The sequence below is a fragment of the Dipodomys spectabilis genome, unplaced genomic scaffold (assembly GCF_019054845.1).
Source record: "Dipodomys spectabilis isolate Male_0828 unplaced genomic scaffold, ASM1905484v1 ptg000207l, whole genome shotgun sequence".
Lineage (NCBI taxonomy): Eukaryota > Metazoa > Chordata > Mammalia > Rodentia > Heteromyidae > Dipodomys > Dipodomys spectabilis.
Genome location: NW_024870884.1, coordinates 11,757,419 through 11,829,134, shown reverse-complemented (window position 1 = coordinate 11,829,134; position 71,716 = coordinate 11,757,419). Strand labels below are relative to the sequence as shown.

General features: G+C 45.0%; 3 protein-coding genes and 2 pseudogenes across 3 annotated transcripts; all 5 read right to left on the bottom strand.

The window, feature by feature from the left end:
• LOC122122228 overlaps positions 1-208 on the bottom strand; it is a 6,238-nt pseudogene extending 6,030 nt beyond the window's left edge.
• A 2,813-nt stretch (positions 209-3,021) lies between these two features.
• LOC122122356 (SNW domain-containing protein 1-like) lies at positions 3,022-4,691 on the bottom strand. The gene is given in 1 exon segment (XM_042696513.1): positions 3,022-4,691. A coding segment is annotated over 1 exon segment (1,611 nt). The 3' UTR covers positions 3,022-3,080.
• A 25,282-nt stretch (positions 4,692-29,973) lies between these two features.
• Positions 29,974-59,901, bottom strand: LOC122122276 (crooked neck-like protein 1). Its single transcript, XM_042696379.1, is given in 6 exon segments — positions 29,974-30,557; positions 30,560-30,584; positions 30,586-31,351; positions 46,171-46,177; positions 54,974-54,987; positions 57,879-59,901. Coding segments are annotated over 6 exon segments (3,402 nt in total). The 5' UTR covers positions 59,885-59,901.
• LOC122122218 lies at positions 50,686-53,620 on the bottom strand (annotated as a pseudogene).
• Positions 59,902-62,746: 2,845 nt separating the features above from the next.
• On the bottom strand, positions 62,747-64,385 carry LOC122122359 (SNW domain-containing protein 1-like). The gene is given in 2 exon segments (XM_042696517.1): positions 62,747-62,966; positions 62,968-64,385. Coding segments are annotated over 2 exon segments (1,638 nt in total).
• Positions 64,386-71,716: the final 7,331 nt, after the last annotated feature.

The window sequence follows — 71,716 nt, the reverse complement described above, 5'->3', positions numbered from 1 at the left end:
AGCTTGTAGTCACTGAATTCTTCTTCATCTGCGATGCTCTGTTGAGGTGAACGTGGAAGAAGCTCAAGCTCTCGTTCTTTGGCCTCCCTCAGCAGTTGTTCAGCGGTGATCTGGACGAGAGCTGGAGCTTTGTTTTTGACCTTGGCCACCTGAGGGATCCGCAGTTTCCCGACTGCGGTGGAGACCGCCATGTCTGCAGGAGATCCTGGGAGATGTCTGCACACACTGGGATCGCAGAGAGCTGCCCGGCAGAGAGCTCTTGACACTACCAAGCTTCCCAACAACGAAGCGAGTCCGCGGGAAGAGCTGAGTTACAGGAGGGAGCAAGACCAACCTGCGTGCCGACCTGCACTGGAGGGAGGCTGGCCCAGAGACAAAGCTTAGCACCAGCCAGAGGGCTTATATAGTGCCAGGCGGGGAGGAGGCGTGGCCACAGCGGAGGCGGAAATGACCTCAGAGCTTAGGGAGCCTCTCACTGGTGGAAACAGGCAGGGCTGGGCGGATGAGGGAGTGACTGGGCTTATCAGGGTGTGACAGGGTGGATAAGGGCGTGGCTGGGCTTAGGAAGACAGGGCTGGGTGGGTGAGGGCGTGACCTCAGAGGGTGAGGTGGTGACCTCAGAGCCTGGAGCCCTTTGCTGACTCTCATTCAGGACATTGACTGAGGAGATTACTGCTTTCCAGCAGGAGAATTCTGGAAAGGCTACCATGCTGCCCTCTCCTGGAAAGGAGGAGGAGAGCAGAAGGGGAGGGAGTGGTATTATCCTGGGCACACAGAACATTCCAGGCTTTTGAAGATTCTCTGGGCTACTTCCTGCTGACACAGGGGTATCATTCTTAGGAATAGAATGCAGAGATGTCATCCGGATCAGGACAAGACAGCAGAGATGGTTCCTTGATTGTGAACGTGGATATTCTTCTAGGGAAAGAAGACTTAGGAAACAGAGTCTGAATAAGAAAGGTGAAAGCTTAGTTTAGAAGTAGAGCGTCTGTTCCAATTTAACATGGGTAGCTTGATATCTTTAGTGGTTCACATGATGGCAATAGGCTTTTGACCAATACATGGGCTAAGGAGGGATAGGAGCAAGATCTCATGAGATCTGACAAAGGATTCTTACTTTCCTGTGGGAAAATTGATCATCATTACTGTGCTGACCTCCCACTCAAAATGTCCTCAGAACATAGAGAGAAGCCAAACCCTGTGAGCTAGGTTGTTGGACTCCCTTGTGTAGGGTTTGCCGAAAGGAGACCACCACATGGTTCGGGCAGAAAGAGTTTATTATATAGTATTTTATTTTGTTCCTTCCACAAGGAAGGAATTTTATTCTGCAAGTTTACAAATAAAAATAAAACAAAGGAAAACGTGGAAACGTTAAAAATAACTTTTCCTATTTTTTTTATTGTGAAAATACTGTACAAAGGGGTTACAATCACGTGGGCAAGGTAATGAGTACATTTATTATCAAGCATTGTTGCCTCCTGCTTTGCTTCCCCTCCCCATCCCTTCCAATCTGCCACCTCCCCACCCCAGCCAAAGTTGTAAAGTTCGTTTTTTTTTTAAATTTTTTTATTGTGAAAATACTGTACAGAGGAGTTACAATTACATGGGCAATATAGTGAATACATTTCTTATAAAGCATCCTTATTATAGCTTCCTCCTTTGTTTACCCTTCCCATCCTTTCCCATCCTCCTTCCCCACCCACCCAATCCTCCCAAAGTTCATTTTTTTGACAAAACAACTTGTATATCTCATTGTTGCGATGGGTCCACCTGTATCCCTATTTAATCGACGTGTTTCTTCCCTTCCCCTCCACAAATTATACCAACATCAAATACAGTGAAAGCAGGGGTTATACGGTGGGGGAGGGACACACAAAGCAACAAAGAAATCATCTTATAACTATGTTAGTAACAATTGCAAGAAAGAAAAAAAATTTGAATACTCATTTTGGCGTTTATTTCACCGAACATCAATTTATGTAAACTTTTCTACTTGTCTCAGACATACACTAGTTATTGCAAATAAGGGAAACCATGGGACCTATGTTTCATTGGGCCTGGCTTACTTCACTTAATGTAATTTTTTCCAAGTCTTCCCTTTTCCTAACAAATGGGGCAATGTCCTTCTTTCTGCTGGAGCCATAGAATTCCATTCTGTATATATACCACATTTTCTTGATCCATTCATCTACTGAGGGGCATCTGGGTTGGTTCCATATCTTCGCTATGGTAAATAATGCTGCAATAAACATAGTCATGCTGGTAGCTTTAGTGTGGTCTTTGTTTGTAAACACTTGGGTAAATGCCCCAAAGTGGAATTCCTGAGTCCTAGGGGAGCTCTATGTGTAGTCTTTCGAGGAACCTCCATAGTGCTTTCCAAAGTGGTAGCACAAGTTTACACTCCCACCCACAATGCAGTAAGGTTCCCTTCTGTCCACATCCCCTTCAGCATCTGTTGTTATTAGAGTTCTTGATTATAGCTAGCCATTCTAACTGCGGTGAGGTGGTATCTCAAGGTTGTTTAGATTTGCATTTCTTTTATGACTAGAGAGGTTGAGCATTTCTGCCTGTGTCTATTGGCCATCCTTCTTTCCTCTTCAGAGAAGTTTCTCTTTAAGTCTTTAGCCCACTTATTTATTGGGTAGGTGTTTCTTTGAAGATTTGTTGCTGCGGGATTTAATTTTTTGAGTTCCAGGTCTATTTTAGATATGAGACCCTTGTCCGTTGCGTGGCTAGTGAAACTCTTCTCCCAATCCGTGGGCTTTCTATTGATCTTGTGAGCTATGTCCTGTGCGATGCAGAAGCTCTGCAATTTCATGCAGCCCCATTTGTCCAAGCTTTCTTTGATTTGTTGTGTTTCTGGGTCTCTGAGGACAATTTTGGCCTGTGTCAAGCAGACCTAGGCTTTCTCCTCTTCCATCCTGTAAAATTTTCTGAGGGTCTGCTTTGACTCCGAGTTCTTTGATCCATTTGGAGTGGATCCAGATTTGGATTTTACTCTGACCCTTTCCAAACATATCCCCATGACTTGCATCACTAGGGTTCTGGACCAAGTTCATTGAGTGAGAAGAGAGAAGTATCTACGGCTTCCTCCTCTTCTTGCCTTCATGCTCATGCTCCTCAGGTCGGCTGGTATCTGCAAGTCTTTTGGAGCCACTGTGCTGTTTAGCTTCTTGCAGAAACTTGTCCAAACCAAATGGATCCTCCTCAAACTGCACTGGCCCTTCTCTGGCGGTCTGCCTATGTTCTGAACCGGAAAACTCTTGAACTGGAAGAAAGCTGTTGGTCTGGATTTTGGTTTTTAGGTCATCACCATCCATGTCCTTGTCCAGATTTGTCCTGGGCCTATAGATGGTCTGGGCCATGTCTTTATCACCTCTCCAGGTGAGATCATAAACGCTGTAAATGTCATCTTCTCCACCTGCAAATCCGCTGTCCATACCTTTGCACTGGTTGAAGAGCCTCTGGTCATACCAAACTTCCTTGGAGGTTCCAGGATTGGGGACACCCAGAGCAATGACTTCAGTGATATCTCGATGTTCCTTCCTCTGCGGTTTCCATCTCTTCTCAGCAGCTGCCCTGGAAAGATGCCAGTTGTGCTGTCTCTGTTTTTGCCTCTCGTGCCGGATCTCCTCCCTCCCACAGGCCTCCCCATCTTCTCTGTCCACACGGGTTTTGATGCCAGCTCTCCTCTTCCTGGCTTTTTGGGCCATCACTCTAAGTTTCTCTTCATGCTTCTCTTTTGCTTTCTGAGCCCTTTTTCTCTCCACTTGGGCCCGTGTTTCCACAGCCTCCCGAGCCTTCCGATTGGCAATGTAGAGAGCTTCGGCGAGTTTGGCAAAGTTCTCATTGATGTGTACCATCTGAAGTCCTCTTGCATCGGCGGCCAGTCGCTTGTCTAAGGGAATTGTATAACCCTTTGCATTTTTCCAGTTGGAGATGCAAGGAGGAATCTTCCACTCTTGTTGCTCCTTGGCAGTCATCTTTTGGCTTGGAGAGTGCATGACAGGTGCAGGAGGAGAAGCTGGTCCCCGGGGAATCTTCTGGTTGATCCGGAACCTCGGAGGCTCCATTGGATCTGTCTGCATCTCTACCATGCGAATGAGCCTCTGTGTAGCTCCAGAGTTCAATGCCACTCCTTGCTGAGATGGTGTGTATCGCAGATACTGAGCAGGAGCCAGTTGATCAGCTGCCCGAACTGGCATGGCTGAGGCAACCTTCTGCTGCACACACTTCTCTAAGGCTACCCTTGTCTTTGCTGTGATCTCTTGAATAGCTTCTTACCCGGGTCTCTGTGGGTCTGGATCACCGGCATTCATCCCCTCCTGTGGCAGCAGGTCAGTATATTTGCTGTAAATGACCTTGTCTTTTGACTGACCTTGTCGAGCAACTGCATCGTACCGAATTCTTCCTTCAGGATCGACCTGAATGGCCAGCGCATTGGACCTGGTTTGTTGTCCTCCCATATCCAGTGGATACTGGGCCACATGGATCTCTGGAAAAGCACCTCCATCTCCAAAATCTTCTAGCGAGCGAGGATTCCAACCTTTTCGGCACCCATACGGGGGAGGTTCTCTGCGTGAGGAGGCCAGGCAGGTCTGCCAGGAACTGTGAGATCTTGCCTTCTCTTCAGCTTCATGTTGGTCCTGGGATAGCTGAGTAGGTGCGGGTAAAAAGCTGGTGAGCGCCATCTTCTTTGGCAAGAGTTGATTTACCCAAAAGCAAGAGCAAGAAGGAGAGCACACTGCCAGCCCGCCTGAGCTGGAAACCACAGTGCAGAGAGTGAAAGTTTAGGGCAGGGGAGAGGGATTAAATAGGGGAGGGCCAGGAGGAGGTGTGGCCACAGGGGATTCAGAAAGGATCTCAGAGCCTAGGGAGCCTCTGGGGAAAGCAGGTGTGGCCTGGCCCAAGAGGGCTTGGCAGGTTGGATCTGGGTGTGACCTTGTGGATGAGGGTGTGACTGGGTGGAGGAGGCCTGGACCTCAGAGCATTAGGCAGTGACTGGCAGTCAGAGGATGAACCCTCAGAGCTGATTACTGGTTTCCAGTAGGCCATTTGTGCTAAGGCTACTGTGCTGTCCTGGTAGGGGAGGAGGAGAGGATGGGGGGAGGGGACTATTCTCCCAGGTAGACCTTACATTCTACTCTGTTTCTAGTGATGAAGGATTTCTGATTCTCCATGGATACACAGGGTGTTATTTTTAGGGGTATAAGCCTGAGATGTCATCAGGGTCTGGGACAAGGCAGCAGTAACACTTCCTTGGCTGAGAATGCACATATGCTTCTATGGAAAGTAGTCTTAGGAGGTAGAGGCTGGATAAGAAGAAAGTTGAAAGTTTAGTATGGATTGAGAACTTCCATTCCACTATAAATGGGTAACTGGATGTCATTAGGGTTTCCCGTGGTGGCAACAGGAGTCTAACCCAGAAGGGGCGAGGGCTGATTAAATTCTAGAAAATGATCCTGCTTTTATGTGGGAAGGTAGATAATCGCCAGTCTCCTGACCTCCTCCTTAAAGTGTCCTCGGTATCTGTAGAAAAGCCAAACCCTCTGGGCCAGGTTGTTGGGCTCCCTTGTGTAGGGTTTGCCGAAAGGAGACTGGCACATGGTTCAGGCAGAAAGAGTTTATTATATTGTATTTTATTCCTTCCACAAGGAAGGAATTTTATTCTGGAAATTCACAAATAAAAATACAAAAAAGGAAAATGTGGAAAGGTAAAAAAGAAGTTTTCCATATCCGGTGTCCTGGCTAAGGGCGGCTCTGGATGGAGGAGCCAGGTTTGCATGGGGCTGGGTGTCTGGAATGTTATCGGTTGAAGCTGAATTCCATGCCCAGTACTGGGACTATCCGGTTTGTGATGTTGAGGTGGAAGCCAGTCTGTTTTAGGTCTACTTGCCCATCTGGCTGTAACATAGACTGCCGTTGGAGCTGCTGCGGCCTGGGTCATTTTCCACCTTCTGTGACTTGGTCGATGTAGGCCACTTTGGTAATGTGGAAGGGTCGTTAGCCTCTTCTTCTTCTGGTCTCTGCAGGTTTGCATCATCCACTTTTATAACCTCATTTAGAACCTGGTCAGTATATTTGCTATAAATGACGTTACCTTTTGGCTGTCCTTGTCCAGCAATTGCATCATATTGAATTCTTCTTTTAGGATTGAACTGAATATGCAATATATTTGACCTAAATTTTATGTCATTCCCATATCTAGGAGATACTGGACCACATGGATTTCTGGAAAAGCAACTTCATCTCCAAAATCCCCTAACAATTGCGGTATCTATCCTTTCTGTTTCCCGTAGGAGGAGGTTCTCTGTGGGAAGATACCAAGGAGGTCTGCTTTGACGTTTACATCCTGCTTCTTTTCAGCTTCAAAAGTCCTGAGATAGCTGAATAGGTGCAGGTAGAAAGCTGTTGAGTGCCATTTTCTTCAGAAATTTTTTTAACAGTTCAAAATGGTTTTCCTTGCAACTCTCCACCTTCAACTAACCCAAAAGAGCAGATACTCTCCTCAGCCTGTGTTTCAAAGGGTGAAAACCTTCATGGCCCCTGATTCAAAGGGAGGTGTTCTTCTTACCTTTTATTTGGGGTTATGTTTATTGGTTTCTGCCCCCATTCTTTCAGTCTAGCTTGTATGCCAAATCCCTGCTAGATTTGGAGTAACTGCTTGGAATTGAATAATACAATTATATCCCTTAGGGTTCTATGAGTCACCTTCAGATATTACAGATAATGTGGGTCCCTCCATCTAGCTGTTGGCTTCATTAGTCAATTTGGTCTCCACAGTCTGGGTCCAGAGTACTTAGAGAAGAGATTGTAAACAGCTGCTCACATCTTGCTCACATCTTGCTTTATTCAGGCTTAATCCTGGATCTGGTTGTTAGATGGGTTATGTCCATATCTCTCAAAAACTCCAGTTTATACTCCTAGTTACATCAGAGTCTTGGTGGTATGGAATTGAAAGAATTTTCCGGTGTCTCTTATTACTATTCATGATTAGAAAGGTGCTCTGGAAAGCTAGCTGTCTGTGCCCCCAGTCACGCTAGGTGGTGTATGAACTTGGCTCTGGAAGTGTCCCCTCTGAGGCTGGTGGTCATCTGGGAAACACAGGATGAGCCTGTAGGGCCCGTGCTCAAAGCTAAGACCTCCATTCTGAATACCTAGGGATATTGGATAGAGTCTCACTGTGGTCCCAATCAAGCTGGATTTGATGACTTGCCAGGCTTTCTTAGTAGGGCTTCTTGAGGCCTAGTGGAGCCTCTTTTCCCACTTACCTCTTTTTCTTAAGTATTGTTATACACAGGGGCTATAACAGATCATGGTAAGTATTACCTATCTGGGGCCTTGAGTAGGTTCCCTGTGAAGCTTATCTGCAAGAGTCTTTCCTGCTGTGTGGCCTGTTACTGGTATCTTCCACCTTGGCCAGCTATTTCCCTGAACAACTGTGGTGGCAGCTACCATAATAGAAGTGGAGTCATGTAGTTTTTAAGCTCCTTGCTATAAGTAGGGCCCAATACCTGTTCAGTCAAATCTCCTCTGCCTTTAAGCTGCTGCCCCTTGGACCTCTGGAAATGAGCTTTTAGTAACAGCTGTGTTCCCAAACCTACAAACTGGGCAAGTATATCTGGGTTTTGTGAGTGCTAATCTTAGGTTTGATTCCTGAGATTTTGATAAAGGCTTTGCTGCCTGACACCATGGTACCAGTTTTTGCAAGGAGTAATTGACAAGGGGACAGGAGAAATACTGAAATCTGTCTGCCTCATTGGCAGGTAGTGAAGGAATTGAAATGCCCTGAGATTAAGTGTGAGCAGCATCTGGTTGTAACTGGGGTTCTCTGGAAGCTGAAAATCCAATATGAAGGTCGTTGAGGGTCTCTGGTCCCATATTATAGGTGGGTTCCCCTTACCACCCTATGAGTAATTTAGAATCCCTTAGATTCCTATTCTTTCTCCTTGTACTTTGATGGTTATACAGGATTAGGTGGGCAGATTTGGAGATAACTCCTTACTTGGGGGGGAAAGTAAGATTCATGGGGCAATCTCTGAAGTCAGATACTATCATGGAGGCCTCCCAGAGGAGAGGCTTAAAATACAATGGATTTAAAGCACACCTGGAAATGAGCTTAAGGGCATACTGAGGTAAAATGTTGAAGGCTAGTTGGATGTTATTTTCTGTTAAAAATGTTTCCTGGAATTACTACTCTGACCTTAAATTGTAAAACGTTCTTCAAAACTTTTCATTGACTTAACTGAATACTTACGGGGTATGGTTTGTATCATATATCCATGGTATCATCTCAAATACTAGAAATCTCCTCCTAGATTTTTGAAATACTCAATATAATCGTCTCTCTCCTGGGCCACAAATACTAGAATTTATCTGTTCTATTGTACTTGGTGCGTTTTGGCCCATCTTTCGCTATCCTCTCTTTCTATGCTTCCCAGCTTGTGACTACCAATATTCCAAGGGGAGCTTCTTCAACATGAAGACCATAGATTATCATTCTGTGCCTCAGCACTTAATTCTTCCAGGTTCATGCAAGTTCCAATAAATGACAGGATTTCCCTATGGCTAAATGTTATTCCATTGTGTATACAAACTACATTTTCTTTATCCACTTGTCAACTGATGTCTAAGACTCCATAGCATGTGAATTATGAACATTATTGTGAGTAATCCTGCAGTAGACACAGGAATACAGACAGGATTTGTTCTCTGGCTATATACCCAGTAGCCAATCCCATGTACTCAGTAGTAGATCCCATGGTAGTTGTATCTTTAAATTATAAGGAAACATCCATATAGTTTTCTATAAGGATGTATATAATGTTTTCCTCTCTATGAATATTTTAAAAACCTGTAAACTTAAAAACACTCTTCTAAATGTGGTAAAGTGACAATTAATTGTGGCTTTTAAGTTACATTATCCTAATTAGCAACATTTTTGTAGGCCTGTTAAGTAATTTGCATGTTTCTTGAAAGGTCTATTCAAGTTTTTGGTCCACTTTCAATTGTATATTCTCTTGATATAGAGTTTACACATTAGGGATGTTAATCTCTCAGCGAGTTTGTAAATGTTTTCTTCCATTCTCTACATTTTTTATTCTGTTTCTTTTGCCATGCAGAATATTTCAATTCCATATAACCCTATTCATCTGTTTTTGCTTTGGAGATCTTATCTTTAAAATTCCTTGCTCAGGCCAATGATATGGAAAATTACCTGAAGTCTAATCCAAAAAACCCAACATGCTTCTAAACTTCCAATTCTTGAGTGTTCACACCATGCCAGAAATGGAAAATTCGACTTGACCATAGATGACAGGTTCTAGGAAAAATGCAGGCATGCCAAACTGTATAAGATGAGCTTCAGGTGTGTGTAAGGAACACACACCACTTAGGAATTTCACTTTTCCCTCTTCAGATCTGGGTCATTTCCAATACACCCCATTATGTGACATCCAAAACATTTCTGACCAAGCCGTTTGGAGAAGGATGACGCATCCTATATGAGTCTCATTGAGTCTAATGTTACAACTCGGGAACCTATCACGTGGTTTACGATCGTCCCTCTTCTCATCCTGGGCTCATCTCACTGAGTTCTCCATCTGTGACACATTTCAGCAGTATACGCTTCTGTTCTTTTCCCACATTAAAAATAGCTTCTTTCTTGGAGCTAGATTGAAGTAGCCCTGGATAAGGCTATGAGTAAGTCATTGGTGTCTTCTCTATGTCTTGGCCTGAGCTTTCCATTCCAGATTCTGCTTCCTACTTTTTGACCTTGTCTTTACTTTACTTTGCCTCGTTCAGCTACAGACAGTCCCCTGACCACAAGGTCTTTCTAAGGTCTATGGGAACAAGCACAATTGTAGAGCTCAGACCTGTTGATCCAATAGGTCTGAACTACCTTAATATATGCTACAGTGACAGTGGCTACTTTGGTTTTTGAGGCCCTAAGTATATGTGCTGGAAAGAAGGGGACTCCAGGAATCTGTCCAGACTCTTAGCAGTTGGCCAGGAGGTGAAGTATAAGACATTGGTATGCAAGATACTGACTCTGGCAGATCCTTCCAACTCTCTAGACTTGAGATCCTAATGTCTCTGGGACAAATAACTTCCAAACTTTAACCTCTTCAGAAAGGCAGAAACAAAGAAAAGCCTACAACAAAGATGTCATACTACCTATGGGTGTCTACCATCTAAGTAAGACTTGGGACTAAAGACTTCTGGCTGGGAGACAGGCTAGTTTTCTGGATGTCTGATCCCTGTCCCCAACAGATTGCAGCCACCATCTGGCTTTGCCTCAAGCCAGAGATCTTCCTGGATCTAATTTCTTCCCTGTGTTTGATGTTATTCTTTTTCCTCTCTGAGGTACATGCCCAAGACTAACACATAACCACATATTGGAAAGGTAAAAAACCTTCCCTGAGTCCTTTCCTGTGACCTAGCCTAACTGGGAAACAAGACACCAGATGTCCATTAAGGTAGCTTGACATCTCCCAAAGCAAGACTTCCTGTGTTGGTTGTGTCATCTGTGATTTATCATTAGCCTGTTTTCCCAGTTTCCTCAGTGTTGAGAAGTTGACAATAAAGTCTAAAGAATTAGCATTATCCTGTGAGTGTTACCTTGATATGCCAAAAATGGAAACATACTTGATTCTGTTTCTGAACTTTAGTCTTCCAGGATTGCAGTAACTCTCCTTGTTTTGGACAAGACCATAGGAGATAAAGGATTTCCTCTTCCTTCCTCCAGAGCATCCATTTCACATTGAGAATCCTTTCAAACAAGGCTCAAAGCAGAGATATGCATGCCTTGCATATCAGATCAGATCCCTACTTGGATCTGATCCTCTCTGTTGACTAGCCAGGGTGGTTGATCTCCACAAGAGTGCTCATGGTCTGTTTGAGAGACAAAAGAAACACCTGTTTTCATCACCTGTCATCACCTGTTTTCTAATCCAGTTCTAAGTAAAGCCCATTCTTCAGTGTTCTCAATACTGTCTTTAACTAGATGGAATGCCTGGAAGCTGTCCGCAGGTCTCCCATGTGTCCTGAAACTTGGTGAAGTTTGAGGCAGGGATCGTGTTTTGTGGTTTGGTGTGGCAGAGCCTGGAGATGAGTTTGAATTTGAGGGCTTGCGACTAGGGCCCATTCCAGGGTCTCTGTGGTCACAGCAGCCCACTATGCAGGGATGTGTCATGCTGAGACCTTGCTAGCCAGGGTAGAGGCCATGGGGAAGGTGCATTGAGTATGGAATGAAACATTTTTTTCTTTCCCGAGACGACTTAACTATAATCTTGGCTTTCAAGTTGCTGTTTTACCTGCTATGGTATGTATACCCCATTACTTGGGCTTCTGGAAAGTTGATCTTCAAGGTTCTTGGCTGGAGTAAAAGCTGATATCTCTCTCGTGCCTACTACCTCCATCTCTGGCAGCACATATAGCTCCTATGTGGTAGGAATGGCATATTTGGCTTGCTTGAGGTCAGGTTGGAATCTTTCTAAGATCTTTAGTCCTACAGGTGTGTCCTAAATCTCTTGGTACCCTTCAACTCTCTATTATCTGTCTCGTTTGCTTTCTAGGTATGAGACAAAATATGCTTGCCTATACTATTCAGTGTCCAGTTTTGTGGTCATCTCTGGAAGGGCCATGAGAGCTAGAATATCTGACCTTCTCTTCTAGGACGCAGCTTTCTACCCTCATAGGTGTCTTCCTGTAGATTTATCTTACACAACTAGCTCTCCCTGCAGGTGTAAGCCTGGTTCTCCGTCCTGGGTGCCCACCCCTGGGTGGGTCATCACCCCAGGCCCACTCCATCGCCCACTTTGGTGGTACAGTGAATCTGCCTGGTATCGTGGGGTGCACCTGCCTGCTTTGCCAATGGGTGCAAACTCAGGGAAGAACCACCTCTACTTCAGGCTGGGCTCAGGGAAGGTCAAGGGGGGGTAAACAGGGTCCCCTCCACCCACCACCCCTGACCAATCTGGTCCCTGGCTGCTTCCCAAATGCTTGGTTCAGCCTGGTCCCCAGCAGAGCAGCAGCTCCCCCAGCTCCCCCAGCTCCCGTACCAGCATGCCCAGTGCTCAGCTCCAGATCCATGTGTTCCTGTGGCCAGACTCAGGAGCCTCTCCCCTGTGCTCTCTCCCTGGCCCCAGCCTCTACCTCTGGCTGTGCCAGCTGGTGAAAGCAGCTGCAACCAAGCTGGTTGAGGGCTGCCCTGCATCTCTCAGGAAGCAGGCTCCAATGCGCCCCCTCTTGGCGCTCCCCAAGGTGCTGCGGCCTCCTGGCAAAAGCATTCCCTGGACCCACTAGCCCAGGTTCTGAAGTTGAGCTACCAAAACCCAGGGAGCTCAGGGGTGCTCTGGAAGCCATGCAAGTCCCTGGTATGCGCCTCTCTGTCCCTGCTGCTTCCCGGTGGTCAAGGAGCCCTCGCCTTCTATCTCCAATTAAACACCCAAAGACTGGAAGTGGCACTGTGGATCAAGAGTTGGAGGGCTCTCCTTGAACTGAAGAGCTCAGGGACAGTGCCCAGGCCCAGAGATCAAGCCACAGGACCGACAAACAAACAAACAAAAATGGCTGGATTTGAACCACAATCCTCAGATCTCAGCCTCCTGAGTAGCTAGGATTACAGGTGTGCTTTTTATGGTAGTGAACTGGAGATAAGAGTCTCAGGGCCTTTCCTGCTCAGGCTAGCTTCAAACTGGGATCCTTGGATCTCAGCCTCCTGAGTAGCTAGGATTACAGTATGAGTCAACAGAGCCCAGTAAGATGCTGATATTTAAATATGGGTTAAAAATGAAATAGGGGGCTCTAAGCTCCCCCGTCCAGGCCACCCGGAGCCGCCACAGGAGGGCGCCGCCGCAGCCGGCCCGGTGAAGCCGGGGGCCGGAGGGGCTCGGCACCGCCGGGGCAGCAATAAACGAGTAAAACCGCCAAAAAAAAAAAAAAAAAAATGAAATAGGGGCTGGGAATGTGTCTTAGTGGTACAGTGCTAGCCTAGCATGCATGAAGCCCTGGGTTTCATTCCTCAATACCACATACACAGAAAAGGCCAGAAGTGATGTTGTGGCTCCATTGGTGGAATGCTAGCCTTGACTGAAAGAAGCTCAGGGGCAGTGCCAGGTCTCTGGGTTCAAGCCCCAGAACTGCTTTAAAGAGAGGGGGGGAAGGAGAAAGGGGGAGAGAAGATGTGAGGTGGGGAGCGAGAGAGAGGGGGAGAGAGAAGGGAAGAAAGAGAGGCAGAGAGAGGGGGAGGAAAGAAAGAAGAAACAGAAAAGAAATTGAAATAGTTCAAGTATGTCTCCTTCGGGTCACCTGACCCCACCTATCAGTTTGACTGACAATCAGGTGGCTTTTTCAGTGGTTTTCTAAGAAAGGACATTTTTAGCCAGCAGGTAGTTTGGCCTGGAGTCAGGCCTGGAGTCACCCCTGGAGGGTGTGGTCCTGGCCCATGTACTCCAGCTGTGGAGTGAGGCTGCCTCCTGGCAGCTGCAATGCTGGATGAGGTGGACAGTGAACCTCCTGTCAGCTCCTGTTGAGGGTGCGGGAACACTCCCAAATCTGGGGATTGGCTCTCAGCCTAGGTCACAGGCCAGCAGCTTGAGACATAAGAGAAATAGGCAGCCTAAGTCAGGCCACCCCAAGAACTAAAAGATGGGGCCTCACCAGGTCTAAGACCACAGCCCTGTGGTCATTCTATGAAATCTTCTCACAGGGAGACCCTTGGAGCCAAGAGTCTCCCTGGTCTTAAGCAGGCCCTCTGGGTAGGCCTAAGCCAGACTTCCACAGCTGAATTCCATGCACAGCAAAGGCAGTGGCAACAGGATTCCAACCTGGGGAGTAGTGATTTTAGCATCAAATTGAAGCCTCTCAACAACTCCTGGTTAGTAGTTTCAGTTGAAAAAACAGAAGGAAGCCAGGTGCCAGTGGCTCACGATTGTAATCCTAGCTACTGAGGAGGCTGAGACCTGAATATAGTGGTTCAAAGCCAGCCTGGGCAAGAAAATCATGAAACGTTTATCTGCAATAAACCACCAGAACACAATTTGGCTCTGTGGGTCAAGTGGTAGAGTACTAGCTTTGAGTGAAGAGCTGAGGGAGAGCACTCAGAGTTCAAGCCCCATGAACAACAACAACAACAGCCAAAAAAAAAAAACTAGAATGCAGGGCTGAGAAGGTGAAGTCGTAGAGCGCTTGCCTTGCATGCATGAGGCCCTGGGTTCGATTCCTCAGCACCACATAAGCAGAAAAAAAAAGCCAGAAGTGGCGCTGTGGCTCAAGTGGTAGAGCACTAGCCTTGAGCTGAAGAGCTGAGGGACAGCGCCGAGGCCTAGAGTTCAGGCCCCACGACTGGACCCAAACAACAACAACAAAAACAAAAAAAACAGAAGGCAAAAACCCACAAAGATTCAGAAAGGTTAAGCAACTTGCCTAAAGTCATGCAGCTGATCATGTGGGAATCATAATTCAAACCTAAGCATGTGGCACTTCCAATCCCAAATGCTTCAGTGAACTGCTCTGCCCCCAAAGTGGGTTGGAGAAAGCCCTGGCACGTGGCGCTCTACAGGCTATGGGACTGTCCCCATGTTATGGGGGACATCTGTCTCATCTGTAATGCTGGGATGGAATTGGAAGAAATCTGCTGAGATTCTCAGATTTCCCTCCTGAGCTCACCACCAAACCATGATGGTAGAACAGAGCAAAAGCCCACCCACTGTTCAGGAGATTTGGGGGTATAAGCATACCTGGGCATTGATGATGTGGGGTCCCTGGCTCTGCAGCATTGTGGCCCTAGGGAAGTCACTCCCAGGTGTGGTGCTCCTGCTTTGCTCATGGCTTGTGTAGCAGGCCTGACACCTGTACACTCAAAGAGCACATGCGTGAAAAAGAGGAAAACAAGACTGACTTCTCCATCACCACTCCATCTCCCTCGAGCTTGGTTAGCAATTGTTAAAATGAAGGGACTGCCTGGTGGCATTGATGGGATTATATTTGAGTGGGAGACACTGGTTTGCAAAGCAAGCTTGAAAAAGGAAAAGCAGCAGAAACTGAGTGCAGGCCTTGGTTTCTCTTAACTAACAGGGAAGCTAAATATTCAAATTTCTTTGTTACTGTACATATATACCATCAGAATATGAAATGTATATATTGTAAAATCCATGTGCACAACTGTGTAATGTAGAAAACAGCTTTCTGTATCCAAGAAATAGGTATCATTGTTGTCAATCAAACCCAAAATCAAGCTGGGCACTTGTGGCTTACACCTGTAATCCAGTTACTCAGGAGGCTAAGATCTGAGGATCACAATTTGAAGCCAGCCCAAGCAGGGAAATCTGTGAGACTCCTCTCTTTCATTGACCACCAAAAAGCAGGAAGTACAGCTTTAGCCTTCAACAAAAAAGCTCAGGGACATTTCCAAGCCCTGAGTTCAAGCACAAGACCACACCGGCACACACACACACACACACACACACACACACACATATACTACACACACACACACAAAATCACCTCCAATAACACCAGCAACAGCCACCACCACCACCACAACTAAGGAAACATTAAGACATCCAGAAAATCAAGTGGACCATTCTTAGCCATTCCCCAAATCCTGAAGCTATTGTGTACAGACAATCCTGGCTGATGGCCCTCCACTGGCCATAGACTCTGGAGACTTGGGAACAGTAGGTCTCAATATGGAGACAGTAGAATAGTAATATTAGTGCCACCTGGGAACCAAGCATGTTGGGAGGCAAATCCTCCAATTCTAGCCCAGGCCTACTGAATCCAGGACTCTGGGGATGGGGCCCAGAGGGTGTGTTTTAATAAGCTCTCCAAGTGATTCTAATGCAGGCTGCAGGGTTGAGATCAGCTGATCTAGAAGAATGAGCCCAAGCGGGTCTATAAAAACCTCCTTCCCAGCAAGCCCTCAGCTCCGCTTTGTACCGGTGGTTCTAGCCAGCCATGCTGTAGGCCAAAACAGGTCTCTAGTGGAAGCTAAAGTTATCTTTGTCTGACAGAGCAGAGGGTCTCTTGGGCTTCTGTCCATGGACTAGAAGGAGTGATTGCACTGGGAAGTAGACCGACCTGGCTGAGTCTGGAGGGGATTCGTGGCTTTTAGGGAAGCCAGGAACAAATGCATGCTGAGGATGAATAGGGACTTTCTCTTCCATAGGGTCTGGGCCTGCTTCTCTAGAAGATGGACTTTGTCTAGGCAGGGAGAAGACAAGTGGCTAGATGAGCCCTTTTGCACTAGGAATGCTCACCCTGGCTTCAGCATGGAGTTCTGGGCACAGGCCTGAAGCCCGGACGGGGTGGTGGGGGACGGTTAATCCTGCCAGTCCTCAGTTAAGCAGCAGCTTGAGAAGAAAGAACTGTGGGTGGGGGTCAAGAAATTTGCAGAGTGTGAGGTAGAGTGTAGGCTCCCACTGGTAAAAGGTGAAAGAAGAGGAGGGAGAAGGAAGTTGGAATTCTAGCAGCTTCTGGTCTGAAGAAAAGTAATGTTGGCTACTGGGTTGGCTGGAAAGGGAGCCAGGGAGGTGCTGCTACCACTGGTTCTGTTCAGATCTGACACCGGGCAATGGGACAAGGGGCTTTCTGAGGCTGCCTGGTCTGCCTGGTGAAATTTAGGGGTTGGGAGTTTGGATGGGAAAAACCATGTTGGCCTCAGTTACTGAAGAGTGGTCCTTTAACCCTGTCTAGCTCCCAGAAGGGCTGAATGCAACCCCAGTTACGGAGGGAATATCATAGGCAGGACCCCGGGAAAGGGCTCTCCTAGCCCATGCTGGGGTACTTTGGGCCTGGAATCAGGAGGTTTTTGCTTTGTTTTCTAAAAGGGCTGGGCTCAAAACCAGAGGTTTTTGCTTTGTTTTCTAAAAGGGCTGGGCTCAAAACCAGAGGCTTCACTCATCAGGAAGTTGGCTGTTAGATGCCAGGAATAACCTTGTTTGCTTCTAAAGCCTTGTGGCCATTCAGCTCTGGTGCTGGAGTCTGACTTGCCTGGTAGCTCAGGGATGTACTCTGAGCCCAAGGCTTGAGTGTGGACAACCGGAGCTGTCTTTGACTCCTATCTTATCTGCCATGTGTGAGCCACTGCCCAGCAATGACAGGAAGAGGGCCAGAACCCAGAACTTGAAGGGTTCCCTGGATAGGGAGCAAGAGGGGGGGAGAATGCACCCAAGCTGGACCTCAGAAGTGGGCTAACTGGAGCTCATGACAGGTCTCTTGATACAAGCATGGGCAGGGCCACTTTGGCTTGAGGTCTCTACTGTAGCATGACAGGTTTCTAGCTCTTAGGGGAGACCTTATACTGGCTGTGATCTCAGGGAAGGAAGGCACAAATGGCTTCAGATGTTGGACCAAGGAGAGGGAAGAACCAGAAGGGCCTAACCCTAGCTCAGGTGGAAGATGTTGATGCCTCCCTCTTCAGTCAGGCCGTGGTGTGGAGATGACTGAAAATGGTGACAAAGTTGAGGCTTCTCACAAACAAGAAACCAAGGGCAAGGAGAATGGGCGAGGCCCCTTTCCCAAGAGGTTTGAGTAAGGCTAGCAGCAAGCTAAGTGTAGGCAGCTGGGTAAATGAAATCAGGTGTTTGCAAAGTGCCTGCTCTCGGTGGGGGTGGAGAGTCCAGGTGGGCTGCCCTGGGGCTTGTGGGCTAGGCTGCGCTGCTCCAGGGAGCTAGGGGATTTGTCCCAGTCCACTCTTTTCTCTATGGTCTCAGGAAGTAACATTCCCGGACTGGGGCAACTTCCTGTATGTTTTTGACAGCAAGGAATTGGTAGTTCTCTGGAAAGGGGCCGTCTCCAAAGAGCCTGGTGTCCCACTCTCCAAGCGCCTGCTGATGTCAGTCACCTGCTTTCCCTGCTCTGATCTTCTTTTTAGTGAAGTACATGCCAGAGCCAACTAGCTGGGCCTGAGCTGTGCACCCTTGTGCTCTCTACACTCTCAAACTTAGAATATTCCCTTCCGCCATACCTCCGTCTCTTCCCCTCCTCTCATTTCAAGTATCTGGAGATGATTTTATTTTTGGTCAATCCAGATTTCAGTGAAGCTCACTTATTTTTCAGTTGAAACAATTCTGCTTGCAGAGCCTTTACATACCATATTTGAATGGTTTTTCAGGCCTCATTTAGTATTGGCTTATAGCCTTGAGCCCCTTGGCCTATCTTAAATGCTTAACCTCTGGCAGGTGATCTCGTAGCTATTGTGAAGGAGTCTGTTTCACTTTGGATTGAGTTCTTTTCTCATGGAAAGCTTTTGTCTGGTCCAACCACATCTATGAGGAGGGCCAGACCTCAGCCCTTGAAGCATTCAATATCCATCCCCAGGGAGCAGAAATAGAGAAGGATGAGTCTTGGGACAGAGCATCCTGAAAACAGGTCAAATGTCTTCTTGTGCAGAATCTCCATTGTTACCAGGCAGAGGGTCACAGGAGACGAGCATGACGTTTATAAGAACTCACTGGTTTTGGATGTGGTGGTAACAGGGATGGTGAAGTGGGTAAAGGAGCCTCCTTGTCAAGGATTGATGTGGGGATTTCTCACCTGTTTTTCCTTGGCTCAGAGCTTTCTGAATTCATTATCTTAAAGGAAAAAAGTCACTGGAGGTAGTATGAAGCAAGCTAGGGCCTAATCTATTTGGGGAGGAGCAGGAGGTGAATTCGTCTTGGTTCTTTCTCCTCTGCTGTACCAAGCTACCTCCAGCTTTGTCTAGAGACAGCCACCCTCTTGTACCAGGTCAAAGTAGTGCCTTTCCTGGAGGCCTTTTCTTTTCCCTTCAGTTTCTTTGGTTGTATCTCTGGGAGGGGGAGCTTGGCAACTGTGCCAAAAATCTTCAGGGCTGGAACCAGGTCTAATCTTGGTCTGAAGAATTTAGTGAGGAAAGTACTGACTTACTGAGCAATGACTTTGCCCTGCTTTGTTGAGTCCCAGTAAATAGAAGCAAATCAAATACTTAGTAATGTGGACGAAAAGTCCTGTTGAGGAGTGCAAAAACCTCTGCAGCTGCTCTGTACTGACTTCTAGCTGTGTTCCCAAGAAAGTTTCCTTTGCCTTCATGGCAGGGTCAAAGTTTCCAAACTTTGGTTTTGTTTCCTTCCTGGGACTCTCATCTGAGCTATGATGTTGGTAATCCTAAAAGTCCTTGCTCAATTCCGGACGAAGCCCTTTGGATCCTGCTCCTGACCTTGACTCTTCCCCCTTTCACTCTGAGGATGAGGCGATTTGCCTCTTGCTGAGGTTGATGGCTGGATATAGGGGCAGAAGGGAAGCTCAGTCTTGAGCTCAGGGAGATGCCAGTTACCTGACCGGGGCCACAGACAGTTTGCGTATTCTATTTGGTGGTCCTGAAGGTAAAGGACACAAGGTTTAAATCCAGGCTCTCATTGCTTTGGTGACCACACAGCATGGGTTCTGTGTATGCCAGTCTTCATGCTTTTTGAATAATCAGGAGAACAGAATAGAAATGTGTGTCTGGTGACATAGCATGTTAATGAGGAGAAAAGGATCCAGTCCAGATGGAACCAAATCCTCAGGATTGCATATTTCCTAAGGATTTGGGGAATGAGACATCCAAAGCTTGGAAAAGGACATCTTAGATCAGCCCACAGCTTACCATTATTAAGCAAAAGGAAGTGCTGAGAGCCCCTGTCTTGGAATCCATTCCAAGCACAACAGATGACTTTTCTCTAGTTTCCTTTGGGACTCCAGTTATGCTGGGGGAAGCCCTGCTCAGACAGCATGCACACACTTTCCTTTGGTTTCCATTCTTGTAGAGAAGAAAAAGTAGTGAATAGTCTTCGGTAAAAATTTTAGTTCAGCACTTACAAAACAAGAAAAGCTAGAGGTTTTTTTTAATTGTTTGAGTCTTCCACCTAGAATCTCTAACTCTGAAAGAGTCAGATGTCAGGTAAATCTAAGATTCTGCTCTCCTCACTAGGACAGATGACTGTTCCTTGGTTATAGAAGCCAGGTTTGCAGTCCACCAGATGAGATTCTTGGCAATGGGTTTTTGGACTCCTTGACTGACTAGACCAGCTGTGGACTATGGGAAGTGAAAAGTATAATGTGTGTCTAAGGCCAGCATGGGCAGGTGAGGCTAGAGATCATTCTGGCAGAAGGATAGCAGGGTTACTGGGGTAACACTGAGGTAACTGGCCATGGAAGATGGAGTTGTTCAGCCTTCTGCAGTCCTTGGTTGGTCTGACCTCGGTTTTCTCTTAGGCTTGCTTTTGGACTTGAGCAAATTTTCTCCATCTCCATTGTGTCCTGGCTTTGATCATTTCATTCCTTCCTTCCTGATCTCTTCCCTCTCTCCCCTCCCCCCTTCCTCCCCACCTGCCATTTCTAGCTCAGTAGCTGTGAGTCTGTTGGTGTCTCACAGCTTTACAACCTTAACATGTAAAGATCATCATGGAGAAGAACTCTGGCTTCATTTCCTTTCCTTGCACAAGGATGATGATATTCTGTCTTCTGGCTGCTTACTTCTTGGAGATAGTTAATGGCACTGAAGTGTATCAACATATGGAGGATGAACAAATACTGGGGTCTTGAATTCTTGGTGGCTCTTGACCACCTAGGCCTACTGAGCTTTGACAAACTATGAAGGTAGTGTCTTGGGTGTCTTGGGCTGAAGGCACCACCCATAATACCAAGTTTACTTGAGAACCTGCTTCTCCTTGGAGAAGCCAGCTGAGCCTTTCCTATTTCCCTTTGCAGAGAGGAAGCCTCCCTAGGGAATGGTATAGGGGCCATTCTCTTGGAATATGCTAATATATATTATATATCTTATATGGACATATATATGAATTGCTCTGATGTCCTAATAGCTAATGTCTGCCTAAGAGCTAATACTCCAGGATGTCAGGAACTTGGGGTACCAGGACATGCTAGAAATCTGAAAGTATCTCTAAGATTCTGGGAGACTACTTTCTTATCTACCAAAATTACTATTGAAGGGGCTAGAAACATAGCTGAACTGACTGACTACACGCCTAGCAAGCAAGAGGCCCTGAGTTCAAACACCAGTACTGCCAAGAAATATTGTTCTGCGCAGTGCATTGGCCAGGTATCCAAACTCTTAATTTTCCTACCAGACATCAAACAAAGGCCAGCCAAAAAGACAACTCTGACTCAAGTTGAATGGCAAAGTTTTAGAAGGAAAACACAAGTGCAGCACAAAAGGTAGGGGTGTGTAGAAAATGGGAATGCTCTAGAGCTCTGCCTTTTGGCCACATTCAGAATTTGGGGATTCCTCTGGGAGGGAAAACCTACCTCAAGGCAGTCCAGGCACCTCTTCTTCACTCTGGGAATGATTATATCTGAGTGTTAAGATGCTGAATCCTGTAGTCAGATGTCCTGAGCAGCTGTGCGGTCTTCCTGTGGGACTAGTCTATTAACATAGTTTCAAGCTCAATTATTCTGGTCCACTGTTATTAAGACACGGAGTTGTTTTCAAAACTCCACCGTTTCCCCTTATATCAACCATTCGTTCTCATGGTATCTAAGTACTAGAGATTTACACATGTCTTCTCTTTTATATTCTGTCTGAGTCTGAAGATCTGACATCTGATTATAATACTGAGTGATTCTCTTTGGAATGATCCTCCTTCTGGCATTCACTACCAATTTTTGGAGAAAGCTAGACATCACCAGTTAGACAGAGTAGGAATGGATGGTGTTCGACTTTTGGTGTTTGAGTTTTGTGAAAAGATATTTGCTTCTTTGGCTAGGAACGTGTCACATACAGTGGTAGCTGCAAGGGACAGGGGCTCTGGTGGCCTTTCTCTGGGTTTCCCTAAGAACTCTCAATACCATTGTCCTGGAGCTTCTATTTAGCAATCTATTATTCCCACTTTCTCTGAGAAAGGTTGTGAAGCCTTATGATTGGATCTCAGGCTTTTAGTGCCTGAAGCATATCTTAGCCTTTCTGGTCCCATCACTGAAGACAGGAGGGCCAGGGTAGGTTGAAGCCAGCTAGTTGTTCTTATGCAGGACAAGGGATCTAGCAATGAGATCTTCAAAGACAGACCCTTGTTAGGGAGGCTGCTAAGCATAGTTCAAGATGACATTCTCCTCCACATTGCCTGAGATAAGCTCCCTCCAGGCCTCAGTGTTCACAGGAGTAAACGCTAGAATATACAGCCATTGGCTTTCTAGCTACTTTTCAGAATTAATGATTATTGCCAGCTTATTCTTTCTCAGGCTAGTGGTTCTAGCAGGTTCTGCATGTGAGCTTCTCTTGGCTGATTCTGTACTTTCCTCAATGTTGAGGTGACCATTTTCTCTAGATCTTAAGTAGAAGTCTAAGAGATAGTTGTTCACCTTTTACCAGTAGGCAGGGAAGGAAATGGTAGCTTCAAACTCCATGCACAAGAGTTAATATCCTTTAAATACCTCCAATAGCAAGAAGACCCTAAACTCTCCAAACTGACCTAGGACCTCTCAGGAATGTGGACTCATTTAAGCATCTGTTATGGAGGCAGACTCCAATAGAGGAACTGAACCCAGCTCCTCAAAATAGAGCTTCTATCGTGATCATGGGATGCTGAGAAATCTGGGACCATGCTAGCTCTTAGTGCCTTGGCCCTCTTCATTCAAAGGGAACTTTGAATGGGTTTTCAATTTTTATTTATGATGTAGATTCTAGACTTCTCAGGTAAAGGAGGGGAAGAACCTGTTCTGAATTGGCTTCCTTTATTCAGAGACTGGGGTTTCCCTTACATCAACCTCTTGAGCACTAGGTGAGGCACCAAGTGAAGGGAGTTAAGCTCCAGTCACTAGACAACATGGATCTAAAAAGCAGGTGCGTTTATCACTAGGTCTAAGGCCATGCAAGTTGTTGCATGGACTTCTTGATTCAAGGATCTCTAATTGTTATTGCTAGGTGAATTTGGCTATTTCATCAGAAAGGCTTTAATATATATATATATATATATTTGTATATATATATATTTGTGTGTATGTGTATGTATATATATATTTGTGTGTATGTGTTTGTCGGTGTTGGGGCCTGAACTCTGCACCCGGGCACTGTCCCTCACCTTTTTTAGCTCAAGACTAATGCTCTACCACTTGAGCCAAGTTCCAGTTGTGATTTTTTTCTACTTATGTAGTGCTGAGGAATCAAACCAGGGCCTCATGCATAGGAGGCAGGCACTCTACCGCGGAGCCAGCTTCCCAGCCCCTCTCCTACTATATTTTAACCCTTACTAAGCTTCAGGCATACGCAACCACTATGAAACCTCAAATACCAAATGGCCGATTTGGACAGCATGTGTCCTAGGAAGGTGGGTCTTAGCTCTGTGGAATTGGGCTGAGGGTGGAGGAAAATAAACTTGAAGTCAATGAAGGGGTTCTTGGAAGAGCCTTTATTGGCTATGAGCTACCCTAACAGCTATAGGTTACCCTAGCAGCAGGCTTCAGGACCATGGTGTCATTGACATTGGGGACCGCCAGGGATATTTTGCCTTTCTGGTGTCAGGGGAGGGAAGGATTGGGCAGTAAGAACACTGCTGCCCCACTGGTGTCTGTGGCTTGGCTTGATCAGCTCTGTGGGGCTGAGCACAGCTTGACTAGGTGCTAATCTCACAGGGTTTATTTTGAGGCATTTTAAGAAGTACTGTGGACCAATGTCTGGGAAAGGGGTAGGGACTAGGCAGAGAGATGAGCTGCTGGATTGTAGTTTCCATTAAAGCTTGTCAGATTAATGGAAGGGTTTGGAAACTAACCAGCTCTAAAGCTTTTCAAGTTGGGACAGAAAGACAGGTCAGTCTGGAAGTGAGTGGCTTTTCTTCAGAGGCATTGCCCTGTAGGGCTGGGCTCTGAAATTTCTGGAGGCCAGGAGTAGCACCATTCCTGCAGAGGGATCTGGAAGCCTGTGGTTGCCTGCCTACTACACTTTTGGTCTCTGCCCTGCTATAGTGGAGTGAAGGCTTCAGAAATAGGTGTGCTGTCATGAGATCCTTTAGAGATCTTTGGGGCAACTCTTTCTAAGGACATAACACGTCCTTGTTGTGTACATCTGACCTTAGGCTCCTGTCTCCTGTGTATTGGGTGGACTAAGGATTTGCACTTCTAAGCCTGATATGCCACAGATCAAGTTCAATAAGTACTGCATCCAAGTTCAAGCTCACTAAGTACAGCTCCAAGTTGAAGTTGGTGCCTAGCTATTCCCACTGTACCTCTCTCCACTAGAATGCAGACTTGTATCTTGTAGGTGAGAAATAACCACCATGAACCAGTGGGCAGACTGATATATACTGTGCCTGTCATTGTACAATTCATTGGCATATCCTTCCTCACTGTTCTAAACTCATCAATCCCCTTCCAATATTGCTGTTATTTTCCTACTGTGGAGATTCTACTTGTCTAGGAACCTTCTTTCATATTGCTGAAAAATCTATCATTGGTCTAATTCTGACCTGAATTTTAGACAATAAGAATAAATTGATGCTCCTCATTGTCTCTGGTCTTCCAACTTGATTTTTAATTAATTTAATTAATTAATTTAATTAATTAATACTGTAATTCCTTCACTGTGAAGACTATTCTAGAAACTTCAAACATAAGCAAAGCAGAATATTTTGGTTTTGAAGTTTCTGGTTTGTGGAGGTCCACTGTTCCGGAAATAAAGCTAACTTTCAAACTTAGTAGGGGGAAGGTCAGATTCTGTTCAAAATGCTCTGGGTTTTAGAAGCCTTTTTTAACACTATCAGGGACAATGGGAATGTCTCTGGCAGGAAGGCAAAAAATTGGATGACTTGGAGATAAGAAAAGGAGAGAGGTAGACAGGGACAGAGAGGAGAGCAGTCAGCCCAGTGTTACTCTCATCTTCAGAGATGGATGATAGCTTGATGTTAGTTGGTCTGAGGATGGGGCCCAGCAAGTGTGTTTTAATAAGCTCTCCCAGTGATTCTAATGCAGGCTGCAGTATTGAGAACAGCTGATCTAGAAGAATGAGCCCAAGCGCAGTACAGAATGGTATAAGACTATAGGCATTCACACAGAGTGAGACCAAAGGAGGATATTTTTAGGAGATGAACGCAAAGGTGCAATGCCTACGTAGTCTGATCATACAAAATAATTATTTATTAACATGAACTCCAGGTAATAGCAACAAGAAAAAAAACAGATGCATTAAACGTTTTGAGAAAACCTGAGAGTGGTTTTGGCCCCTAATGATCAGCAGAGGATATCATCTGGATTCTTCTTAGATATTCATAACAGAGGCCAGGAAAAACTTGGGAGCATATTTCATTTGCTACCATGTCCTAGTATTAAATGAGCAGACAGAAGCTTGTCTAATTTTCAGAAATGTCCTATGTATGTGTGTATTTACATATATACATTTGTAGGTATTTGTGTCTTTCTATAATGTGTATATATACATATGTAAGTATTTTTAGGTCTAGATTCTGCAAATTGGAAAGCATGCAATATATCTCAACTGAATACAATGAATTTAAAAGCCAGTATAAATGGCAAAACAAATTTGAGGCTCATACATTCTCGACCCATGACTCAGGTTCAAAGTGAGTAGTTTTTATGTAATGATGCAGCCTATGGAACACTGTGTTCACCTTGGTCAGCTAAGCACACAGCAGATGTCTTGGAGGCAGCAATTCTGCAACAATGACCATACCTGCAGCTGCTTAACTGACTTGACTGTCAAGGGACACTTGAATGCTACCAGAGGAACTTATACAGTGAGTCAGTCTTAGCTTGTCTTGCTCATGGTCATCGGAGTGTTTTTAGTAGTCTTTAGTAAGAGTGGTTGCAACTCTGAGGCCTGTTCACAAAGAATGATGTCAGACATTAAATTAAAAAAAGTAAAACCATAGCTACTGCAATGCCAGTAAGATGACAATCGTAGGGGAAGAGATGTACATAAATGGTTCTTTGGAGCCCCAGGAAGATGCTGGTCCTGGACCCTCAAGTATTCTCACTTTGGTCACAAGCTAGACTGAATTCTAGCTCTTCTCCCATGGTGATATGCCACATGCTAAGCAGTAGACCAGGACATGAAGTGCGTACATGTCATCTTTTGCATTTACAATAAAACTGGAAGTGTTGATGACAATAGATTAGCAAGAATAATGCCAAACACACACACAATGCTTACTCTCCTTGGAGTTTGTCTTCTACTCACATCTTAAATGTTTTGCCAGTATCTTAACTAGTTTGCCAACTATTCCAGTCTTAAATATTATCAGACATCAATGAGCCATCTTGAAACTTCCAGCTAGTTGATTTGACTTTGAAGTCGAGTTGTAAAGCACATTAGTAGGATAGGCACCCCCTGGGAGATGCTCCTCTGTCTGTAGTGGAGCTAGCTATGTGACTATGTTAAAACTGGTTAGAGTAACAAGGACTGATTTATGAAAACATGCTTGCCCTATCTCTAATCTTAAGTGAGAGACTGTTCCTGAGCTGTTCCTAGAAGGGAATTTTTCAAGGATGGAAATGAAAAGGAAGCTTCTAGTAGTAAATCATGGATGATGACTAGCTATAGGTCCCCTCTTGAACCTGGTCTTGGTTCACCTTTCAGAGGAGCTGTTAAGAGTAGTTATGATAACTAGTCCATGGGACTGAATAAGTGCAGTTAGAGTTGTCTATTTTAACCCCTCCTATATTCCAGCTCACAAAGCAGTGCTCCCTATTGAGGCCCTGAAAGTCTTGAGCCCAGACCTCATGCATCGGCTGCCCACCAGTGTGCCCATGTCAGCAGGGAAACAAAGAACTACTGGGAGGTTTATTGAGGGTTGGTTCTTCAGTTTTGGACAACTTGTCTTTTTTTCATGGTGCCTTGTGTCTTAAACTTTCAGGTCTTGTAACCTGAAGGTATTAAGGGAACATTTTGTCCCCCAAGGAAGGGATTGGAACTAAGCACATGTTCCCTTTCTGGGGACTCCCTGGGACTGTCCAGGCAGTCAAAGTGTGCATTAACATTGCTATTGCCAGTGTGGACAGCACCCACACTTAAATGGACAAGCCAGTGTCTAAGAACTGCTTGTTTCAGATCATTAACTGAAGATGGTAGCCATATTTCTTTATTTCCCCTTCAAGGCTAGCACCACAGCCTATGATACTTAAGAGGCAGAGCAGACAAGGCTGCCCTTGCTTTGTAAGTCTCCTATTCCTGCTTCTGAGGTTAAGCCATTGGGGGTGAAGCAGATATCAAAGCTGCATTAGCTTCTTTGTGAGCCTTGCTGTCTCAGATGCTGCTGTATTTTGCTGTCCTTTTGGAAGAGTGCAATGGCACGAAATCTGCAGAATCATGTTAGATATGTTTAAATATTTGCAAGATATAAAAGAAAATTCCTGTTTTTCTTATGCTAGATATAATGGAGTTCTTCCCATCCAAATACCCTTGAGGCTATTATCTGTTGAATAGTTGTGGGGATGATGTTTTCTTATAGAATAATTGTAGAATCTGGCACTAGATAGCTGGTGTGAAAGAAATTGTGGCAGTGTTTGCCTGTTTGTTCTAGCAACTAGAGCATAGCAGAACTGTCTGCCTGTTCTCTGAGGAACAAACTATATGGAGAGACTGACAAATAAGATCAGAAGCTAGCCTGAAGTGTATTCTTCAGGTATTTGCATTCCAAGAATCCTTTTTCCTATTTCGGCTTTATGCCTAGATTATTTTGTATTTTTCTTCAGCCCTACCATCCCGTTAGGAGTTGAGAGTTCTGTGGGGAAATACATAGTCATTACAATGAGTGGAATATTATGCTTCTGGAAGGTTACTGGAGAAGAATAGATGAAGGTGTGTGTGGGTTGAGTAGGGCTAAGTATATGTTCAGAAGCCTTTTGGTGTAGGTGACTAGAAATGGAGCCTGGGGAAATAAATAGGTTTAAGGCTTGGTACAGCAATGACAGTAATAAGAAAGTAAAGAAGGCAACAATCCTCAGTGTGATGTCTGTGGTCAGCTACTTGAGGAAGGAAAAGCTACGGGAATTCCAATCAGAGATCCATGCGAAAGGCACCAATTTGGTCCTGAGAACTTGGTCTGTCACCTCTGGGACACTGAGTATGAATACCTGCAGGTGACAGGACAGTTGAACCTAGAGTTAGGACTAAAATCAGGAAGCTTAAGATGGAAATCCAGGCCTGGGAATGTGGCTCAGTAGTAGAGTGCTTTCCTTGCATGCATGAAGCCCTGGGTTTGATTCCTCATCACCACATAAGCAGAAAAACCCGAAGTGGTGCTGTGGCTCAACTGGTACACTGTTAGCTTTAAGCTGCAGAGCAGAGGAAGAGCAGAGGGAAAGCATTGAGGCCCTAAGTTCAGGGCCAACATCCCTCCCAACCCCCCCAAAAAAGATGGAAATCCAACAGGGCGGATGGTTAGCTAAGCAACCTGAGACAATGCCAATGTGCCCTCTGGGAGTGTGCTGAGGACACCCAAATGTTTGGTGGAAGCAAAGGGCCCTTGAGAGTCTGGGGATTGGTGGTAACAGTCAAGGGAGAGTTCACGCTCTGCCTCTGTTGAAAGTTTAGTATAAAATGAGCACTTCACTTCCACTTTAAAATGGGAAACTTGGTGACTTCATTGGTTCCAATGGTGGTAAAAGGAGCTTGATTAAAGGAATGGGCTGGGGAAGGGGTGGAAGGGATTAAATCTGACAATGTAATGCTGCTTTTATGTGGGAAGGTGGATACTTGCTAGTCTCCCAACCTTCTCCTAAGTTTCCTCACTATATAGAGAGAAACCTAAACCTCTGGGCCCGATGAAATATCCCAGCTTCCTGGGACCAGTGGGACTCAAACCCCCAATCTGCAAAGAGTCACCAGCACTCACCAGCCACATGGCAACGGTCTCCAGCTCTGAGATTCAGAGAAGAGCCCCATTTGCTTTTCATGGGAGAATTTCATAGGAAGGGGTTTCACCTAGGTGATGTTTGCTAAAGCATCAAGCAAGCAAGGTTACAGAGCAAAACATAGCCTTTGAGTCACAAGAACATAGGCAACACATAATCTTCACTTGGTCAGCATGATCAATGCTATCAATTTATTGACACTTGATTACAAAAAACAAACAATATCCATGGATTACAGAAATCAAAATACAATCTCGGGTGGCGATAGTCTATTGAACAGAAATTATTGTTATTATAAGGTCCGGACTAATACAGTAAGTCAGTACAGCCGATGACAAGCCTCAAGGTTGTCAGTGGCCATCAGCAGAGTTTGTAGTCAACTGCAAAGCTGCCTGGCTTGGAAGCTTGAGAGACGGAGAGATGTTCTTTGACTTTGTAGCAAGGATGTTAAGGGGCTATGGCTGACAGCTGGCTATCGCCTTAGCCTGGGGGTTTCTTTACCAAGAGGTTTTTCCCCTTGATCAATAATTTTGTTCTGTTTTGATCTCACATGTTTGTTTTCATGGATATCCTTTCTTTACTGTCTCAGGGGAGACAGTAAATTTCCTGCAGCAGGAGGGACTGAGGCCAGACAATAGAAGGAAATTTCTGCCAGTGATTAGTAACTCATATGCCTTGAATTTTTAGTGGGGATTGTCACACCAGGTAGTTGGGTTCCCTTGTGTGAGATTCTCAAACAAGAGACCACTACTTGTTTCAGGCAGGAAAGAGTTAATTTTTTTTTCTTCCAAAAGGAAATAGTCATTAAATTATACAAATTTACAAATCAGGGCTGGGAAATTTGCTCCTTGGTAGAGCGCTTGCCTTGCAAGTATAAGGCCCTGGGATCAATTCCCAGCACCACATATTCAAAAAGAAAAAAGCCAGAAGTAGCGCTGTGGCTCAAGTGGAAGAGCGTTAGCTTGAGCTGAAGAGTTGAGGGACAGTGCCCAGGCCCAGAGTTCAGGCCCCACGAACTGACCATAAAAAAAAATGTACAAGTCAAAATACAAAACAAGTGGAGAGGTTTAGGAGCAGTGTTTACAGGCAGGTGTCCTGGCTAAGGGAGGCTCTGGATGGAAGAGCAGCACTGGGTGAGGCAGGGTGGCTCCAACTTCAGAACTTGAGGCTGAAGCCTGGACCTACGGCTGAGGCCCCCTGGTTGGTGGTGGTGAGGTAGAAGCCTGTCTCCATCACCTCCTCCTTCTCACCCAGCTGGTTGAAGCCTAGACCACCCCTGGGGGGTTGGTGGCTGGTGCCACACTTCACCCTCTGCTGCTGCTGCTCACTCTTGGCAGGCCAGGTGGGGAACATGGAAGGGTATATAGGGAGGGGGTTCTCATGGAAATACTCATGCTTGAGGCCATCTTCTGCTGTCATCCGTCTCCCAGGGAAATAGGTCAGGAACTTGTTCATGAGATCAAAGCCTTGGTCTGAGAGCAGAATCCCGAAGCGCTTCCGGAGGTGGTTGTAGGGTTGTTGGCTGAAGGTCATCTTCTTGACCACCGGGAGCTCATTGTAGCCAGGCCAGATTTTCTCACTTGGAGTCCCCAGATCCTTGAATATCTTGTGGATCTGATCCATCTCTGACTTCCCAGGGAACAGGGGCTTATGTGTCAGCAGCTCTGCGAAGATGCAGCCCACCAACCACATGTCCACGGGTGTGGAGTACTCCTTGGCGCCCAGCAGCAACTCGGGGCTCGGTACCAGAGGGTCACCACGACGGGGGGTGTAGGCCTTCAGGGGCATCCCGTACTCTCGAGCCAGCCCAAAGTCAGCGATCTTGAGGATGCCTCCGTGGCTCAGCAGCAGGTTGGAGGTCTTGAGGTCCCGGTGCAGAATCCAGTTGTCATGCAGGTGATTCACCCCCTGCAGCAGCTGAAGCATCAGCGTCTTCACTTCCCCTGGCAGAAAGGGCTGCTGCATGGTCTGCATGAGGCTCTTGAGGTCATGCTCCACGTAGTTCATCACTATGTAGATCTGGTCCATGTGGCTGCCCACCACCACCTCCCGGATGGTGACAATGTTGGGGTGCTGGGCCTTGAGGAGGGTGTTGATTTCTCTCAGGGATGTGATTGGGAACCCTTCTCTCCCCTCCACTTTCCACCATTTCAGAGCCACAATGGCGTCTGTCTTCTTTTCCCTGGCTCTATACACGACCCCGTAGGTGCCTTCCTCAATCCTGTTCAGGCACTGGAACTCCTCCACGCTGCGGCAGCCCTGCAGTGCCGGCAGGTATTTGGGCAGTTCCTGCTTGGGCTCAGTGGGCCACAGGGCTGGGGAGTCAGGAGAGTGGTCCCCTGTGGTGGACATGCTGCTCTGCGGGGTCCCCTCGCCCACTTCCTCCTCCTCTTCTTCACTATCCCCGGAATCTCTGTCAGATCGCGACTCTGGAACAGCCAAGATGAGGTCTTCGTGGCCGGGCTCTTCACCCTCACTCATTTCTTCCTCGTTTCCTAAGTCTGCAGACTGCTCTGAGGCCTCCTCCCAGTGGCTCCGTGGATCTTCCGAGCCCGAGCCTGATTCCACTGAGGACCTGGCAGAGCTGTTTTTCCTCTCCCTGTCACTGACACTGTCCTGTAGGTTAGACAGCAGATCTCTTGCCTCCGTTTTCTCTCCTTTGACTGGCTTCGGTCTGGCTCCCAGTGCAAAGCTCTCCCTGGGCGGCCACACCGGGCTGCGACTGCAGGGAGTGGCCCTGCCCTTGTCGCTGTAGGCCTCCCTGGTCCTCCAGTGGTGTGCCAAGCCCTCCCTGCGGGCCTCAGGCTCCTGGCGCCATCCCTGTCCCTTCTGGTCCCGCGTCTCCTTCTGGTGCTTGCTCCTCCTGCGCTCCCATCCTCGCTTCCCTTTGACCTGCTCCAGGCGGTCCCCCTCTCTCCAGGGACATTCTCTTGCCAGTTTCCTCCTTTTCTGTCTTAGCCATTCGAGGTGGTCTTGGCCCTGCTCTTCTCGGTGTCGCTTCCGAGGTCCGTGCTTGCTTTCTCCTTTCACTCGAGCATGCTGCCCCCCTCCGCTGAGTGGCTGCCATGTCTGTGCTTCTCTTCTCTTGTGTCTTCGCTGCGATGGGCCTTTGCTGGCCGAGACATCTGCTGTGAGGGATGGATGGCCAGAGGCTCCGCTTCCTCTCCCCTGTCTTCCATTGAGTCCTCTCTTCTGTAGGGTGAGTTCCTGGTTGTGATCTCCCTTCGGGGATATCTCTGCTCCCCTTGTTCAGCAGAGTCCTGCTTGGAATCCCTGTCATCAGAACATTTTAAGCATTCCATCTCTGCTTTCTCCTCTTGTTTTCTCGTTCTCTTCTTTTCTTGGAGAATTTCTTCTAAAGTTTTCACTCTCCACGAGTCCTGTCCACCACTCATTTGAATTAAAACCGCCGTGGTGTACTTCTTCTGAAAGAGATTATTCAGGAGAAAGACCAGTTTACTGGCCTGCCAGAGATGGAGATGGGCAGAGAATGAAGGTTTAGGACTGGGGAGAGGGATTATATAGGGAAGGGCAAGGAGGAGGTGTGGCCACAGCAATGCAGAAATGACCACAGAACCTAGGGAGCCTCTCAGTGTTGGAAGGAGGGGAGACTGAGCACATGAGGGTGTGGCTGGGCAGCTGAAGACAAGACAAGGAGGGTTGAGGGCGTGGTTGGGCAAATGAGGGTGTGGCTGGGAGGATCAGGGCCAGGTTGGGAGGCTTGTGGGGGCCATCAGATGAGGGCATGGCTGGACCACTGAGGAGATTTTGGGTCAGGCTGTGGTGGGGTCTTTTTGAGGAAGAGAAGCTAAGGGCAGGGTAGGGACTGTTTTCCTGGGCAGATCTATCATTCCTGCCTTGTTACAGTTCTGAAGGGCACCCATGCTGCCTAATTGTGCTGATTTCTCAAGGCGGAGACCAGTAGTAATAGTTCCTTGGTTGTGACTAGGCTTATGCATCTAAGGAAAGTGGTCTTGGGAGGCAGGGGCTGAACATTAAGAACAAAGCCATTAAAGAAGTTATTAGAGGCCACACAAAGGTCACACAGAAGGGCAACTATCCATTCCCACTAGAAATGAATAAAATGACTTGGAGATGACAAAAGAAATGGAAAGGATTACAGAAGCGGGCAGTCAGCTCGGTGTTAATCTCATCTTCAGGGATGGAAGTCAGCTTTACCTTAGTAGGCCTGAGAGGAGCAGGTGTACCTTGTAGTCAGTGTCAGTCTAGGAGGAACCGGAGCATAAAACTTTTTCACACTTGACAGATGAAACCACTGTGGCTGTCCACTGAGCTACACTGGGGTGGGAGTGGTCAGCAGGACCTGGTGAGACCCTGTCCAGCTAGCATGTAAATCAGATGTATTAAGGGTTTTGAGAAAGACTTGCTCCCCAGAAAAAACTGTGGGAGAAGGGAAAAGGCCTTGATGAGACTGGGGGAGGCATTTGTCAGCTTGTTGGCATAGCATATGTCTAAGAAGAATTAGGACAGGAAGATAATCCATTTTGAGAAAAAAAATGTTTGAGTTATCTATGACCAGGAGAGCTGATCCTTCCCTCTGGTCTCTATGTCAGGCTTCTCTGATTCCCAACCTTGTGTAGCTAGTGGGAATCATCAGGAAACTGTATACCTGAGATCTCCATACCTTCAGAAGCTCTTCTCAATTGAAGCCAATCAAGAATGCTCTACTTTTCATGTACTCTTGAGTATTTTTAGAAACGAAAATAGAAATTTATGTATGAAGTATGAAGATACTGTGATGTGAAGAAGACATGGGAATAGAGAACAGATGGCTTGTTAACACTGTGAGGAGAATGGAAGGATGTGTTTTGTCCAGGCAGGAGCACTTGAACTGACAGGACACAGGTGATAGATGAGCCAGCACAGCTATCATAAAGGTAGGATATGATCTTCCTTTAAGATCTCCCCCCCCCTTGGAATTGGGGCTGGAAAATGCCAGTTGAACTACATTCCTGGCCATGTTTTGAACTTGTGACCCTTCTTTCTCAGCCTCATGAGTTCCTGATATTGAAGGAATGCACCACCTTTTAGTAAAAGATCCATGACAAGTGGATAATTGGCTTTTCTGTTTCCTCAACATTGTTTTGTGTATAGGTGTAGTGATGGCAGTTCTACAGCGGCCTTAGAAAAACTGGGGATCTCTGAAAAAAAAACATATGCAGACATGAGAAGTTCTCGCCTGCTTGCCTTCCCCTGCTGTCTGTTGGCTATAAATACCAAATGGGTGCTAAGGATGGGAGAAAATTAAGATGGACCCAATTCTAATGCTGCTGGATCCATGAAGCCCTGTGATCCATCTTCTTGAAGCTGTGAACCCATGTGTTGACTTGCTATTCCTGAGCATTTCCTGTTTCTGAACAGTTATTATTTGGTTACCAGAGAGAAAACCCTGGATCTTATTATTGGAGGTAGACTTGACAGTTAGAATTCTCCCTTGAGCTAATCCTGATTTAAGCCCAACTAGTATTGGCTTGACCTTGACCTGAGGGTTGTCTTGGCCTTCAGTTGATCAGGGGAGGATAGGATCTTCTGGATTCTTCTTTGACCTTTCATAAGGGACCTCAGAAAAAGATATGAGAGGAGGTCTCAGTGGTATTGAGAGGATGTTTCAGTGGCTATCATGTTCTAGTGTTCAATGAGAGAGAATTAGTTCTAATTTTTAGAAATATTTCATGCATAAGTATCTGGCTTTATGGGTAATGTGTGTATACATGTATATATATGTATATGTATTTTAAAGACTACATTCTACAAATTGAAAATCATGCAATATATCTCACTTAATGTATTTATAAGCCATGATAACTGGCAAAAATATTTAGGCTTATAGTTTTGCCACACACGGTATAGTTTCAGTGACTAGGTTTTACATAATGATACAGCCTATGAAACACTGTATTTACCTTGGTCACCTATGCATACAGCAGATGTCTTGGAGACAGCAATTCTGTAACAATGATCATTCCTGTGAATGCTTTTGTGACTTCAAAGGATACTTGAGTGCTAATACAAGAACCTGCAGAGTGAGTTAGTCTTACCTTGTCTGGGTCATCTGGGAGTGTCATTAGGAGCCATTAATAAGAGTACTTGCAACACTGAAACCACTTCAGACATTTTAAAAAGTCAAAAATATAACTTCTGCAATGCCAGTAAGATGATGATCCTAAGGAAAGGGATGCAGCGAAGTGGTTCTTCTCATCCTCAGGAAGATGCTGGTCCTCCCAAGACTGCAAGTCTTCTCACTTTGGTCACAGGCTAGACTGTTGTGGTATACCGTGTTCTAAGCAGTAGACCAGGACATGAAATGCTTACCTGTCTCCCTTTGGATCTATAACAAAACTGGAGGACCAAGAAATCAAAGCCCCAATGTGGAAGGAAGGTGGCTGATCTCTGAACCATAGAAGGGAATGATTGTATTCTGTGAGGTGAGAGTAACCTCTCAGCCACTGAGGTTGGTCTTTCAAATTGCTAGTGTTGATAACAATAGGTTATATTAGCAAGAATGATGTCAAACACACAATGCTTATCCTCCTTGGAGTTTGTCTTCTAAGCCAATTACTCAAATCTTAAATATTATCAACTGTAAATGTGTAATTTTGAAAACTCCAGAGACTTGATTTGACTTTAAAGTTGAATTGCAAATCACATTAATAGGGTATGCATGACCTGGGAGACAATCCCCTGTCTCAATCCTAAATCTAGCCAGTATGTGACTGTTAATACTCAGTAGCAAGCACTGAGAGATGAATACATATACTTGCCCTATTTCTCATTTTAAACTGGAATCCATCCCCTGAACAGCCCCTGGAAGGGAATTTTCCAAGGATGGAAATGAAAGGAAACTTATTCTGCTAAAGCATGGATGATGACAAGCGTCTATTGAGGAACCTGGTCTTGGTTCCTGTTTCAGAGGAGCATTAAGGTGTAGCTATTTTAATTAGTCCTCGGGACAGAATGGGTAAGTGCAGTTTGAGAGTTCTCTATTGAACCTCTCCTACATTGCAGCTCACAAAGCAGTGCTCCCTCTTGAGGCCCTTGAAATCTCAGTCCCAGAGACCATGCCATCTGCTGCTCACCTGTGTGCCATGGCAGAAGATAAACAAGTCACCAGTAGGAGGTTTCTTGAAGGTTGTTTTTTCCATGCTGACTTGTGCCTTTAACTTTCAAGTTCTTGAAACATGTGTTAAAGGAACTTCTTTTCTAGTAGTGACGGGGTTAAAACTGAACACATGTTCCCTTTCTAGTGACTCCCTGGGACTCTCAGGCAGCCACAAGTGTGCATTAGCTAATGCACAAGTATGCGTTAATATTGTGGTATGGACAGAACCCACACATAAACTGGAAACCTGGCATGTGGGGAATGCATGTTTCAGACCATTAATTGAAACTAGGTAGATCATATTTCTTTGTTTCCCACTGAAGACTGGTACCCCAGCCAGTGGTGCTTAGTGGAAGCAGAGCAAACAAGATGACCCTTGTCTTTGTATGTCCCCAATTCCTGCCCATGTGGGCAATAGCATTTTGGAGTGAAGCAGACATCAAAGCTGCACTAGTTTCTTTGTGACCCTAACTGTCTCCGATGATAATTGAGAATTTTTCAGACACATACTCTTTGTTTACAATATTATTACTATTATTATCATTATCTTTAAGTAGTTATAGAAAGAAGTTTCCATTCTACAAAACAGTATATGAATATAAGGTGCATAGACATACTCTTGAATTTCTTTTCCTCCCACTATGTTGTCTTGGTCTAGGTAGGAATGGCTTGGCCATTAGGAAGTTGAGTTGGTTGTTGCTTAGATATCTGCCTTTAACACCTGGATGTTCAGTTTGAATCCCTGCAAAGGCTCTGTCCACATCTTGTGGAACAAACAGCAGAGGCATTGGTGTCTGTACAATGGATGGCCTCTGAACCATCCAGCCTGTCCGGAGGATGTGAATTGATTGTTGTGCCCAGGTCACAGGACCCCCACCAAGAAGACCACCGAGAGTCAGACTTTACAGCGGTACTAAAGTTTTATTTAGTCAGGCTGCAGCTCAGGCCTCGTCCTGCACACCGACACAGCACAGCCTAGGAGGAGAGCCCCAAACTAAAGATTTTCAGGGCTTATGAAGGCCACACAACCAACCAGGTGTTTGGATTACCACCACGTATTTCTCTGCTAGACAGAATTTGCTGATCTTAGGTTTAAACAAGCAAAAAGTGGTCACTGCCTCAAGTACTTTAAGCCTTCATTGATCTCATGGGTCTACCTGACCTGCTGAGAAGCTGAGCTGCTGAAGATGTTGATGTACATGATTGGCTGAAAGTCCACTGTTCCCTTCAGGTTCTGTTATGGCAGGTGTTGTTCATGAGGACAGAAAAATTCTAAGTTTCCTGTGGGCAGAAGATGCAAGAATTATTTTCCAAGTACAGGTCTTGCCTATTTTGTGTATATCATGAATTCCTTTGGATTCTTTGCTGGAGGCTCCCAGTACATGTTCCTGGGAGGTAGTGGCCAGAATGGGGTAGAGTCTTCCAGAAGCTTGAGCAAGAGCAGGTATGAGGTGATTCTCAAGAGCCCTCCCCCTGTGTTTTTCTTCTGGCCTCATGCAGCATCTTCCTCTGATTCTTGTTCTTAATGAAAAGGCAGGTAATGTCATCTTGCTATGGACATGTTCTCTTATGGTTGGTCATGCAGCTTAGGCCCTTGCTCCTTGCTGGGTCTTGGTTGCTGGAGTTTTTTCTTCTAGGACCCCTCTCTTATCATGAAATTGCTATTGTCCTTGGTATTGGCATGGAATGGTATGGCCTGGGGTGGGGCTGTCAGCTGTTGGCCTCAGCATCAGTCTCCTTCCAGGGAGGGTTTTTGCCTGCCTGGGACAGTTTGAGCTCTGTCCCTGGAGTGGTCTCTGTCTACTGTTTGCATAGTAAATATGGGAATTGTCTATCATATGTGGGCTCAGAGTTAGTTCAGGACCCATACTTCCCCTGTGGGCAGGTGTTCTTCACCTGAAAGCTTCATGACCATGAGATAGTAATGGTCCTTCTCTCTCCTCCTTGGACTTCATTCTTTCCTAAAAATGCTTAGCTTCATTTTGAAGAGGAAATGGCCTTTAACCTTCACTCAGACGAGGATAGCTTTGAGTAAGACCCACTTCTGCCAACTCCTGGGTAGCCAAAGTTCTCTCTGGAATGAAAATATTTTTGTAGCCTCTGCAAGACAAGACTCCTGAGGAGCCTGCATGTTCTGGGTCATTGGCCAGGCCCATGCCCACTCTTCAGGGTTCTGGTGTTTGGTAATATATATCAAGTATACAAACTGTGGTCTTGCTGAATGTGTGAGCATGTTTGCTCCACATTGTCTATGGCCTGGAGTTTCTCTTGCTTCAGTGTCTAGTCTACTTTCCTTATGCATCATCCTTCAGGCTTCCCTTTGACTATGAAATCACCATGAATATGGGCCTTGGGTTTCCAGGCCACCTGTTTCTCTCTTCTATGAGGGATGGTGTCTGTGGGCAGGTGCTTTTCTAGCCTATATTTCAAAGGGTGGAGTCCTTCCCACCCTTTACCTTGAGTTTTATTTATTGGTCTCTGCCCCCATCCTTTCAGTCTAGGTGGTAGGTCCAATCCCTGATTGATTTGAATTACAACTTGGAATGGACTAATAAGTTTATATCCCTTTAGGGGCCTATAGTCACGTTCAGATATGACAGATAATCTGATTCCCTCCATCTAGCTGTTGGCTTCATTAGTCAATTTGGTCTCCACAGTCTGGGTCCAGAATACTTAGAGAAGATGATGTAAACAGCTGCTCACGTCTTGCTCACATCTTGCTTTATTCAGGCTTAATCCTGGATCTGGTTGTTAGATGGGTTATGTCCATTGGCCAGGTATATCTCTCAAAAACTTTATACACCTACATCAGAGACTTGGTGGAATAGGAATTGGAAGAATTTTCTGGTGTCTGTGATTACTATTCATGATTAGAAAGGTGATCTGGAAAGCTAGCTGGCTATGCCCCAGTCATGCTAGGTGATGTTGGGACTTGGCTCTGGAAGTGTCCCCTCTGAGGCTGGTGGTCATCTGGGAAACACAGGGTGAGCCTGTAGGGCCCCTGCTGAAAGCTAGGACCTCCATTCTGGTTACCTAGGGATCGTAGACAGTGTCAGTGTAGTCCCAATCAGCTGGATTTGATGACTTGCCAGGCTTTCTTAGTCCAGCTTCTTGGGACCTAGTGTAACTACTTTTCTCAATTACTGCTTTTTCTTATGTATTATTATACCCAGATGCTTTAACAGATCATGGTAAATCTCATTGATCTCGGGCCTTGAGTTGATTCCCTGTAAAACTTTGAGTGTTTCCTGCTGTGTGGCCTGTTACTGGTATCTTCAACCTTGGCCAGGTATTTCTCTTAACAGTTTTGGAGGCAGCTACCATAATAGAAGTAGAGTCATGAAGCTTGTAAGCTCCTTTCTATACGTATGGCCCAATACCTTTTCAGTGAAATATCCTCTGCCTTTAATCTGATGCCCCTGACCTCTGGAAATGAGCTTTTGGTAATAGCTGTGTTTCCACACATAGAAATTGTACAAGGACATCTGAGATTTGTGAGTGCTATTCTTAGGTTTGATTCCTGAGATTCTAATCAAGGGTTTGCTGCCTATCTGAGATTTGTGAGTGCTATTCTTAGGTTTGATTCCTGAGATTCTAATCAAGGGTTTGCTGCCTGACACCATGGTACCAGTTTTTGCAAGGAGTAACTGACAAAGGGACAGTAGAAACTCAAATCTGTCTGTGTAGTTGGCAGGTAGTGAAGGAATTGAAATGCCCTGGGATTAAGTGTGAGCAGCATCTGGTTGTAACTGGGAGTCTCCAGTCTGTTTTGGTCCTTCTCCAAGTCTGATGGATCCCATTTCCTTATAGGGTGGTAAAGCACTGTTCTCATGTTGCAGGTAAGACTTGCCACATTCTTTGGTTCTCCCAGGCTCTGAACTTGCCAGTTCATGGGTCTATTTCTATTTTTATTGGAATGTACAGGCATGTTGTAGGTTCTTGGCTAATAATGGGGCCTAGGCTCGTCTGGAGGCTGAATATCCAGTGTGAAGGTCCTTCATGGTCTCTGGACCCATACTATAGGTGGGTGCCCCTTCCTACCCTATGAATAATTCAGAATCCCTTAGACTTGTGTTCTTTATCCTTGTACTTCTGATGGTTATCCAGGATTAGATGCCCAGCCTTGTAGATAGCTGGCAACTCTCCTCACCTGGGGGAAAGGAAGATCATAGAGCAGTCCTGGAGTCAGATACTGTCATGGAGGCCTCCCAGCAGAGAGGCTTAAAATGGAATGGATTCAAGTATTCCTTGAAATGAACTCAGTGGCATACTGATGCAAAATGATGAACCCTAGTTGGATGTTATTTCTGTTAAGATGTTTCCTTGAATTACTACTCTGGTCTTAGATTGTAAGACGTTCTTCAAACCTTTTCACTGACATACATGCATACCTATGGGGAAGAGTTTGATACTTACATGCATAGTATCATATTTGAATGCTATCATCTCAAATACTTTATAGTTCTTTGTGTAAGAACACTGGAAATCTCCTCCTAGATTTTTGAAATATTCAATATATAATCTCTCTGCTGGGCATCAAACACTAGAATTTATCCATTCTATTGAGCTGGTACTTTTTGGCCACTCTTCCTTATCCTATCTTCCCAACCTCTGACTACTATTCTCCCAAGGTGAGATGCTTCAACATTGAGACCATAGATTATTGTTCTGTACCTCAGCACTGCACTGTTCCAGGTTCATGCATATTGCCATAAATGATAGCATTTGATTATGCTTGAGTAGTATTCCACTGTGTAGGCAAACTATATTTATCCATTTATCTTAGGGTGAATCTATATCTTGTGAGTTATTCAAATTTCTTTGAGTAATGCTGCAGTAACACAGCAGTGCAGACAGGACTTTGATCTCTGCTATATAACCAGTAGTGGATCCCATGGTAATTGTGTCTTTAAATTTATTATTTTTTGCCTGACCTTGGGAAGTCCTCCAGGCAGTCCTGGGGACTCTCCCTGAGCTGCTTCTGCTCAAAGCTAGCACTCTACCACTTTGCACCACAGTACCACTTCTGGCTTTTTCTGTTTATGTGATACTGAGGAATGGAACCCAGGCTTACATGCATGCTAGGCAAACACTTTACCATTAAACTGCGTTCCTAGCTCATGTCTATAAATTTTAAACATACTACCATACAGTTTTCCATAAGGGTTGTACTACTGTACCAATAGTATATAATGTTCTTCAAAACTTTAAACTTAAGCAGACTTCTAATTGGAGAGGGGTGATATCTATTGAGGCTTTGTGAGTTATATAATCCTAATTAGCAATATTTTTCATAGGCCTGGTAGGTATTTTGCAGATTTCTTGCACTATCTATTCAGGTCTTTTTTCAATTGCAATTGTATATTCTCTTGATACTGAATTTATAATTTCTGCATATTATGCCCTCATCAGCTTGTTTACACATGTCTTCTTCCACTCTCTAGGTTTCTTATGCTGTTTCTTTTGCCATGCATAAAAGTTTTAATTTGAGGTAGCCCCATTCATTTGTTTTGCTTTGGATATCTTACTTTTCAAAATCCTTGCTCAGACCTATGATATACAATATTCCCTGAGGTCTAATTCAGAAAATTCAAAATGCTCCTAAATGTTCACACAATGCCAGAAATGGAAAATTCTACTTGACCATAGGTGACAGGTTGTAGTCAAAACCAAGGCATACCAACTGTACAAATGAGTTCAGGTGTGTGTAAGTTACACATACACAAAATATAGCAATTTCATGTTTACCTCTTTAAATTTGGTCATTTCCAATACATCCCCATGATCTGTCATCCAAAACATTTCTGACCAAGGCATTTGGAGAAGGAGTCTCATTGTTTTGAGTCCAATGTTTGGATTTTGCTTTGAAGTCTTATATTTTGAGTTGATTTCGTGTATGAGTTAGAGGTCTACCTTCCAAGAATGACTATCGAGTTTTCCCAGCCTGATTTATTGATGAGGACCTTCTCTCTGTTGTGTTGTTTGGGCTTCTGAAAATCAGTTGCCTAAAAATACCGGTTTGTTTCTGGTCTCTGTCCTGTTCTGCTGTTCTTATCCCAGCACCATGCTGTTTGGGTTCCAATAGCTTGGTAGTATATTCTGAGGTCAAACATAGCTCTAGCTTTATACTTTTTCCTCAAGATTGCTCTGGTCATGGTGAGGCCCTCTCTGGTTCTATTAGATTATACGTGATCAAAATGACCTCAATTTAACTTGAATTACTTCTGTAAATACACAGCCTTTAAAGACATCACCTTGGGTACAGTTGGTTAGGATTCAAAAGGTTTTTGAGGGAGATTTCCACCCTTGAAATGACAATATTCTTCATCTTAAGCTCACTGTGAGCTTAACATAAGTAACTCAGACATGCATTCACAAGTATCTCAAGATTATTGAGTTTCTTCCATTCTAGCAAATACCCACACTAAAGGTCAGTGAACTGCTCTTGAGTGTAGTTTGGATATGTGGCAGGAAATTTTCATGCTTTCTCTTTTACAGGCAAGTGGGCTTTCTTCCTGTGATTGCTCAGGACAATCATGTCCCAGAATCTTCTGGTGATATCCACAATCTTTGGACTAGATGACTATTAGGGCATTATGGGTGTTTGTAAGTTTTAGGGACTATTTAATCTGCCAGCTATTCATCAGCTAAAAGATTGATAGCCAAAGATTTTCCTCCCATTCTGTGTGTTGCCTCTTGAGTGTGACAATTGTCTCTCTGTGTGTGTCAGATTTCCCCTAGCAGTTTCAGGTCTTCACCATAAGATCTGTGATCTATTTTGAATAGCTTGTCAGGGTGAGAAGAGAGGGCTCTACCTTCAGTCTTCTACATGTTGCTATCCAGCTTTCCCAGCACCACTGCTTTTTAAAAATATTGTCAAGGTGATGTATAGAAGGGTTACAGTTACATAAGTAAGGCAATAAGTACATTACTTGTTGAACTTCTTACCCCTTCCGTCGCTTTTCTCCTACTCTCCCTATCTCCCCAATCCCCCTCAAGTTGCATCTTGTCTTGTGTATGTCACTGTTGCATTGGTTCCCCCCTTGTCCTTTGTCTCATGACTCTGTTGTTCACTTCTCTTTCCAATTCAAATAAACATATACACAATCCAGGGTACCAGAATCAAATACAGTGACAACAGGGGATGGATATACCATAGGGGGAAGAACAGACAAGAGAAACAAGAAATCACATAGTACATTAAAAACAACAAAGAAAAACCTCGTGTGTCCATATCTTGGAGTTCATTTCCCTTAGCATCATCTTATATGGTGGTATGTGCATAGCTTTTGAGCTATTCTGCTCATCTGATAAGATTACCCTAGACATATACTAATTATTGCCAATAAGGGAAACTATGTACCTGTGATTCTTTGGGTCTGGATTACTTCATTTATAAAATCAAGATGTGGTCATAATTAGCTTAACTTTTTAATGCTTTGTTTACATTTTCATAATTGGAATTGGCCTGTGACTTGCCTATCCAGAACTTTCCATTACATTGAATCATTTTGTCTCAAAGTGGCAAAGTACAGTTAAGGTTACATTTTCTGCAATGTGTGGAAACAACCAAGCTTGGAAAAAAGGGTTTGTTTTCTTATCCCTCATGCAGACCCTGTGCAAATTATTACCAGTCATGGTGGGCTTCCTGTCAGAGAGGTGGTGTAACCAAATCTGGCCATGGAGCACCTCATCCACCACTCCTATCCCTTTGGAGACTGTCCTGACAATACATGTCTTTTCAAGCATCTCTGGTGTGGGAGACAAGCACACTTTTCCTATAGAACAGCAGAGTCTGTGGCACTGTGGCTCAAGTGGTAAAGCATTAGCCTTGAGCTGAAGAGCTGAGGGACAGCACCCAGGCCCAGAGTTCAAGCCCCATGACTGACCACATTAAAAGTAACAGAGGAGGCTATACAGGGACCATTTCTAAGAGTTCCATGTCTATCAAGCCTTTGGCTTTAGTGAAATAACACATAGTGCACTTCTCTAGAGTCTTCTTTGCTTTTAGCTTTTCTCTTTGATCAGAGCAGTATACTGCCATTAAAGAAAGCAAAGTCATTCATCAATGACTTCATGATTTCATCTCTGGAGATGGCTACAGAGACAATTTGGTACTTGTTCTAGTTCCCTCTATGTGGGAAATGAGCTCAGATTGCATATGCTGTCTTCTAACCTCTTTCCTTCGCTCTGTCTGCTCACATTGGTGAGTGTTGGTACTTTAGCTTTTGCCCTATTGACCCCAAGTATTTTTCTGGTTGAAAAATTCACAACTTAGTGGCATGTCTTGTATCTGGTTAGATCTAGTCTTAGAGTAGATGGAGAGTCTTATTTCATCTTTTAGAGATGCCTTGTTTTCTAGGATAGTTTGGCTTCCACTTCTTAATAAGCCTTTATTCTTAATATCTAGAAGCATCTAAATGATAGACCTATTCTAGCCATAAGAATCTATCATGTTCATAATGTTCCATGTGAAATAATAGATGATACCATTAGTGCTGCTATTTCCACAATATTTGACTGGCAAAAGTCTGTTTCCTTTTCTCCTGATTAGGCAAGAAATTCAAAGTTCCAAATGGGAGGCCAAGGCCAAGTTTTAGGAAAGATAGGATACCAGCAAGAACAAGTGTTTTTCCAGAAGCTTCAGTTTTAGACGTTTTCTGTTTCCATTATCAAAAATTGGGAGGGGGGAGGTTAGAAAGCCAACGTTCTATGTGGGCATTAGCTAGTAAATGGTAGTTTAAGACTATCTCTGGAGATCGACAGTGCTTGCTGTCTACATTTGGATGCAGAGTCTCTTAGAGGGGAAGAAGGAAGAGCTAGCTCCTAGTTGTGACTCTTCTTTTTGTCTTCAACACCTCCTGAGTGAGCAGAAGCCACTTCACTTGGTGATACCCAAGTACTGTGGGTGACTTTGATCATATTGTATGTTTGCTCTCAGAGGCCTGCTCATGGGGCCCTGATTGATGCCCAGTAGCTCCCCTTCATTAAAGAGTTCTTCTATCTACTTATATTTCTATTGTAGTCTGAAGCACAGTCTTCTGGGGGAGAGGGCTACTTAGACTAGATGGAGCTCACATCTGACTGCTATGTAGCAGGTCTGCACTGACAGGGCTTCAGCAATGGACATGGCAGGGATGGAGAGGTAGGCCTTCTTACATGATGAGGTTCAGAATATAGCAAACTTAATGGTCAGATGGGACTTAGAGGCCTAGTTCTTGGGAGATAATGTCTCAGGATCTTCTTGTAGCTTCGCAAACCTATACAACATCAGCCTGGAGAATCTCTCAGACTATTCTGACACTAGCTTTAAGCTCTGAGGTGGGGGAGAGAACCTATACCTTGGAGGTGTAAAGAAACAGAACTTCCTGCTGGATGAGGCAGGCTCAGCACCCTGAAATCCTTAACCCTGACATTATTTTTTTTTTTTTTTTTTTTTTAATTTTATTTTATTTTATTTGAGAACATACTGTACAGAGGGGTTACAATTACATGGGCAGGATAATGCATACATTTCTTACCAAGCATTGCATCCTCCTCCTTTGTTTACCCTTCACCTCCCTTCCCAGACTCCCCCCTCCCTCCCACCCAATCATACCCCCCCTCCCCCCCCCCCACCGACATTGTAAAGCTAGTTTTGACATGACATTTTGTACTTCTCATTGTTGCAACAGGTCCACCTGAATCCTTAAACGACTTGTTTGTCCCCGTCTCCTCCACATGTTATACTGACATGTTATAGCTCTGAGCTCCTACATCAACAAATTGGAGAGATCTGAACTAGCAATTTAATGACGCATCTAAACCTCCTTGAAAAAGAGCAGCAAGATAAACCCCAATCCAGTAGACGGAAAGAAATAATCAAAATTAAATCAGAATTAAATGAATTAGAATCCAAAAAAACTATAGAAAGAATCAACAAAACAAAGAGTTGGTTCTTCGAAAAACTTAACAAAATTGACAGACCCTTAGCAAATCTTATCAGAAAAAGAAGAGAACACACCCAAATTAATAAACTCAGAGATGAGAATGGAAACATCACCACGGAAACAACCAAGATTCAGAACAATATAAGGGAATACTTCTCAAAACTTTATGCTAATAAGTTTGAGAACTTGACAGAAATGGACCTCTTCCTAGCAAATATTGACATGCCAAAACTAAACCAAGATGAGTTAAACTATCTTAACAGGCCCATATCAAGCATTGAAATAGAAACAGCAATAAGAGACCTCCCAGCTAAGAAAAGTCCAGGACCAGATGGTTTTACAGCGGAATTTTACAAGGCCTTCAAAGCAGAGCTCACACCAATTCTCCTCCAACTCTTCAATGAAATTGAAAGAGAAAGCTCACTACCGAACACATTCTATGAAGCCATCATAACCCTCATCCCAAAACCAGGTAGGGACTCATCAAAGAAAGAGAACTATAGACCCATTTCTTTGATGAACATTGATGCGAAACTTCTCAACAAAATTTTGGCCAACCGACTTCAACAATTCATCCAAAAAATCATACACCACGATCAAACAGGATTCATTTCAGGGATGCAAAGCTGGTTCAATATACGCAAATCAATTAACATTATTCATCACATCAACAGGAGCAAGAATAAGAACCACATGGTTATCTCAATAGACGCAGAAAAAGCATTTGACAAGATCCAACACCCCTTTATGATGAAGGTTTTGGAAAAATTAGGAATCCATGGAACATTCCTCAATACAATAAAGGCTGTATATGACAAACCTACAGCCAGCATTATACTTAATGGTGAAAAACTAAAGCCATTTCCTCTTAACTCAGGATCAAGACAAGGATGCCCACTCTCTCCACTTCTCTTCAATCTAGTATTAGAATGCCTAGCTACAGCAATAAGACAAGATGCAGACATAAAGGGGATCCAAATAGGGAAAGAAGAAATAAAACTCTCCCTCTTTGCAGATGACATGATCTTGTATTTAAAGAATCCCATAGACTCCACTCCCAAATTACTCAAGCTGATTCAAAACTTTGGCAAAGTAGCAGGTTATAAAATTAACCCCCAAAAATCAATGGCTTTTCTGTATGCCAACAATGAGAAAAGTGTGGCTGAAATTAGGAAAGCAACTCCATTTGTAATAGCCTCACAAAAAATAAAATACCTAGGAATTAACTTAACTAACCCTGACATTATTGACTTACCTGTGTCCTAAGGAAGAACTTGCCTCTGATCAATATACAACATTGCTGGCCCCAAAGGTAGCATTTGAGGTGAAAGGAAAAGCAACCACCAGGATAGATTACCTTTAGCAGTTTGTCATGGCCCATGGGGGCTGTTCCCCAAGGGGCCTGGCCAAATGCTTTTCATGGGTAACATGCAGTGATTGTGAACAGGAGTCCTACCACTCAGTGACACTGTCTGTGCCTTCTCTCTTTGGTCTAGAATTCTAAAAGGAAACCCTTGGCTACTCTGCTATTGAGAATTGTCTTCATTAGAAAGCATGCATCATTAAGAATCAGTGATCTGGTAGAGCTGCTTCTAGCCTTGGTTTAGCCAGATAGGCTTTTATATTTATTCAAGAACTGTCTAGAAGATGAGAAAAGTCAACCAGAGTTGATGCCCTCTTGAATTAGTGTCTGTGTTGGCCTTATCAGAGACAAAGGTTTTGATCACTCTCCTGACTTGTCATTAGACTCCTGCTTGGCCTAAATAGGTGGCTCAGGATCCTACCTGCTCCATGGACAATATCTGGGATTCTATTGTTGGAGAGTGAGGCTAGATGCAGGGGTACAAAAATCGTGGTTGCTGTTTGTCATGTGGCCCAAGGGACAGCAGCTTCCAGGAGAGCAGGAAGATGGGGTGCATGTGTCAGCATCACTAAAGGGCCTGGTTGATCCTGGACAAAGGCAGCTTTGAGATTAGGATGCCAGTGTTTGGACAGTGTCAGGAATGAGGCGAGAACCCAAGTCCAGCTCCAGCAGTGTGTGCCCATGGTCTGCCAGAACACTTCCTTACAATCTGTCTTATAGCTCAAGTGGAGACAAAAACAGGAGGCAGCATGCAGTGTCTAGTCTTCCTTTTACCTAGGTGCCCTGCCATGCTGTGTATCTGTATATGGGGACTTAATCTTGGTCCCCTGATCTGCTTTGGGCTTTTATTCCATGGAATTTTTTGATAGTCCCAAATTTCCTGGCTATTGTACTCATTCACCTGAGTTTTTAATGTGTGTTTATAGGCTGTCTTTCTGTAATTTCTTTCCCTACATCTGATGTGATCTTCTGTTTCAGGATACGTCATTATCCAATTCACTGAACTGGCTGAAGTAGCTTTAGCCATCTTAGGACAGAAATGGCCTGGGACTACTGAGATACTGGGACCACTTCTTATCCAGCCACAATTCGGTGTGTTGTCTAGTGATGTTTTCAGGGAGAGCTTGGATCACTACCATCATTGCCATCATCTTCTTGGCTACTCAGATACTCTTTCTATTCCTCCTCCTGAGCATTGTTTTTCCTGTTTTTAATATATTAAAAAGCAACATTGTACAAATGCTGTGACTAGTAGGAAACAGATCCACAATTTTCAGTGAATAATTTTTTTCCGTTGTGTGGCTTGAACTCTGGGCTTGGGCGCTGTCCGTGCTATCTTCAGCTCAAGGCGAGAGCTCTACCGCTTGAGGCACAGCACCACTTCCAGTTTTCTAGTGGTTTATTGGAGATAAGAATCTCAGAGTTTCCTGCCCGGGCTGGCTTTGAACCATGATCCTCAGATCTCAGCCTCCTGAGTAGCTAGGATTACAGGCGTGAGCCAGCCTCGACTGGCTTTATTGAATTTTTATAAACAATTCTGTTTTTGTTTTTTTTTTGGGGTCCGGTCATGGGGCCTGAACTCTGGGCCTGGGCACTGTCCCTCAGCTCTTCAGCTCAAGGCTAGCGCTCTACCACTTGAGCCACAGCGCCACTTCCGGCTTTTTTCTTATGTGGTGCTGAGGAATCGAACCCAGGGCCTCGAGCATGCAAGGCAAGTGCTCTACCACTGAGCCACCTTCCCAGTCCCAAATTTTTATAAAAAATTCTGCAGTGAAACAAATGTTTTTCACAAGACTTAAAACTTTTTAAATCAGAAATGTTGACTTGCCAATAACAGCACACACACCCAAGAGCAACCTGTATGAGCTGTATAATAAACTGTGTCCTTACCCTCCGGCCTTGAGCACACTGAAAATTTACAATTTCTGAAGTCTGAGAGGAAACACATAAAAGCTTCTATGAATCTTTTTTCCCCAAAAGGAGTATTTTTAGTAAAATACTATTGACTATGCATTGATATTTTTTCTCTATGGTCCCTTTGGAGGAATTTGTCAGAGACAAAGACTGGTGTAGAATCTCAGGGACCCTGTAGATTATGTGACCCTCCAGGACTAATTCCAGCCAAGCTCTTCTGCCACTTTGTGCTTCCCTATGGAGATTCCACTGGAGATTGTTCTAGTCCCTTCATTGCTGACCAAATGCTGGAGTCACACTGGGAAGCGGAGGCAAATATCCCCCACCCACTGCCAATATTTGTAGCTCCTCTCATAACCATGGGTGCTGTCCAGAGACTTGCCATGCCCGATGGGGCCTCCACATCGTTCTTCAGACTCTCTCCATCAAGAAGGTCCATGAAGCCATCATCCTCATCAGACAAACTGACTAACACAGGTGACTGGAGTGTGGAAAGAGGAACAAAATTCCCTGGCTCACATCTCTTTCATGTGATGAAAGCATCCAAGCTGGGGCTGAGTGCTGCCTCTGTGAGAAGTCATCTTTACCCTCGTCTAGTCCATGGGCATACAGGCAACCATGAGATGCAGGTGTTATGAGCTTCTTAAACTCAAATGCTTCTTTTTCCTTGTTTTCATCCTGGTCAATGAGCTGAAAGATATCATGTTCCAGAGAATCGGAATGGCTCCTATTCCAGGCTGGGCTATACCCCAAAATCTTCTAAGGCAAGGAATCTATCCTCATAATTTATCCTCTTGGTGAGATTTTCAAGGTGTTCTTTTCTGTGCAAGGGTGCAGGAGAATCCAGACAGAAACCTGCATCAGTGGATTTAGAAGAGCCCGTTCCCTGAAGACTGCTGTTGTTTTACATCTCCAGTGTCTGCTCACACTCACTGCTCAACCCTGGCAACTGATCCATCCTGACGGTCAGCTTGGTGACAGGGGCCATTTCCCCCAGCAGCAGACATGTCCAACAAGGCCTGGGCCAAGAACTAAGGCACGGGTTGAGGAAGACTGCAGGCAAAAAGCTGTCGTCCCCCAATCCTCCGGATTACAGAGCTGAACCCTCCACTCTCAACCCCATGCAATTTTTTGATATTCCCTATTTCCAGGCTATTGCACTCACGACCTGGGTGTGTGTTTTTCTTTTTTAGAAAAACAAGATGTGTATTTTATTGTCGAAAACTTTACACAGACAAATACTTTGTGCAGACAAAGCAGTGTTAAAGTATTCACCATCATTTAAGGAAATAAACCACTTAAACAGAACAATGTCTGCACTTATATCTGTATAAAAATAAGATACATTTTTACAGAATTCCCACTGCAGTTCTTATAGCAATAAACAATACACAACTATAATAAAGTACAGTCGATCCTGACCATGGTTTGCTATGAGATACTACTAGGGCATTTTCCTGTGTGAAAGAATTTCCACATACCTCTTCTCGAAAGAAAATGTCCTCTGTGTTTCTAGACACCTAGATTGAAGAACCCACATGCTAACCACTTGGGATTGAGTGCACACTCCTGGCCTCAGGATGACGCGGGGGTCGGCGTCGGTGTCTGCCGTGGCCCAAGCGGCTGCTGCCGTGGTGCTTGCCCTTGTGGACCCCTCGAAGGAGCAGACCGTTGCCCAGGTCCCTGTGCTGGCCCCTCTCGTGTCTGTGCTGCTTAGCAGCGTGGGAATGATCGCGGGGCTTGCTCTAAATCAAGAACAGGACTTTTTTCCTCTATGGCCAAGTCTGTTTGAGTGTCGTCTCTGGGGCACTGGCCTCCAGGTGAGGAGAGGCGTGGTTGTGGTGGCCCAATGGCCCTCCCTGTGGCTGAGGGACCTGCTGGGGGACCTCAAGCAGTATGTCCCAGGCCAGCTCCGCCTGTTGCTGCAATGTCTTCTGGGAGTGTGTGATCTAGACCCGTGACCCCATTCATGACCTCGACTGATCCACTCTTCTGCTCTTGCTGCTTCTCTTGTTGCTTTTCTTGCTGTCTTTTCTTACACCATGGTAAGAGCTTTAGGAAGCCTGCTGTCTGTCTTCAGGTTCCTTTTATTAAGTTCAAGCTCCAGAGTTTATTCATTCTAGAAGATTTCATGTTCTTGCTGACTAATTTCATCCTGGGTTAGGTGTTTGTACCCTTCCCTACTGACAGCAAGTCCAACTAAATTGTGTGATGGGGTATTTTGGACACAAGGGTCTTCCTTGATACATAAGAAAGTGTTGCTGACTGCTGTGACTGGGGACAAGACAATAATGGGAAAACAGGCCACAGAACTGAGGTCTTGGGGAGCCAGGTGACCGGATGGGATTCCTGCTACCACGTCCTAGTGTGCCCTAAGAAGAGTTTTATTGAGTTCAGTTCAGTGGGAGGGGCAACTACAGATCAGTGCACACATGAGGGTATCAATCTATCTTGTGGTTATAGCCATTAATGAGGTATAATTTGTAAACATAGAAATAATTGACTCCTTTATCATTAGGGAGCAAAAGGGAATAATAAAACATTCCTTCCATAAAACAGACATCCACCTTATCCCCAAGGCCTTAAACTCATCGTGTTCAAGCAGCTCCCCACTCACTTGGGGTAATAACTTTTACCTCTGTCAGCCTCAACTGTTTGGCCTTATTCAGGCTCAGCTCTGAGCATTCCGAGGGCACTTTGAGCTGGCATTCCAAGCTCTTGAACCCTTTCAGGTTCACAGCTCAGCATCAGAGGCCCTCATGGTATTAACAGACAATTGAAGCCATATGTTGGAAGAACTGGCAAATTCCGACTCAGAGGCCCAATGTACAGTGACATTTTCAGGTTCCTCTTTGATCATCTTCACACTGAGGGATGCCAGGGACTTCTCTTTGGCTATTGCTTCTCTATCTAAGTGATGACAGCTTGAAGGCCCAGGAGAAGCCACCCAAGGTAGACAGGGCTGGGGTCCCATCCAGATTCAGTCCCTTTGCTTTCAACTTGGCTTCCTGTAAGGCTAATTTTCTCTGCTTCCCTTTCTAGAAATTCAGTTAGGCTTTTTCCTGGTATACAGCCAAAGCATCTCTATGCATATTTCTTGAATTTCCTATTCTGTAGTGCCAAAAAAAGAAGAAACCAGTGGGGAGGAGTGGGCAGTTAAATCTGGAGCACCCTAGTCGCCAGGTAGATGCACACACACGATACGGTCTCTGGTTGGGAGTGAACAAAAACATTGGTCACAGACTATCGTTCATGTAATTCCATCAGGGACTACCTAGGCAGTCTGAATAAGGGTTTGATCACGTTCACATTTTAAGACTTGTAAATACATAGCAATGATCGTCTGGGGTGCTTGACATGCACAGATCCCCAGCTACTTCAGCACCCTCTGCTCTGCCTTAATAACTTGCATTTGCTGTTAATGTTGCTCTGGGCAAGGACCAGAGGGCTTGGAGTCCTTTGTTTTCTTTACTGGTGGAGGTGGTGGAATACACTTATCACATCTCTTATCCTCCTGGGAGCTTCTGAGATTTTTGATGCAAGCTAGCCTTGAAGGACTAGAGTAAGAAGGTGTCTTTCTAAAGGGCAGGACTCTGGGTTGTCATTGGGTTGTCTTTGCCTACTAGGACAAATGGTCTAAAATGAAGTCATTCTAAGTCATGGAATTAGAAGTAGCAACACTATGATTTATGATGAGACTGAGCTGGGGAATATACTGGTGAAGCACTTGGAGTGAAAACACAGTACCCTTGAATACTCAAAGTCCTGGCCATGAGAGACTCAGGTAGTTGAACAATATGGCTGCCCTCAGATGGACCTGCCTCTTTCCCTATCTACTCTACTGCTGACTGAAAGGTCTCACAGATGAAGTGCTCTGGAGGCAAGGATCCATAGGTGGGATCCATGACTTGAATGGATCTAAGGTAGGACCCATGACTTCAATGTCTTTAAAAGGCTGAACTGATACTGCTGCAACAGTGACCCCGATAAACTTCTTGAACCTGGGAGGCAGCCAGCCAGCCAAAGGCCAATTGCTGGCATTCGACTGCTGTGATAGGATGGAGCCACTTGCCTTATAAGATTCTTGCTTGGATTTTTACCCTTCTTTGTCTGACAGACACAGTCATTTTTTATAACACTCAGGACTTTCAATGTAATACTTGGTGTCACTGATTCCACATCAGTTCTGCTTGTGATGGACAAAATGCCTTCTTTGCATTGGTGAATCCACAGGCTGGTGCCCATGGAACCTTCTGGCAATCAGAGCATCCCAGAAGCAGCTGGCCTTGTAGAACCCTGGAAAGGCTTCCAAAGCCTCCATCATGGCACCAAGGGACATTCTGCTGTGGGAGACTGTGGTACTGTCCCTGGGTGAAGCCTGTGTCCTGAGCATTCATATCAGGCAATTGCATTTCCCTCTACCAGGCTGTTCAAGCTCAGACACTGCAGGAGGACAATGAACATGGCATCTCCCATGGCAACACCAGAGAACCCACCAAACAAATGGCTCCCATCTTTGTGATTGCAGCTTTGCTGGTTCAGAGCTATACCAGGAAGAATGCTGCTCTCTTCTTGATGTAGAGGCTGTCTGTGGTCTTCTGTAGCTGCAATTTTGTATAGGCAGAGGGAGCTGAGGAATCGAACCTGGGCCTCAAGCATGCAAGGCAAGCACTCTACCACTGAGCCACCTTCCCAGCCCAAACTTGACTTTTCTGAGTGAGCTTTGTTCTCTAGCTTTGAAGCCTTCTGAAGGGCTGTAGGCTATTAAACTCCTTTCTTTTAAACAACATGCAGCCTGTTTCTAATAGGGCCAGGGGTGAAACATTTCATCTGCTCTGAAAGCATGTTCTCTGGCCTTGATTAACCCACCCTCTCATTCTCTACATGAACTGGACACCATCTGTCTCCTTAAACCTGTAAAACCTGGCTTATCTAGTCAACCTTCATACCTACACATAGGCATGTGTATGCACTTATGTGCTTGTGTGTTCATGGCCATACCTTCCCTTACTTGGTCTGTCACACCTGACTATGCTCAGGAGTTGTCACTGGGATCAGCTCCCAGGCTCTCTCACTTTTTTTTATTTTATTTGTGAACATGCTGTACAGAGGGGTTACAATTACATAGGCAGGATAATGCATACATTTTTTATCAAGCATTGCAGCCTCCTCCTTTGTTTACCCTTCCCCTCCCTTCCTGGCCTCCCCCCTCCCCCCCACTGACATTGTAAAGCTCGTTTTTGACATGACAATTTGTACTTCTCATTGTTGCAACAGGTCCACCTGAATCCTCTCTCACTTTTGACCTACAGGTGGGCCACCAGGAGTTAGTGCTACTGTCCTCTGTCCCTTATCCTGTTACATCACTGGACCACCTTTGCCCCTCTCACTTCCATGTGGAAATGACTGGTCTTTAGCTCCTCAGACCTAGAGGTGAAAAGTGGTCCAGTCAGGTCCTCACCCCTCCCCCATAACCCTCCCCAGAACAAATCTTCAGTCAAACCCCTGTTGGTACCATGGGAACCACTAAGGGCATCAAGTCACCCATTTTAAAGTGGAACAGAACTTTTCATTCTATGCTATACTTTCAACTTCTTATTCAGCCCCTGCCTCTTAAGACTTCTTTCCATAGACAAATATATACATTCACAACCAAGGAACTGTTACTGCTGCTTTATACCAGTCGGGATGTCATCTCAGCCTCTATCCCTAAAAATGACCGCCCCCCGCCCCCCCCCTCTGTCAGCAGGAAATAGCCAGAGAGAATCAGTGGCTCTTCTCAATTGTCAAAAGGCTAGAATGTTAGGTATGCCCATGACATTGGCCCACTCTCCTCCTCTTCTCTACTAGAAAGGAAAGCTCAGTAGCCATTCCAGAAATCACCTGTGGGAAACAAGTAATCAATCACATCGAAGTGTCAATCCCCTGATTGAGGCTGCAAGGGCCCCAGGCTCTGAGGTCACTTCCTCATCCTCTGAGGTCTTGTGCTTATCTGCCCCAGTCAGGCCTCTTCCTGCCAGTGAGAAGATCCATCAGCTCTGACGTCATTTCCACATCCGCTGTGGACACACCTCCTCCTTGCCCTTCCTATATAATTCCTCTCTCCTGCCCTATGCTCTCACTGTGCATGCATCCAACTCAGGCAGGACATCCGTTTGCTCCTGCTCTTGACTAAATCAACTCTTGCTGAAGAAGATGGCACTCGCCAGCTTTTTACCTGTACCTACTCAGCTATCTCAGGACCAACTTGAAGCAGAAGAGAAGGCAGAATCACACAGTCCATGGCAGATTTCCCTGGCCTCTTCCCGCAGAGAAACTTCCCTCATACAGATACCAAAAAGGCTGTATATCTTGCTTGTTAGAGGACTTTGATGATGCTTTTCCAGAGATCCATGTGGCCCAGTATCCACTGGATAGAGATGACAAAAAAAAAACAGGTCAAATGCACTGGCCATTCAGGTCGATACTGAAGGAAGAATTGAGTACGATGCAATTGCTCAACGAAGACATTCAAAAGATAAGGTCATTTACAGCAAATATACTGACCTGGAGCCAAAGGAGGGTATGAATACCAATGTTCCAGACCCACAGAGAAATGGCGAAGAAGTTCTCAAGAGCTCATAGCAAAGACATGGGTAGCCTTAGACACGTATGTCTAGCAAAAGGTTGCCACAGCCATGCCAGTTGGAGCAGCTGATAAACTGGCTCGCACTCAGTATATGAGATACACACCATCTCAGCAAGGAGTGGCATTTAACTCTGGAGCTTCACAGAGGCTAATTCAGATGGTAGTAATGCAGAAAGATCCAATGGAACCTCTGAGGTTCAAGATCAACAAGAAGATTCCCCAGGGACCACCTACTCCTCCTGCACCTGTCATGCACTCTCCAAGTCAAAAAATGACTGCCAAGAAGCAACAAGAGTGGAAGATTCCTCCTTGAATTTCCAACTGGAAAAATGCAAAGGGTTATACAATTCCATTAGACAAGCAACTGGCCGCTAGTGGAAGAGGACTTCGGATGGTACACATCAATGAGAACTTTGCCAAACTGGCTGAAGTTCTCTATATTGCTGACTGGAAGGCTCTGGACACTGTGGAAAGATGGGCCCAAGTGGAGAGAAAAAGGATTCAGAATGAAAGGTAAACTTAGAGTGATGGCCCAAAAGCCAGCGACAGGAGAGCTGGGATCAAAACCCATGTGGACAGATGATAGGGAGGCACGCATGTAGGAGGGATGAGATCCAGCAGGAGAGGCAAAAAGAGAGATGGCATGACCATTATCTTTCCTGGGCAGCTGCTGGGAAGGGATCGGAACTGCAGAAAAAGGAACAGCAGATAATCACTGAAATCACTGAAGTCATTGGGGTGTCCCCAATCCTTGCACCTCAAATGAAGTTCAGTATGACCGACGGCTCTTCAATCAATCCAACGGTATGGACAGTGGATTTGCAGGCAGAGAAGATGCAATTTACAATATGTCACAAGCTAAAAAGAAAATAATACTGACACAGATAATAGCAAAAAGTTTTAAATCCTTTCTTCTGCCTTCCCCTACCATCCATTCAGAAATTAACACACCTCACCAAATCAACAGGAAATGACTTGACAGCTTACTTGGTTTTATGGTGACATCCTACTTTGGGGTGATAACCTTTGTTCCTGTTGTCTATCCAATATCCATAATTTTTCGACAACAATAACCAAAAATATATTCTTTTAGACATGGTCTAACCATGTGGGCCAGGATGCTTCAAACTCCCAATCCTCTTACCTCAGTCTCACAAGTGTTGGGATTACAAGCAAACACCATCAGTGCTTAAACCAAAAATCATCTTCCTCCAGTTTCCATGAGTTGACTGATATCCCTTAGGATCTGCAGTGGGGTGGAAGTCAGGTGCCTGCAGGGCTGAAGGGTTACTAGGTCTGGACGTCCACATGGCTTGCCAGTGGTGAGCAGAAGCCTTGTTGGTCAGACCTCCTTAATCCAGTCAACCAGGCACAGGGAAAGGTCAGATGTGACATTTCAAGAAACAAGCCTGAGAGGTGCTTACAATGAAGACCTGTGATGGAATTAACATGGTCAACATTGCCCACAGTACTTCACATACCTTACCTCTAGTTGGGCAGAATTGTTCCTTCTGATCTGCACTGTGACATTTTTATAGTAGCTTCTAAATAAATACATACCTACCATAAGACTTGGCAATCTCTTTCTTGGAATCAAAACAAGTATACTAAAAGTGGATGTCCATCCCAAGTCTGCAATGTGGGTGTTCCTAACAGCTTCAAGTGTCTGAGCCAAATGTCCATCCCCAGTGAATTGGTAAAAACTATACATGTACTAAGTAATACTATCAAATAAACACCTGTACTTCAATATCTTCCATATGAAAACAAAGAACTACCATTTATACATATATAGCTCAATGTTGTCCTCCTCTTCTGTGGGAAGGTTGATAATCGCTAGTCTCCTGACCTCCTTTTCAAAGTATCCTCAGGAAGTTTAGAGAAGCTGAACCTCTGGGCCAGGTTGTTGGGTTCTCTAATGTAAGTTTCAATAAATGGAGACCACAACATGCTTCAGATAGATAAGAGTTTATTTTATTTTATTCCTTCCAACAAGGAAAAATTTTACAAAATTTACAATATTACAAAATTTTACAACATTACAAATAAAAATATAAAACACCAAAATGTGGCAACATTTAGAGAAAGCATCCTGAGTCAAGATGCTGTTGTTTCTTCCAAAGTTTAGCCATAGTCAGAAGTTTGAGGTTAGGTTGGCTGGCAGCTTCATCTTCTGGAAAGATGTAGTCACAGTATTCTTCCCAGCCTGCATCAGACCCGTCATCAGTCTGAACCTTTCTTCTCTTCTTCACTTTCTCTGGCATGAGTCTGTCTACTCTCTCCTTATCTGATACTGTTCCAAATTCATCCTCAAAGCGTCTCCACGATTGCAGCAGCATAAGCCTCGCTTCCTTTTCTTCACAGTTCTGCATGGTTTTGTTAGCCTCTTCATAAATCTGTCTGCATTTAGACACACTTCTGTCTTCTCCTGCAGACAACTCAAAGTGAGCCAAACTGATCCATACCTTGACATGCTGTGTCCGTTGGAGCAACTGTTGGTAAAGATTTCGTGTTCTCTCAATTTCTCCCTGTTCCATCTCAAAGTCGATGTAGGATTTCCAAAGCACCTCTGGCATGTCTAAGCGAGGCTGGCTGATGGCTAACTCATAGATTGCCCTGGCTCTCTCCACATCACCAAGGATTGTCTCTAATTCTGCAAACTTAATCCAGGAGGTACAATTTTCAGGTGCAAATTCCAACAGCTTTGCATAAAGCTTCCGGCATCTGTCAAATTCTCGAAGCTTCACTTCCAGTTCTATGTAGCCTTTAAATAACTTGCTCTTTGGACACTTGCCTATGGAAGTCCCCAAAGCTCTTCTGGCAGATGATAAATTTCTCTGTCTTATTTCAAATTGTGCATAATAGAGCCACATTTTGGCAAATGTGAACTCTTGATGAGGAATTAATTCCAAAGAGGCTTGATACACCTGCCTTGTCCTCTCAGGATCCTTTGCCTGCAATTCTTCATAGAGTGCATAGTTGATCCAGAGGTAGATGTAACGCTTCCAGTGTCTCTTCTCCTGAATGGGTGGAATGTTGGCAATGGCTCTCTCATAAACCTCTCGCACTGTGTCAGCTTCTGCAGTGCTTTCCAGTAAGCGCAAGTAATCAAACCACGCATCATAATTGTGGGGACTGGCCCTCACTTCCTCTTCATACTGGAATCTGCGTTTGCTCACAATGATAGCCTCAATACCCCGTCTGTCACCAAACTTCTTCTCAAAGATGGTATAGTTTTTGACGAGCTCTTGAGCCTCATGTGTTGGGATTCTGTCCAAGGCATACTTGTAGATGACCTGGGCCCTCTCAAATTCTTTCTGGTTTTCCTCAAATTTGGCAAAGGCAACATAGAGGTGTTCATCCATATGCTCCTCTCCGAAGAACTCAACAGCTCTCTCATACACTTTCCGTGCGTGGGCAAAATAAGCATGTTTTTCTTCAGAGTGGGCATATTTGATCCAGTTCTTCACCCGCGGGTGCACAAGAACAAAGCGTTCGTAAATGGTCCGAGCCCGCTCCACCTCTTTGTATCTCAGCTCAAAGTTAATGTAGGAGTGCCAGGCTTGCTCCTCGGGCTGCCATTCCATCCAGCGCTCAAACACCTGCCGGGCACCGGCCATGTTCCCCAACAGCTCTTCCATGTATGTGTACTTGTACCAGAACTGGCTGACTCGTGGCAGTGCTGTTATGGCACGGTCCCACACATTTCGGGCATGGTTGGCCTGGCGATTCTTCATTTCCATTTCTGCATATTTCAGCCAGAGGGTGATATTTCTATAGTCCACGTCTAAAGCACGCTCGTAGATGGATCGAGCCCTCTGAATTTCCTGGAGCCTTTCTTCCCATTGTGCGTATTTTATCCAGTTCCCAATCACAGTCCGGTTCTTCCTTAAGTTATCTTCAAAGGCCTTCCTTTTCCTCAGCTTGTAGTCATTGAATTCTTCTTCATCTGCGATCCTCTGTTGAGGTGGAGGTGGAAGAAGCTCAAGCTCTCGTTCTTTGGCCTCCCTGAGCAGTTGTTCGGCGGTGATCTGGACGAGAGCTGGAGCTTTGTTTTTGACCTTGGCCACCTGAGGGATCCGCAGTTTCCCGACTGCGGTGGAGACCGCCATGTCTGCAGGAGATCCTGGGAGATGTCCGCACACACTGGGATCGCAGAGAGCTGCCCGACAGAGAGCTCTTGACACTATCAAGCTTCCCAACAACAAAGCGAGTCGGCAGGAAGAGCTGAGTGACAGGAGGGAGCAAGACCAACCTGCGCGCCGACCTGCACTGGAGGGAGGCTGGTCCACAGACAAAGCTGAGCACCAGCCAGAGGGCTTATATAGTGCCAGGCGGGGAGGAGGCGTGGCCACAGCGGAGGCGGAAATGACCTCAGAGCTTAGGGAGCCTCTCACTGGTGGAAGCAGGCAGGGCTGGGCGGATGAGGGAGTAACTGGGCTTATCAGGGTGTGACAGGGTGGATAAGGGCGTGGCTGGGCTTAGGAAGACAGGGCTGGGTGGGTGAGGGGGTGACCTCAGAGGGTGAGGTGTTGACCTCAGAGCCTGGAGCCCTTTGCTGACTCATTCAGGAGATTGACTGAGGAGATTACTGCTTTCCAGCAGGAGAATTTTGGAAAGGCGACCATGCTGCCCTCTCCTGGAAAGGAGGAGGAGAGCAGAAGGGGAGGGAGTGGTATTATCCTGGGCACACAGAACATTCCAGGCTTTTGAAGATTCTCTGGGCTACTTCCTGCTGACACAGGGGTATCATTCTTAGGAATAGAATGCAGAGATGTCATCCGGATCAGGACAAGGCAGCAGAGATGGTTCCTTGATTGTGAACCTGGATATTCTTCTAGGGAAAGAAGACTTAGGAAACAGAGTCTGAATAAGAAAGTTGAAAGCTTAGTTTAGAAGTAGAGCGTCTGTTCCAATTTAACATGGGTAGCTTGATATCTTTAGTGGTTCACATGATGGCAGTAGGCTTTTGACCAATACATGGGCTAAGGAGGGATAGGAGCAAGATCTCATGAGATCTGACAAAGGATTCTTACTTTCCTGTGAGAAAATTGATCATCATTACTGTGCTGACCTCCCACTCAAAATGTCCTCAGAACATAGAGAGAAGCCAAACCCTCTGGGCCAGGTTGTTGGACTCCCTTGTGTAGGGTTTGCCGAAAGGAGACCGCCACATGGTTCGGGCAGAAAGAGTTTATTATATTGTATTTTATTTTGTTCCTTCCACAAGGAAGGAATTTTATTCTGCAAGTTTACAAATAAAAATAGAACAAAGGAAAACGTGGAAACGTTAAAAATAACTTTTCCTATTTTTTTTATTGTGAAAATACCGTACAAAGGGGTTACAATCATGTGGGCAAGGTAATGAGTACATTTATTATCAAGCATTGTTGCCTCCTGCTTTGCTTCCCCTCCCCATCCCTTCCAATCTGCCACCTCCCCACCCCAGCCAAAGTTGTAAAGTTCGTTTTTTTTTAATTTTTTTATTGTGAAAATACTGTACAGAGGAGTTACAATTACATGGGCGATACAGTGAATACATTTCTTATAAAGCCTCCTTATTATAGCTTCCTCCTTTGTTTACCCTTCCCATCCTTTCCCATCCTCCTTCCCCACCCATCCAATCCTCCCAAAGTTCATTTTTTTGACAAAACAACTTGTATATCTCATTGTTGCGATGGGTCCACTTGTATCCCTATATAATCGACGTGTTTCTTCCCTTCCCCTCCACAAATTATACCAACATCAAATACAGTGAAAGCAGGGGTTATACGGTGGGGGAGGGACACACAAAGCAACAAAGAAATCATCTTATAACTATGTTAGTAACAATTGCAAGAAAGAAAAAAAATTTGAATACTCATTTTGGTGTTTATTTCACCGAACATCAATTTATGTAAACTTTTCTACTTGTCTCAGACATACACTAGTTATTGCAAATAAGGGAAACCATGGGACCTATGTTTCATTGGGCCTGGCTTACTTCACTTAATGTAATTTTTTCCAAGTCTTCCCTTTTCCTAACAAATGGGGCAATGTCCTTCTTTCTGCTGGAGGCATAGAATTCCATTCTGTATATATACCACATTTTCTTGATCCATTCATCTACTGAGGGGCATCTGGGTTGGTTCCATATCTTCGCTATGGTAAATAATGCTGCAATAAACATCGTCATGCTGGTAGCTTTAGTGTGGTCTTGTTTGTAAACACTTGGGTAAATGCCCCAATGTGGGATTCCTGAGGTCCTAGGGGAGCTCTATGTGTAGTCTTCTGAGGAACCTCCATAGTGCTTTCCAAAGTGGTTGCACAAGTTTACACTCCCACCCACAATGCAGTAAGGTTCCCTTCTGTCCACATCCCCTTCAGCATCTGTTGTTATAAGAGTTCTTGATTATAGCTAGCCATTCTAACTGCAGTGAGGTGGTATCTCAAGGTTGTTTAGATTTGCATTTCTTTTATGACTAGAGAGGTTGAGCATTTCTGCCTGTGTCTATTGGCCATCCTTCTTTCCTCTTCAGAGAAGTTTCTCTTTAAGTCTTTAGCCCACTTATTTATTGGGTAGGTGTTTCTTTGAAGATTTGTTGCTGGGGGATTTAATTTTTTGAGTTCCAGGTCTATTTTAGATATGAGACCCTTGTCCATTGCGTGGCTAGTGAAACTCTTCTCCCAATCCGTGGGCTTTCTATTGATCTTGCGAGCTATGTCCTGTGCGATGCAGAAGCTCTGCAATTTCATGCAGCCCCATTTGTCCAAGCTTTCTTTGATTTGTTGTGTTTTCTGGGTCTCTGAAGACAATTTTGGCCTGTGTCAAGCAGACCTAGGCTTTCTCCTCTTCCATCCTGTAAAATTTTCTGAGGGTCTGCTTTGACTCCGAGGTCTTTGATCCATTTGGAGTGGATCCAGATTTGGATTTTACTCTGACCCTTTCCAAAGCATATCCCCACGACTTGCATCACTAGGGTTCTGAACCAAGTTCATTGAGTGAGAAGAGAGAAGTATCTACGGCTTCCTCCTCTTCTTGCCTTCATGCTCATGCTCCTCAGGTCGGCTGCTATCTGCAAGTCTTTTGGAGCCACTGTGCTGTTTAGCTTCTTGCAGAAACTTGTCCAAACCAAAAGGATCCTCCTCAAACTGCACTGGCCCTTCTCGTGCGGTCTGCCTATGTTCTGAACCGGAAAACTCTTGCACTGGAAGAAAGCTGTTGGTCTGGATTTTGGTTTTTAGGTCATCACCATCCATGTCCTTGTCCAGATTTGTCCTGGGCCTATAGATGGTCTGGGCCATGTCTTTATCACCTCTCCAGGTGAGATCATAAACGCTGTAAATGTCATCTTCTCCACCTGCAAATCCGCTGTCCATACCTTTGGACTGGTTGAAGAGCCTCTGGTCATACCAAACTTCCTTGGAGGTTCCAGGATTGGGGACACCCAGAGCAATGACTTCAGTGATAACTCGATGTTCCTTCCTCTGCGGTGGTTTCCATCTCTTCTCAGCAGCTGCCCTGGAAAGATGCCGGTTGTGCTGTCTCTCTTTTTGCCTCTCATGCCGGATCTCCTCCCTCCCACGGGCCTCCCCATCTTCTCTGTCCACACGGGTTTTGATGCCAGCTCTCCTCTTCCTGGCTTTTTGGGCCATCACTCTAAGTTTCTCTTCATGAATCTCTCTTGCTTTCTGAGCCCTTTTTCTCTCCACTTGGGCCCGTGTTTCCACAGCCTCCTGAGCCTTCCGATCGGCAATGTAGAGAGCTTCGGCGAGTTTGGCAAAGTTCTCATTGATGTGTACCATCTGAAGTCCTCTTGCATCGGCGGCCAGTCGCTTGTCTAAGGGAATTGTATAACCCTTTGCATTTTTCCAGTTGGAGATGCAAGGAGGAATCTTCCACTCTTGTTGCTCCTTGGCAGTCATCTTTTGGCTTGGAGAGTGCATGACAGGTGCAGGAGGAGAAGCTGGTCCCCGGGGAATCTTCTGGTTGATCCGGAACTTCGGAGGCTCCATTGGATCTGTCTGCATCTCCACCATGCGAATGAGCCTCTGTGTAGCTCCAGAGTTCAATGCCACTCCTTGCTGAGATGGTGTGTATCGCAGATACTGAGCAGGAGCCAGTTGATCAGCTGCCCGAACTGGCATGGCTGAGGCAACCTTCTGCTGCACACACTTCTCTAAGGCTACCCTTGTCTTTGCTGTGATCTCTTGAATAGCTTCTTCGCTGGGTCTCTGTGGGTCTGGATCACCGGCATGCATCCCCTCCTGTGGCAGCAGGTCAGTATATTTGCTGTAAATGACCTTGTCTTTTGACTGACCTTGTCGAGCAACTGCATCGTACCGAATTCTTCCTTCAGGATCGACCTGAATGGCCAGCGCATTGGACCTGGTTTGTTGTCGTCCCATATCCAGTGGATACTGGGCCACATGGATCTCTGGAAAAGCACCTCCATCTCCAAAATCTTCTAGCGAGCGAGGATTCCAACCTTTTCGGCACCCATACTGGGGAGGTTCTCTGCGTGAGGAGGCCAAGGAGGTCTGCCAGGAACTGTGAGATCTTGCCTTCTCTTCAGCTTCATGTTGGTCCTGGGATAGCTGAGTAGGTGCGGGTAAAAAGCTGGTGAGCGCCATCTTCTTTGGCAAGAGTTGATTTACCCAAAAGCAAGAGCAAGAAGGAGAGCACACTGCCAGCCAGCCTGAGCTGGAAACCACAGTGCAGAGAGTGAAAGTTTAGGGCAAGGGAGAGGGATTAAATAGGGGAGGGCCAGGAGGAGGTGTGGCCACAGGGGATTCAGAAAGGACCTCAGAGCCTAGGGAGCCTCTGGGGAAAGCAGGTGTGGCCTGGCCCAAGAGGGCTTGGCAGGATGGATCTGGGTGTGACCTTGTGGATGAGGGTGTGACTGGGTAGAGGAGGCCTGGACCTCAGAGCATTAGGCAGTGACTGGCAGTCAGAGGATGAACCCTCAGAGCTGATTACTGGTTTCCAGTAGGCCATTTGTGCTAAGGCTACTGTGCTGTCCTGGTAGGGGAGGAGGAGAGGATGGGGGGAGGGGACTATTCTCCCAGGTAGACCTTACATTCTACTCTGTTTCTAGTGATGAAGGGTTTCTGATTCTCCATGGATACACAGGGTGTTAATTTTAGGGGTGTAAGCCTGAGATGTCATCAGGGTCTGGGACAAGGCAGCAGTAACACTTCCTTGGCTGAGAATGCACATATGCTTCTATGGAAAGTAGTCTTAGGAGGTAGAGGCTGGATAAGAAGAAAGTTGAAAGTTTAGTATGGATTGAGAACTTCCATTCCACTATAAATGGGTAACTGGATGTCATTAAGGTTTCCCGTGGTGGCAACAGGAGTCTAACCCAGAAGGGGCGAGGGCTGATTAAATTCTACAAAATGATCTTGCTTTTATGTGGGAAGGTGGATAATCGCCAGTCTCCTGACCTCCTCCTTAAAGTGTCCTCGGTATCTGTAGAAAAGCCAAACCCTCTGGGCCAGGTTGTTGGGCTCCCTTGTATAGGGTTTGCCAAAAGGAGACTGCCACATGGTTCAGGCAGAAAGAGTTTATTATATTGTATTTTATTCCTTCCACAAGGAAGGAATTTTATTCTGCAAATTCACAAATAAAAATACAAAAAAGGAAAATGTGGAAAGGTAAAAAAGAAGTTTTCCATATCCGGTGTCCTGGCTAAGGGCGGCTCTGGATGGAGGAGCCAGGTTTGCATGGGGCTGGGTGTCTGGAATGTTATCGGTTGAAGCTGAATTCCATGCCCAGTACTGGGACTATCCGGTTTGTGATGTTGAGGTGGAAGCCAGTCTGTTTTAGGTCTACTTGCCCATCTGGCTGTAACATAGACTGCCGTTGGAGCTGCTGCGGCCTGGGTCATTTTCCACCTTCTGTGACTTGGTCGATGTAGGCCACTTTGGTAATGTGGAAGGGTCGTTAACCTCTTCTTCTGCTGGTCTCTGCAGGTTTGCATCATCCACTTTCATAACCTCATTTAGAACCTGGTCAGTATATTTGCTATAAATGACGTTACCTTTTGGCTGTCCTTGTCCAGCAATTGCATCATATTGAATTCTTCTTTTAGGATTGAACTGAATATGCAATATATTTGACCTAAATTTTATGTCATTCCCATATCTAGGAGATACTGGACCACATGGATTTCTGGAAAAGCAACTTCATCTCCAAAATCCCCTAACAATTGCGGTATCTAGCCTTTCTGTTCCCCGTAGGAGGAGGTTCTCTGTGGGAAGATACCAAGGAGGTCTGCTTTGACGTTTAAATCCTGCTTCTTTTCAGCTTCAAAAGTCCTGAGATAGCTGAATAGGTGCAGGTAGAAAGCTGTTGAGTGCCATTTTCTTCAGAAAATTTTTTAACAGTTCACAATGGTTTTCCTTGCAACTCTCCACCTTCAACTAACCCAAAAGAGCAGATACTCTCCTCAGCCTGTGTTTCAAAGGGTGAAAACCTTCATGGCCCCTGATTGAAAGGGAGGTGTTCTTCTTACCTTTTATTTGGGGTTATGTTTATTGGTTTCTGCCCCCATTCTTTCAGTCTAGCTTGTATGCCAAATCCCTGCTAGATTTGGAGTAACTGCTTGGAATTGAATAATACAATTATATCCCTTAGGGTTCTATGAGTCACCTTCAGATATTACAGATAATGTGGGTCCCTCCATCTAGCTGTTGGCTTCATTAGTCAATTTGGTCTCCACAGTCTGGGTCCAGAGTACTTAGAGAAGAGATTGTAAACAGCTGCTCACATCTTGCTCACATCTTGCTTTATTCAGGCTTAATCCTGGATCTGGTTGTTAGATGGGTTATGTCCATATCTCTCAAAAACTCCAGTTTATACTCCTAGTTACATCAGAGTCTTGGTGGTATGGAATTGAAAGAATTTTCCGGTGTCTCTTATTACTATTCATGATTAGAAAGGTGCTCTGGAAAGCTAGCTGTCTGTGCCCCCAGTCACGCTAGGTGGTGTTTGAACTTGGCTCTGGAAGTGTCCCCTCTGAGGCTGGTGGTCATCTGGGAAACACAGGATGAGCCTGTAGGGCCCGTGCTCAAAGCTAAGACCTCCATTCTGAATACCTAGGGATATTGGATAGAGTCTCACTGTGGTCCCAATCAAGCTGGATTTGATGACTTGCCAGGCTTTCTTAGTAGGGCTTCTTGAGGCCTAGTGGAGCCTCTTTTCCCACTTACCTCTTTTTCTTAAGTATTGTTATACACAGGGGCTATAACAGATCATGGTAAGTATCACCTATCTGGGGCCTTGAGTAGGTTCCCTGTGAAGCTTATCTGCAAGAGTCTTTCCTGCTGTGTGGCCTGTTACTGGTATCTTCCACCTTGGCCAGCTATTTCCCTGAACAACTGTGGTGGCAGCTACCATAATAGAAGTGGAGTCATGTAGTTTTTAAGCTCCTTGCTATAAGTAGGGCCCAATACCTGTTCAGTCAAATCTCCTCTGCCTTTAAGCTGCTGCCCCTTGGACCTCTGGAAATGAGCTTTTAGTAACAGCTGTGTTCCCAAACCTACAAACTGGGCAAGTATATCTGGGTTTTGTGAGTGCTAATCTTAGGTTTGATTCCTGAGATTTTGATAAAGGCTTTGCTGCCTGACACCATGGTACCAGTTTTTGCAAGGAGTAATTGACAAGGGGACAGGAGAAATACTGAAATCTGTCTGCCTCATTGGCAGGTAGTGAAGGAATTGAAATGCCCTGAGATTAAGTGTGAGCAGCATCTGGTTGTAACTGGGGTTCTCTGGAAGCTGAAAATCCAATATGAAGGTCGTTGAGGGTCTCTGGTCCCATATTATAGGTGGGTTCCCCTTACCACCCTATGAGTAATTTAGAATCCCTTAGATTCCTATTCTTTCTCCTTGTACTTTGATGGTTATACAGGATTAGGTGGGCAGATTTGGAGATAACTCCTTACTTGGGGGGGAAAGTAAGATTCATGGGGCAATCCCTGAAGTCAGATACTATCATGGAGGCCTCCCAGAGGAGAGGCTTAAAATAGAATGGATTTAAAGCACACCTGGAAATGAGCTTAAGGGCATACTGAGGTAAAATGTTGAAGGCTAGTTGGATGTTATTTTCTGTTAAAAATGTTTCCTGGAATTACTACTCTGATCTTAAATTGTAAAACGTTCTTCAAAACTTTTCATTGACTTAACTGAATACTTACGGGGTATGGTTTGTATCATATATCCATGGTATCATCTCAAATACTAGAAATCTCCTCCTAGATTTTTGAAATACTCAATATAATCGTCTCTCTCCTGGGCCACAAATACTAGAATTTATCTGTTCTATTGTACTTGGTGCGTTTTGGCCCATCTTTCGCTATCCTCTCTTTCTATGCTTCCCAGCTTGTGACTACCAATATTCCAAGGGGAGCTTCTTCAACATGAAGACCATAGATTATCATTCTGTGCCTCAGCACTTAATTCTTCCAGGTTCATGCAAGTTCCAATAAATGACAGGATTTCCCTATGGCTAAATGTTATTCCATTGTGTATACAAACTACATTTTCTTTATCCACTTGTCAACTGATGTCTAAGACTCCATAGCATGTGAATTATGAACATTATTGTGAGTAATCCTGCAGTAGACACAGGAATACAGACAGGATTTGTTCTCTGGCTATATACCCAGTAGCCAATCCCATGTACTCAGTAGTAGATCCCATGGTAGTTGTATCTTTAAATTATAAGGAAACATCCATATAGTTTTCTATAAGGATGTATATAATGTTTTCCTCTCTATGAATATTTTAAAAACCTGTAAACTTAAAAACACTCTTCTAAATGTGGTAAAGTGACAATTAATTGTGGCTTTTAAGTTACATTATCCTAATTAGCAACATTTTTGTAGGCCTGTTAAGTAATTTGCATGTTTCTTGAAAGGTCTATTCAAGTTTTTGGTCCACTTTCAATTGTATATTCTCTTGATATAGAGTTTACACATTAGGGATGTTAATCTCTCAGCGAGTTTGTAAATGTTTTCTTCCATTCTCTACATTTTTTATTCTGTTTCTTTTGCCATGCAGAATATTTCAATTCCATATAACCCTATTCATCTGTTTTTGCTTTGGAGATCTTATCTTTAAAATTCCTTGCTCAGGCCAATGATATGGAAAATTACCTGAAGTCTAATCCAAAAAACCCAACATGCTTCTAAACTTCCAATTCTTGAGTGTTCACACCATGCCAGAAATGGAAAATTCGACTTGACCATAGATGACAGGTTCTAGGAAAAATGCAGGCATGCCAAACTGTATAAGATGAGCTTCAGGTGTGTGTAAGGAACACACACCACTTAGGAATTTCACTTTTCCCTCTTCAGATCTGGGTCATTTCCAATACACCCCATTATGTGACATCCAAAACATTTCTGACCAAGCCGTTTGGAGAAGGATGACGCATCCTATATGAGTCTCATTGAGTCTAATGTTACAACTCGGGAACCTATCACGTGGTTTACGATCGTCCCTCTTCTCATCCTGGGCTCATCTCACTGAGTTCTCCATCTGTGACACATTTCAGCAGTATACGCTTCTGTTCTTTTCCCACATTAAAAATAGCTTCTTTCTTGGAGCTAGATTGAAGTAGCCCTGGATAAGGCTATGAGTAAGTCATTGGTGTCTTCTCTATGTCTTGGCCTGAGCTTTCCATTCCAGATTCTGCTTCCTACTTTTTGACCTTGTCTTTACTTTACTTTGCCTCGTTCAGCTACAGACAGTCCCCTGACCACAAGGTCTTTCTAAGGTCTATGGGAACAAGCACAATTGTAGAGCTCAGACCTGTTGATCCAATAGGTCTGAACTACCTTAATATATGCTACAGTGACAGTGGCTACTTTGGTTTTTGAGGCCCTAAGTATATGTGCTGGAAAGAAGGGGACTCCAGGAATCTGTCCAGACTCTTAGCAGTTGGCCAGGAGGTGAAGTATAAGACATTGGTATGCAAGATACTGACTCTGGCAGATCCTTCCAACTCTCTAGACTTGAGATCCTAATGTCTCTGGGACAAATAACTTCCAAACTTTAACCTCTTCAGAAAGGCAGAAACAAAGAAAAGCCTACAACAAAGATGTCATACTACCTATGGGTGTCTACCATCTAAGTAAGACTTGGGACTAAAGACTTCTGGCTGGGAGACAGGCTAGTTTCCTGGATGTCTGATCCCTGTCCCCAACAGATTGCAGCCACCATCTGGCTTTGCCTCAAGCCAGAGATCTTCCTGGATCTAATTTCTTCCCTGTGTTTGATGTTATTCTTTTTCCTCTCTGAGGTACATGCCCAAGACTAACACATAACCACATATTGGAAAGGTAAAAAACCTTCCCTGAGTCCTTTCCTGTGACCTAGCCTAACTGGGAAACAAGACACCAGATGTCCATTAAGGTAGCTTGACATCTCCCAAAGCAAGACTTCCTGTGTTGGTAGTGTCAACTGTGATTTAACATTAGCCTGTTTTCCCAGTTTCCTCAGTGTTGAGAAGTTGACAATAAAGTCTAAAGAATTAGCATTATCCTGTGAGTGTTACCTTCATATGCCAAAAATGGAAACATACTTGATTCTGTTTCTGAACTTTAGACTTCCAGGATTGCAGTAACTCTCCTTGTTTTGGACAAGACCATAGGAGATAAAGGATTTCCTCTTCCTTCCTCCAGAGCATCCATTTCACATTGAGAATCCTTTCAAACAAGGCTCAAAGCAGAGATATGCATGCCTTGCATATCAGATCAGATCCCTACTTGGATCTGATCCTCTCTGTTGACTAGCCAGGGTGGTTGATCTCCACAAGAGTGCTCATGGTCTGTTTGAGAGACAAAAGAAACACCTGTTTTCATCACCTGTCATCACCTGTTTTCTAATCCAGTTCTAAGTAAAGCCCATTCTTCAGTGTTCTCAATACTGTCTTTGACTAGATGGAGTGCCTGGAAGCTGTCCGCAGGTCTCCCATGTGTCCTGAAACTTGGTGAAGTTTGAGGCAGGGATCGTGTTTTGTGGTTTGGTGTGGTAGAGCCTGGAGATGAGTTTGAATTTGAGGGCTTGCGACTACGGCCCATTCCAGGGTCTCTGTGGTCACAGCAGCCCACTACGCAGGGATGTGTCATGCTGAGACCTTGCTAGCCAGGGTAGAGGCCATGGGGAAGGTGCATTGAGTATGGAATGAAACATTTTTTTCTTTCCCTGGACAACTCAACTATAATCTTGGCTTTCAAGTTGCTGTTTTACCTGCTATAGTATGTATACCCCATTACTTGGGCTTCTGGAAAGTTGATCTTCAAGGTTCTTGGCTGGAGTAAAAGCTGATATCTCTCTCGTGCCTACTACCTCCATCTCTGGCAGCACATATAGCTCCTATGTGGTAGGAATGGCATATTTGGCTTGCTTGAGGTCAGGTTGGAATCTTTCTAAGATCTTTAGTCCTACAGGTGTGTCCTAAATCTCTTGGTACCCTTCAACTCTCTATTATCTGTCTCGTTTGCTTTCTAGGTATGAGACAAAATATGCTTGCCTATACTATTCAGTGTCCAGTTTTGTGGTCATCTCTGGAAGGGCCATGAGAGCTAGAATATCTGACCTTCTCTTCTAGGACGCAGCTTTCTACCCTCATAGGTGTCTTCCTGTAGATTTATCTTACACAACTAGCTCTCCCTGCAGGTGTAAGCCTGGTTCTCCGTCCTGGGTGCCCACCCCTGGGTGGGTCATCACCCCAGGCCCACTCCATCGCCCACTTTGGTGGTACAGTGAATCTGCCTGGTATCGTGGGGTGCACCTGCCTGCTTTGCCAATGGGTGCAAACTCAGGGAAGAACCACCTCTACTTCAGGCTGGGCTCAGGGAAGGTCAAGGGGGGGTAAACAGGGTCCCCTCCACCCACCACCCCTGACCAATCTGGTCCCTGGCTGCTTCCCAAATGCTTGGTTCAGCCTGGTCCCC